The 53,233-nt window shown below is 52.5% G+C and overlaps 1 protein-coding gene across 1 annotated transcript; it reads right to left on the reverse strand.

Annotated features, from left to right (window-relative positions):
• Positions 1-11,648: 11,648 nt before the first annotated feature.
• LOC102428363 (sodium/potassium/calcium exchanger 4-like) lies at positions 11,649-47,927 on the reverse strand. The gene is given in 17 exon segments (XM_023748320.1): positions 11,649-12,509; positions 13,897-13,962; positions 14,395-14,507; positions 16,002-16,116; positions 19,155-19,234; positions 19,237-19,320; positions 30,724-30,928; positions 31,680-31,849; positions 35,304-35,446; positions 36,971-37,024; positions 38,811-38,836; positions 41,716-41,790; positions 42,453-42,556; positions 43,072-43,156; positions 44,161-44,235; positions 47,509-47,585; positions 47,855-47,927. Coding segments are annotated over 17 exon segments (1,698 nt in total). The 3' UTR covers positions 11,649-12,356.
• Between the last annotated feature and the right edge of the window lie 5,306 nt (positions 47,928-53,233).

The following is a 53,233-nucleotide window of genomic DNA, read 5'->3' on the forward strand; positions in this document are numbered from 1 at the left end:
GACTAGCCATCGGAAGATGCTCTTGGATTTAGGTGACAGAAAACCCTGACTCTGGGTGGATTGAGTACAAAGGAACTGGATTGTCTTGTATAACTCAAAAACTAGCGCTTCAGTTAGCTATTGCTGTGTAACAAATTACCCCAAAACTTAGTGTCTTAAGACAATACATTTATTATCTCACAGTCTCTGGGAGTTGGGAGTCTTGGCCTCTGCTTCGGGGTCTCTCATAGGCTGCAATCAAGTTGTTGGCCAGGGCTAGGGTTGTATCTGAAAACGTAGCTAGGGAAGGATCTGTTTCCAGCCTCACATGATGGTTGGTAGGATTCAGTTCCTTGCCGGCTATTGGCTGGAGGTCATTGTCAATGCCTGGCCGTGTGGAAATCTCCCACATGGCCACTGCTTCATCAGAGTGTGCAAGCTGAGAAGGCAATAGAGAGTCCACTGCAAGATGGAAGTCACAACCTTATATAACCTAGTCATAGAAGTGACACCCCTCGCCCTTGCCCTGTTCTGTCAGAAGCCAGTCACAGATCCTGCCCACACTCAAGAGGAAGGGATTAAACCAAGGTGTGAAAACTAGGAGGCGGGGTTCAGTGGGAGCCACCCGAGAAGCTGCAGGCCCAGGTGCAGAACAATCAGGGCTCAATTGCCATCCATCACTCAGGTTGGTCCCTCTCTCTGTTCTGACCTCCTCATCCTCACGAGAGTTCTTCTACGGTTTCAAGACAACTTCCAGTGGCAGCTGGAATCATGGTCTCTGGGCCCATCCTGTAAGAAAGGGGGAAAGCCTCCCTCCTCAGCCTGGGACAGAAGTCCATGCAGTGTGGTTGGCCCACCGAGGTCACATGCCTGGCCCAGCCACCAGGAGGATATCATGCACCGATGGGCTTAGGTTCATTAGGACCCTCACGGGGTCCTGGGCGTGGAGGTGACCTTTCCTGGTCATGCTGGGGAGAGGATGAGACCTCATCAAAATTAAGGTTCTGTTGGGAAGGAAGAAGAGAATGGATGTCAGGTAGATAACCAACCGTGTCCACTACAACTGTATAGAAAGACCAGAAAAACAAGGCCATACGTGAGGAAACGTTCGGGGTTGATTGATATAGTCATTATCTTGATGGTGGTGGTGGTTACATGGACATTTACCTATTTATCAAGACTAATCAGATCGTGGACTTTAGACATGTACAATTATTGTATATCAATTATCCTTCAAAAAAAGCTGTTTTTAAAAGCATGTCATATCTCTAGTCATTATGCTACAAAAAGCACAAAAGATAAAGCAAATGTTCTTCCAGTTTTCAAAGGCTATTGTCTGGTTATTGTGAGAAGTCATTCGTGTCATCCATGAATGAGTCAAGTTTTGACTTACATGTTTGTTGTTTCACATTGGTTACACTCATTAGTGTAAACAAATATATGTCCATTTACAACGTTCTTATTGTTCATCAGTTGCAACCCTAGGTTTGTTACAGATACAAGTGTTTTGCAAAAAGTCTGTGAAAGCACCCAGTCAGAATTAATTGGCTACGTGGAATATATAGTAGAGTATTGCGCATTTTATAATTTAAGAAAACAAGGTCATGAGTCATAGGTAAAATTCAAGATGCTCCGGCATAAAGATTCGGCATGAGAGAGTCATTTTCAAGAAGATCATTTTCTGTCTTCCCTCCACCCCAACGAAGGATGGTGAGGGAGGCCTAAAGGAGGAGGGAGCCCTTGGTGGGTGGTGAAGGACTCAGCCCTTCACATTGGCTGCAGGCAGGGGGAAGGCAGCTGGCCCAGGAAAGACTCCCTTGCCTGGTTATCACGTCCTTTCTCTTGGCAGCACTTGGAGTGAGAGAATGGAAAGAGACTTCGAAACAGTGACCTCTGGGAAACAAATCCACATGTTTGACAAGAGGCCAGATAATTGAGCATTAGCAGCTCATCATCTCCGAGCTGGCTCATCTACCAGAAGGCAAGCCAGGAGGTTGACGCTGTTCCCTGTGAAGCAGAGTTCCCACTATGTGCCAGGCACTGTGACCCTACTGTGCGTGATGGTCAGAAAGGGCTCCAAGGGCAAGGACACATACCACACGATTTTGCCTCACCCCCCCCTCGCCCCCCCCCGGAACTCTTCATGTTCTAGCAGGCAATCTTTCATCATGTCTGATTCATCGTGTGTGTCCAAGTTTGGGGTTTAGGACAGTTGAACAAATGGGCCAACAGGCTAACACCTGTATACATAATGTATTAGTTATCCATCGATGTGTAACAAATTACCCTAGAATTTAATAGCTTTAAACAACAATAAGCTTTTTTGTTTTTTCTCTTACACAGTTTCTATGGGTCAGAAATTCAGGAGCAGCGTAACCAGTTGGGTCTGACTTAAGATCTCATGAGACTGCAGTCAAGATGAAGGCAGGCAGCCCTTTTGGGCGATGAGGCAGAAGCCATATGCTGAGGAAGACAGAGCAGCAATAAAGGGACTGGGTGGCCAGTGGCCGCCATTGAGAGGTAATTGCAAATCCTCTTCATTGGTCTTTTGTCTCGAGGGCAAGGACTGTGTCTTATACTTTCTTGTAGAGTGTGCTTGGCAGAGAAGACTGTCCATAACTACTTAAGGGTGAAGCTGTGATTGATTTCTCACTTCTCCCTTTCGGGGACATTTACTTCCTCTAAAAATCAAGCGTGGTGTCCTCAAGCCTTCTGCGCAAGAAGGCCTGGGTGGGCTCAAGTCGGTCAGTGTGAGGAAGTCTGATTCCACGCTGGTCTTCTTAGCCACAGTCCCAGCCTGGGCTTCTGAGGTCAGCTCAGCGCAGGATCCGAAGATAGGTGTGCCCTCAGCAGGAGGCTCCTGGGACCTCAGGTAGGAACATTCCCAAATGTGGACTCACTTCCTTAATGAGCCGCTGTGAGGGTGGCTGGGTGCCGGGGAGGGGGGCGAGGGGGAGGCGCGGCTGAGCTGGCTGCTTCAGAATCACAAAGCGCAGTTCCCCTCTCAGCCCCACTCTTGTCCACTGTGTGACCCCGAGCAAGTTTCTCAGCCTCTCTCGGCCCACGTTTCCTCTTCTGGAGGATGGGTGGAGGCACACTGACCTCATGGGTGGAGGTGATAGAGAAGGTGGCTAGCAGTGTCTGTTGAACAGAAGGCTGGTGACAAATGCCTGTCTCCCTTCTTTGACTTACTTTTCTTCCTTTGTTTTTATAAGAGGAGACCCTATGCCCACCTCCGTGGGCTCTTCGGTGCCTTCCATCCTGTGCCTTTTCTGTGACAGGGGTGCCCAGAGAAATGTTTTGGGAAGTTTGAGTCCGACTCAGCGGGCCGCAATTAATACTGCCTTGAACAAGGTGATGTTGAGGATCGGAGAGGGAGGTGAGATCTCCCTCCCTCCCTGGGAGTCTCGTCCACAGAAGCCTCAGATGCTGACCCTGCAGGGGTGGTCCTCACAGGGAGCCTGGCCTAGGGCAGGGCTGGCCACGTGATGTGTGTGGCCCCGTGCAAAATGAACACGTGCGACCCTTGCTCAAAAAGGATGCAAATTTCAAGACAGCTTCTGCAGAGCGTGAAGCCAAGCGCGGGACCCTTCTAAGTGTGGGGCCCTCTAAGCATGGGCTCCGTGACTACATAGGTCGTGTGCCCATGAAGCTGGCCCTGGCATGGGGTGCCCCACACCTGCTACCTTGTCTGGTCTGGGCAGCCCCAGGGAAATGGAAGTTCTGGTTTCTAAAGCTGGCTCTCACAGCGAATAACCGAGGCACCCTGCACACAGCACGTGTGCTCTCTGTGCCTCATTTTCCCCATCTGTGAAATGGGGACTATACCCATCATGTGTTTCGCTGACATCGTAAGCCAGGAGGTGCCTGATGGATTGAGACGCTCAGAACCAAGACCTCGCGGCTTCAGGACCCACAAAGCTTACTGGACCGGAACTACCAAGACAAAGTCTTCACACATTGTGGATTGACTTAAACAGGAAAGAGTTAGATGAAAGAGGCTACGAACTTACTCATCTAAAGTAGAACCTGTGGGAAAGATGTTTTCAAATATTTTAAAAATTCTAATTCACTGTGGACTGATGTTTTTATAAGTATAATAAAAATGACTAGGAACATGCAATAAAAAGGTTCCGGCATAAAATTACTCATCATGTTGCCCTAAGTACTTATATTCTCTCAGTTTCTATGCTCGTCTTGGTGCAGATTGATGCTGGTGAGCCTGCGCAGGTGCCCAGGGCACACTCTGAGGAGGACTGATCTCCTCACTACTCAGTGTGAACCAGGAGCATTCAAATCACCTGGGAACGTGCTAGAAACGTAGCACTTTTGGCCCCATCCCACTCACACTGAGCCAGAATCTGCTTTTTTAACAAAATGCCCCGGTGATTCCTGTGCATGTTAAAGTCTGGAATGACACCCAAGGCAGCCGAGGCTCAGGAGACTTGAAGAACAAAGGAATTAACCAGAACCTCTCCCCCAATCTCAATTTCTCAAGGCCTAAGGCCTGATGGCATAACCTTATTCTGGTGAGCAGGAGCAGTCACATTGCAGGGCTCAGTGTGAACATGAAAACATGCAAAACATCATTAAGAATTTTGAGATGGTGCCCGGCTGGCACGGCTCAGTGGGTGAGCATCAACCTATGAACCAGGAGGTCACGGTTCAATTCTCGGTTAGGGCACATGCCCAGGTAGCAGGCTCAATCCCCAGTGTGGGGTGTGCAAGAGGCAGCCAATCAATAATTCTCTCTCATCATTGATGTTTCTATTTCCCTCTCCCTCTCTGAAATCAATAAAAATATATTTAAAAAAAAGAATTTCAAGATGGCGACAGCTTGGCCCAGGGCCCTTCCGTGTGACCACAGGGGGCCTGATGAGGTAGTCAAGGGTTGGGTCATTCTGGACCCATTTGCACTGGCTAAGTTACGAGATTTCTGCTTTGTTTTACTCATTACCAATCATTATCATTAAAAAGCTCCAACCCTCATCCTTTTGAAGTTTATTTTTTTCTCAGTATGCAAATATAAATGGTTTCAAATGGCTATTATTCCAGTGTAAATAATTCTTTGAAAAAAACCACAAATATGTATGCCTTGCAAAACTCGAACGGAAGCTCTACATAGGGAAAGACAATGTGTGCTCATTTGTTTTATTGACGGTGTACAGATGGCGATATATTGCGTTACAATACTGGCTGCTAGGTTTCTGATAAAGATTTAGTTCATGTTTACTCTAGGTTTATCTTCACAATGAAAACAGACTCATGCCAGTGTTTAGTAACCAATAATATCAATTCATTCCCATTGAATGACAGTTTTATTAAACTCAGAAGCTCATGTCACAGAGCATTCACAGTGCAGGAGGTCACAGTTACTGAAAAATAAATAGCGGGATAAATAGATTATTTACAACTTTTCAGCGCATTGCTCCTGCTCTGTCCGAGATGAGAGTGAACAAAAACGGTAGCATTCAGCCCAGCATACTGAGATGTCTTGTGGGGAACTCAAGTGATGGCTAAGAGCCCCCACCCCCGCAAGTTCTTGGTTTGGGCTGTTTTTTAGGGGTTCTTTCTGGACACAGAGCCCTCTGCCTCTATCTGCCTGCTATTGGGTAGGTCATGGCCAGGCTTCAGGAAGGTCACACGGCTGGCTCTGCAGAAACGGTGCCCAGCCCACCTCCTGGGCATCTGGGATGTGCGGGCCTCTCCTCACCCGGCCCTCTCTTTGGCAGCTCCTGCCTCTGCTCCTGGGCCAGGCCCCATCTGGCTGGTGGCCCTCTTTCCTCTCTAGGTAATCAAAGCTCTCTTTGTGTCCAGACACTGAGCATCCACTCCTGCTGGCAGCTGCTGGACAGGAGACACACGCAGAGGGCGCCTGCCAGGGAGCGTGTGCTCTGAACTGGACACCAGCCGTCCAGACGAGCCGTTCCCCGAGGAAACTCCCCAAGAGCCGGCCACAGATGCTCAGCCACAGCTCTCTCCACTGGGCCCCCAAAATGCTTAGTCCAAGCCACGTGGGGGAAGCTCCAGGAAGTGGCCTGCAGCTCAGAAGGGCACCTCTGGGGGTGAGGGCAGTGGTACCCCTGTGGCCAGAAAAAAACCCATTAGAATATCTGATGTGGAAAAACAGCTGCCTTGCTCACCCCAGCCACCTTCAGTGGGAGGACAGGCCTCGCTCCTCCGTCTGGACACCCGGGAATCCCAAGTGGGAGCGGGCAGGGGCCTGTTCCCCGGGACCCTCCCTTTATTCCAAACCACGCAACTAGACACAAAAGCTCTAGTTGCACTCTCTCTCTCTCGATGGCTTCAAACAAATTGTTCTCCGGCGGTGGGGTGGGCAGGGCACAAGCTTTCTCCGGGATTAAGGGTTTCGTTGGCCTTGACTGTGGAAAAGTCCCAACGCACACGTTGCATAAAAAGCAACTGTGTGAATTCTGGCAATGGTGGGAAGAGGTGTGGGTTATGCCTGTATTTGCCATCAGGCTTTAACCAAGAAGCAGCCAACCCAGACCCACCGATCTACCGACGGAAAGGCCGCACAGGCATGGCTGGACTGCCCTCCCCTGGGTACAGGGAGTGTCTTCCACTCTCGTCGCACCCGCCCCCCCCCTCCCACCCCGCGGCCCCCGTCCGTGGCAGGGCTTCAGGCAGCGGGCATTCTCCTAGACCAGAGAGAGGATTTCTCAGGCCCTGCCGAGAAGGGGGTGAAGGCTCCAGGACCTCGGCCGCTAGACACTGACACTAAGAAGCGATGAGAAGCCTAGAGATACTCGGACACAAGATGACGCAAAGCCAGTCCCGAGCCCAGCAGTGTGCAAGGACTTAGCCGAGGTGAATGGAACCCGGAGCCATTTGTCATTGAAAAGCTAGAATGCTCTAAACCCCCATAAAAGTTCAAAGCTCTAAGGCAGTGGTTCTCAACCTTCTGGCCCTTTAAATACGGTTCCTCATGTTGTGACCCAACCATAAAATTATTTTCGTTGCTACTTCATAACTTTAATGTTGCTACTGTTATGAATCGTCATGTAAATATCTGATAAGCAGGATGGTCTTAGGCGACCCCTGTGAAAGGGTCGTTCGACCGCCAAAGGGGTCGCGACCCACAGGTTGAGAACCGCTGCTCTAAGGCCACTCCTGGGTTCCCTGTGGTGACAGAAAAACCAGCTCCGCCTGGGAGGCCGAAGAGGAGAAAGGCGCCCCTTCTCCTGACTTCACGCAGCACCAGCTCCCCAAGGCCGGGCAGCGGACAGCTCGGCCTTCTCTCGGCCACCAGGCCTGAAGTTAGTGCAAAACCAGCGCCCCAGTTTAGTTTTCCGTATTAAAAAGCAAATACAGCCACCTAAATGCCTTTTGAAAATCTGTACCCCTGCAGACCGTGCCCTCTGGGGAGCCTTCTCTACAGCACAACCCAGGGGTCCCCGACCCACCAGGTTGGCCAGAGGCGGGGCTCGAAGTGAGCCGCAGAATCTGTGTGTCCTTTGCCCTGAGGGCTGGGCCCATGGAGACCCACGTGACTGACAGGAGGAAGACTTACCGAGGGCTGGAGGGGGCCCTTCTCCAGGCTTTGAGGAGCTGAGGGAGCCTTGAGGGGCGTGCAGAGTGCAAAGCCAGAGAGAGTAGGTGCTCACACGTGGTGGGCCCAGCGCTCTGGGTGAATCCACAGGGAGAGAGAGGGAGGGAGGGAGGGGCCGGGGAGGCAGGGCATTGGGGTTGGGGTGAGAGATGATGACTTCCTACCACCCAGAGAGCATTTTCAGAAACTTCTGGAGGTTTCTATGGGCCAATGTGGCAATGAAGTTCCTAAGATGTGGGCCATCTGAGATGCCCTGGACGCATCTGCTAACTGCCTGAAAGGGAGGAAGGCAGGCATGGAAACCATGTTTGGAGGCACTAGAACAAGCGTGTCAAACTCGCAGCCCACGGGCCGTATGCACCCCACAACACATATTTTTGCAGCCCAGACAATATAATGGTATGGAAGAGACGTTTTAATAAAAATTTTGTAACTTAATTTTTACAATATCCTGTTATACATAATTAATAATGAACTATAATGCTCGCTAATGACTGATTACTACAATCGTGTTGCATTCATTTCCCTTACTCGCCTTACCCACAGGCGCACCATTTCTCTCCACTAATACTAGCAGCGAATATTTTAGCAGCCGATGGCCACGTCATTAGTCTTGGACTGACTTGTTTGGTGTGCGCAAGAGGAAATATTTTGCTTTCAGAGAACAAGAAAAATAGTTTTATTTGTGTTACGCTTATTAATTCGTGCAGTTATTCAGTGTCTGTTAATGTTCAAGAAAAAATATTTTTATTAAAATGTTCTATTATTTTGTTAACGATACTCATTTATTTCAGCCCTTTGTATTCAGCATGTCTTTATCAAAATAAACCTACGTTGCTATGAAAATTGAAGCTTTTGTTTTCTTGTGGCCACATACACTTAACCCTTGTTTATTTGGTCCGTGTTAGCCTTTGAGTTTGACATGCTTGCACTAGAGGGACTGGGGATATTTACATCACGGCACATGGGAACAATCCCCTGACGATTTTCACCCCAACAGGCAAGTTCTTGGTGTCTTCAAGCAACAGGCAATTGCTGGAGCCCGTCACATACTAGTACGCAGCCCGGCCGCCCCCTCCAGCCGGGGAGGGTCATGGCGAGAGGGAACGAGAGGTGGGTGGGAGGGGAGAGACCACGCCCAGCCCTAAGCGCCCTCAGGATCGGGGTTGGGAGGGCACCACCCACTGAGGGGCACCAGTACCAGCTGCAGGGCTCTGCTATGCGCCCCCTGACTCCCCAAACGTGGCAGCAGACCCCGCACTGCCCAGCACCGTAACCCACTGGTCCATTTCATACCTGAGGCAGGAGGGAGGGAACTCACCCCCTCCCAGTCCATCTCACCTGTGTGCACCCCACCCTCAGGACAGGGCGGGGCCCTAGGACTCAGGGAAGAGAACGACCCGGAGGAAAGAAGGACCCATTCCCCCCTGGTGCCAGCCTGGGGGTGACTCCGGTGTCCCCAAGTGCTGGGCTTCTGCGGATGCTACAAGGCTTTCAAATCCTCATCCAGGGGAAGAGGCCCTGGAGCCGGGCAGCCCAGGAGGGGTCTCTGGTCGGCGTCTACACGGCTGCTCTAGAGTGATGTGCACAGCGGGCCGGTTTAACTCCGCGGGCTAGTGCCCGATCAGCTGCTCGGGTCTGTAAAGGCAGGGGATTGACGGGCAGAGCGAGAAACTGCCCTCACAGGTGGTGGGAGGAGCAGATGGAAACTCACCAGGGCAGCAAGGTCTGTGATCACGATGGACGGACAGACGGACACACGGACAGGAAGCACAGAGGCCAGCTGATGGCGGCTTACGGGAAGGGTGGGAGGAGTCTGCCCCCTGACCCCCGCCCAACGCCCTTACCCATTGGTCTCTCACTGAAGCTGACCCAGAACTTTCCTTCAGGGCCAGGTTCTCAAGATACCACACACCTTCCGCCCGGACCTCGCTCGGGCTGGTGAGGGCGAATTCCAAACCAGACATCAGGAGGAACGCCTGCTCCTGCTTCTACAGACATTTCTTATCTGAGTGCAATCGTTTGTTTTTCTTTTCTGCCCCCCACCCCCATTACAAGAGCTAAATTAATTCTTTTTAATTGCCTATTTTTGTAGCAGTGTAATTACCCCATGCTAATTAGCTTTGGGGGAGAAAAGGGAGTATTCCTGCATGGTGATAAAAGCATTATTTTAAAATGAAGGCCTAATTAATCAAGCAATCCTTTAAACGTGTGATGGAAAAATATTTTTAAAAAGAGACATTTTTACCTACAGTGGATATATAGTTTCCTAAGCACAATAAGTGCATCAACCCTTTAAGGAAGTGACATTGGCACATTCAAGTCAAAAGAGAATTAACCAGGAGTGCTCTGCATATTAAACACATTATTTTTAGTCTCAAACGGTAACTGCAGTGTACTTTATAATCTCAGAGGATTCTGTTGAGCTAAAGGCCGGTCCTTAGGATGTGTTTTTTGAAAACGAAACACGCATTCAGACCAGTGACACCAGCAGGGATACCATTCTGGAGCCATGTGGCCTGCGCCTTGCAGCTGAAACTATTTTCCTTTCTCAGGAAAAATGTAGGGACGTTGGATAAGGGTAGATACTAGGATATGAGCTGGGGCACCCAGGAATCAAGTAAATATCTGATGGAGTTTTAACTCAAATGATAAAAACCAACCACCAGGGCAAAAACATACTCACACCTGCACAACCCACCCTCCCCCCCCCACCCACACGGATGGCCACCCCACTGGACTGGCTGAGCCACAGTGGGTGACAATCTGGAGTTCAGTCCCTGCTCTGCTACTTCCTGGCCATTGACCTAGAGTCATTTCTCCAAGACTAATTTTTCTGTTAAAAGGGAGAATAATCCCTACTTATGTCATGGGGAGAGAGGGGAAGGGAAGGGGTTGAGACTAAAGATAGAGACAGATGCGCTTTGAAACCCACTGAGTCTGTAAAGACGGAGGGACCAGGCCAGCTATGCTAAGAGGACAGAGTGTCCCTGGGGCCCTGACACCCCTTGCACCTTAAGTTAATAATGATGACCTATTGCCTACCCAGCCTCCCACTTAGCTAACTTCTTAGGAAAATCACCTTTATCCTCAACTTGAAGACCACGGAACCCCATATCTAGGTAAAACAGCAAAAAGAGAAGCCTTCGTGTGGTGTCGCTGCTAACACTGCTATAAATCCAGGTGGGAAGCCTGGAGGCGGAGTTCAGGCCCAGCGTAGGCTCACGCTCACTTAAAGGACACACGCTTCAACACTTCCTCCAGCTGAAATTCGAGAGGCCTTAAAGAGCACAGCCCCAAGCCCCACCTCGGGTCACAACTGCTGTGTCTCCAGAAGGAATCAGCTACTGGATTTCACCCCATCACCAACATGAATCATCACTAAACACCTCCCTTCCTCTCACCACTACGGGTGACTCCCCACTCACGTCTTCCGTGCAAAACAGCTTAATGTTAAAAGTGCATCTAATCGGACAGACATCTGCGATAGAAACATTACAAAAATAAAAATACCTCTATACAAAGTGAATTGTGCTTTCATTTTAGAAACCACAAATGGTTTGTGTTCATAAACCTTTTTAATATATATTTGAGAGCTCAGAAGCGATCGGAAATTAATATTTTTCTATCTTTGAATCAGCCTCCCGCCCTTGGCCGTTCACGGGTAGCAAACTGTAAGGTTCAAGAAACTTTAGCTCCAAACACTCCCAGTCCCGGTTCCGGGAACTCTCTCTTCTGGTCGTGAGCCGAGCGCTGGCACACTCCTTCCAGCTCAGTGGGCTATGAGATTTGCTGGGCATACAAACAATTGGGTCTTTCAACAGGATGGTGTTGAGAGTCGGGCATTAACAAAGAAATGACAAACCCAAAGTGACAGCGCGTCGCGTCCCACGGAAGGTCTGGAATGTATGGCTGTGAACTACGAGCTCCACCGCGTCTGAATCAGCACCCGTTTCGATGTGAGTCTCTCCCTCCTTCCCGAGCGCCAAACCAAGCGTGTCAGCGTCCATGCACCACCACGCACACAGGACCCGTTTTCCGTGAGTGTTACCTTTTTGGTCCCCATTTTGTATGGAATGACATTTTTCAAGTATGATGGTCTGTAGGACATTTCATGTTTAATATTTCATTGCTCATTCTCTGAATGCATCAATACAAGGAGAAGAATATTGCATTCTTGTTTTCTCGCTTCTGCTGTAAAAACAACAATAAACAAACCTGAAAAAACGGTTTCCATTCTTCCAATTGGTCTAGAAAAAGGGGTGGGGTGTCTGCCACCACAGCCCCGCACCCCCGGCAGGGGGAGGCCCCTGCTCCAGCAGAAGTCGGCGGCTCTTCCTCTCTTTGCAGCAAAAGCTGCCTAAGCAACGCCCCCCTCTGGCCCAGAGAAGACACTTGAGGACAACATTCCCATTTTGCACTTGCCCAGGAGACTTCACCGTCACCGACCACCTCATTTCTCAGGATGCCGCGAAACAGAAAGACAAACTGCACCCAGAAGTCCTTCTGACCGACGTGTCCGCGAGAGATGGGACACGCGCCACATCCTGTGACTGCAGCTCAGGGCTGCGAAGATGCTCAGAGAGCGGCCCCTGCATCTCGCCTTCTGGAGGGCAGGACTGACTCCCAGGAAGAGGAGGATGCCCAGCAGCCGGGCCCGTGGCCAAAGACCATGATGGCTCTTCCTTCCAGTGTAAGAAAAGACAGCCGGTGGCTGCCAGCGCAGGGGACTCGTGGGGGGAGGGAGCGAGGGGAGGACGCTAGGCCGGTGTCCAGAACAGCTCCCAGCGGGCAGAGCTCGGCTTTAGTCGTCTTCTCGGCACATCGGCAGGTTGACGAAGGTGAAGACGTTAAACTCGATCATGATGGAGAAGCATAGGAAGATGGCGTAGAGGACCAGCACGTAGACGCCCAGCTTCCAGTCCAGTCTCCATTTGTTGAGATGGATGCCCAGGACCTGGCGGGAGAGAGGGCGAGGGTTGGGCTCGGGGGCAGAGAGATACATACAAAAGGCCTTTGTACTGGGAAACGACACACAAACCAGAACCCCACAACTTCCCCCACAGCGTGGGCTGGAGCACAGGGGTGCTGCCAGGCATAGCCTTGCTTTGATCAGCACAAGCCCTGCAGGCTTCAGACTTGTGCATGGCCAGGCGAGACCCTGGCCCAGCCCTGGGGGGACACACGCCAACTGCCCTCAGGGAACAGGCCCTCCCCACCCAGACCTTCTCTAGCATCAGCTAGGGTCTTCCGCCAGGTCCTTCCTTTGCTTCAGAACTTGGTAGCCTCGGCCCTCTTCAGCGAAACTTCCAAGGCTGCTGCTGGCCTACAGTCTGGCAAACTTCAGCTTGGACCGCCTTCTCCTACGTGTGTGTGTGTGTGTGTGTGTGTGTGTGTGTGTGTGTGTCTGAGGGACCGTTTGGAACACACACCCTCATTCTAAATTCTTCCCAGACTCTCCACACCTCCCTTTACTACCTTCGCTCTGACCCCTGAACAGAGGCTCCTCGCGGTGGGATCATAGTCACCGCATCAGAGCAATGTCACGGGCCCTACAGACACGGACCACGCCGGGCTCCAACCCAGCTTTGCCACTTCCTAACCGCATGACCTTGGGCAAGTCACGCGCCCCCTGAGCCTTGCTCTCTTCACCCGGTGTTTGTAAGGACTGACAAATCAGCAGAAGTAAAGAGCTGAGCACAGTCCTGGGCACATGGAGTATAGAAACCCGAGTTTTACTGCATGCCAGTCCCCAGGCCTGACCACATGCCCCCATCTGCCAGCTCCGACGAGCTGGGGGAGGACGTCTCTCCTAGGGAGAGGAGACCGACTTCTTTTCCTCTGGCGACTTCTTAGCTGTCCAGGGAAGAGTGCAGTGGTGGGTGCCAACATTCTTCTCATTTTTGTTTTGTCAATTCTCATCGGAGGATATTTTTTTTCTTTTGACTTTTTAGAGAGGGGAAGAGGGCAAAGGAGGGAGAGCGAGAGAAACATCGATGTGAGAGAGACACATCGACTGGTTGCCTCCTGCACAAGCCCTGAGTGGGGCCGGGGATGGAATGTGCAACCCAGGTACGTGCCCTTGACCAGAGATCACACCCCGTGCATGGGCCGACACTCTAACCACTGAGCAACACCAACCAGGGCAGTTTCCAACATTATCGGCACAGATTGTGTCTGGGGTATCTGAATTTCTCTGTTTCCTCAGCTTTGCCCCTCACTGCCCGGGGGGAAGAAAGAGGGGCTTCAGAGACACATAGTGTAGATCCGATGCAATGAAGCACGAGGCTTCATTGAGTTTTTTTAATGTAAAAAGCATGAGTTTTTTTAATGTAAAAACTCACGGTGAGCGCCACGGAGCCCAGCAACAACACCACGGAGTAGACCAGGCCCCGACTGTTGATCTTCACCTGCAGAGAAACAAACACAGGCCTGACTCTCCGGGCTGCTCAGGGCCCATCCATCTGCAAGCCCCGCTCCCTCCCTCCCCCACCTGGAAAGCCTGTTCCAGGTGAGCAGGTGGCCGTGGGCCACCAGCTAACTGTGGGTTCAAGTCTGGACTCTGCTTGTCTGAGGGAAGGACCAGGAGGGGACAGGCCCGGCAGGGGCTGAGATACGGGGCAGAAGCACCGAGGAGGGCTGGGCTCACGGAGCTTCCCCTGCAGGCACCCCTCAGGCTGCTCTGGAAGCCTTCGTGGACAGTGGGCGCTGGGGTGCCAAGGAGAAGGAGGCAGTGTGGCTCCCAGAGCCCCCGGCTGGGAAAGGCCCACGGCACCATCATTCCCGTGACACGCGCGTGCCTGGCGTCTGGCTTGCTTGCTAAGGAGGCGCGAGGAACTCACTGTAGATCCGTAATTGATAACCATGGTCTGCAGGCCCCACGGTATGCCGAGTCCCACCAGGATGTCGAACACGTTGCTCCCTATGGTGTTAGAGACCGCCATGTCGCCAAGGCCTGGAGGGGGCAAGGGCCACGTGTCATTCGCCAGGAGCAGGTCACGGGAAATCCCTGTTCTTCCCCTGAACTGCTCTATCAGAGCCGTCCCCTAACAGGAATGCCTTCTTCACAGACCCCACGTTTCTAAACCCTTTTCTGAGATCCAAGGCCCACTCCCTCCGGAAGCCCACAGGGGCCTGGGATGGGCTGAATGGTGACCCCCAAGGTTCATATGTTGGAGTCCTCACCCCTAGGGCCTCAGAATGGGAATGGTTTATAGACAGGGTCTTTGCAGGGATAACCAAAGTGAGGACACGAGGGTGGGCCCTAATCCAATATGACTGGTTCCTTAGGAAAAGGGGAAACGTGGACACAGATAGCGCAGGGAGAACGTCACGGGGACCTGAAGATGGTCATCTACAAGCCAAAGACAGGGGCCTGGGACAGACGCTCCCTCGCAGCCCCCAGCGAGGGGGCAGGCACCAACCGGCCAGGCGGGAGGTGTAACGAGGGTGGGAGGAGAGGACGAGGCCTCTCAGGCTTGGCCGGCTGCCCGCGCTGCACAGGCTGCCCTTGGAGAATCTTTGGCAGCGCTCGCTTCCAAAGGTGAGGAACGCACGACCCACTTTCCCTCTCTCCAGGGCCGACCTCCCGGCTGGGCGCCTCTCTCCTCCCCTGTCTGCTCTGAGATTTCACTCCATATTCACACTCCCGCCCCCCTTACTTGCAAACTTTCATCCACGGAGGGAGACCTGCGGGGGTCCGAGCTGGAAAGCAGCGGTAAACAAAGGCTGGCTCTTTGGTCCTGCCCGCAAAGAGCACGCTCGTCCTGCTCACCTGGCTCACCCCACGCCGCTGGGTAAGCCCCAAGAAAAAGGACCAAATGAGCCAAAACACTGTACAAGTTCTAGAACTTCAAGAAGCAGAGGAAAACAGCTGGAGGTATAGGACACCCCCACCCTGCCTTCCCGGGACCAGAACATTCCTCATTACTACCTCGTTTGCTAGAAGAAGTCTGGGCTTTTACCCCGGCAGGCGTGGCTCAGTGGCTGAGCATCGACCTATGAATCAGGAGGTCACAGTTTGATTCCCAGTCACGGTACATGCCTGGGTTGTGGGCTCAATCCCCAGTAGGGGGCATGCAAGAGGCAGCCGATCAATGATTCTCCCTCATCATTGATGTTTCTATCTCTCCCTCTCCCTTCCTCTTGCTGAAATCAATTAAAAAAATTTTTTTAAAGGAAAAAGTCTGGGCTTTAGCCCTGTGCAATCTCACATTAGGGATTTGAGACCAAGTTCATTTTCACAGAACTGCACGCACACAGATGTGCCTCGAGGCCTGGAGTTCATCCCGGGAGCATTCTCCCCTCGGGTGGAGCCCGACTCGTGCTTTCCATACGTCACAGTTTCCTCCACGGCTGAGCTGAACTGCACGTCCTAAGAGCTGTGAACTGTCGGGGGTGGGGGGCGGGGGTGAGGGGCCGCATGGTGATGCCGAGACGCGATGGGTACCTTGTCTCGCCACGATTAAGCTGGCCATGCAGTCTGGAACGCTCGTGCCTGCCGCCAGGAAAGTGATGCCCATGATGACGTCGGGGATCCCAAACGTGTACCCGATAATAGTCACCTGCAGAAGGGGGGGCCTTGCTTATCCTGAGTGCTTTTCACTTGAACACAGTCCTGCTGTGGCCAATGAAAAAACCCGGAATAGGGTTTTGTTTCAAAAACATCTTATGAGTGTTCTTCTCCGCCCTCCCCCCCTACCCTATTATAGGAGTAATATGCATTTTGGGAACCGTCACCAGGGTGGCGGGACCTCCTTTCCTCAGAGCGCAGGGCAGAGCACACACTGACCGGCCTGCTCTGGCTGTGCAAGAAGAGACACGCTGAGGAGGGCTGACCCACCAGGGCTTAACCGCGTGGCCATGACAGTCTTCGCAAGCACAGCAGGCTGTGGCTGGTGTGTTTTTAAGGTCATACCAGACATCATACACACAGGAGCCTGGGTTATCTTTGTATTCCTGGGATGTCTCCATTTTCTTTGTCCAATCACCGTACTACCTGGCTAAAAACTTGAAGGATGGAAGGACTAAGGGAGGAAGGGTGTGCGTGTGTGTGTGTGTGTGTGTGTGTGTGTGCGCGTGCGTGTGTGTGTACACTCTGTCCAGGTGTTCAGGAGCGAAGATGCTACCAACTGTCACTTTGCCCTGGACGCAGCCCCGGGACCTCCTATCCTTCCAGATGCTCAGTCTTCTCTTGTCCTCAGTCTCCCCAGCTGTGCCAGGGTGCCAGCTGGGATGATCCATTTAGAATGTCCCTGCATTTTGACACGGTCAATAATTTGTCTCCCCCAAAGGGCTGGCATGTCTTGCTTGGGTGGAAATTAGGCTAACATGCGGCCCTGGCGGATGGCTCAGTTGGTTGGAGCATCATCTGTACACTAAAAAGTCATGGGTTTGATTCTCGGTCAGGGCACGTACCCAGGTTGCGGGTTTGATCTCTGGTTGGGGTGTGTTTGGGAGGCAACTGATGGAGGTTTCTCACTCACATTGATGTTTCTCTCTCACATTGGTATTTCTCTCTCTAAAAAAGAAAAAAATCAATAAAAAATATATATCCTCAGGTGAGGATTAAAAAAAGGAAGTAGGCTAATCCCTGGCACTCCACTCTTGTCTGTAGTAGAAATTCCCCTACACGGGGGTCAGCTGGAGTTCACAGCCACAGGGAGAGGCCTGAGCAAGGAGGGTCCTCGGACTCCTGCCAGGCCATTTGCTCAGACTCTGCTTTAAGACGTGGGGGTGGGGCAGGCTAGAAGGGGCCAATGGGGGAGAGAGGGGACATATGTGATACTTTCAACAATAAAGATTTAATTTAAAAAAAGAAGTGGGGGTGGTAGTTACTAAGTGTCCAAACTCACTGCTAATTAGCAGAACTGATTTAATAATACTGTTATTTTCAGTAATTAGAGAAGAGAAAAATGTCACACATTTGTTAATTTCATCTTCCCTAATTCTCATACCCACTCAAATATCATGAAATGCTTTTGTTTGTTTGTTTGTTTTTTTACTGCAATGTTGTTTGGGGAATGCATTTTAGTAAGAGTTATCACTGGATTGAAAAAAATCAAATGTAAAGATGGGCTGACACACACACAGGTGCACACATGAGCACAAACACACATACACATTAGCACACAGGTGCGAAGTGCGTGCGTACACACACACACACACACACACACACACCCCAGCATCTATTTCGCCTGCATCTGACCAAGCATGGAGCAGCCGTGTTGGCTGTGTCTCATGGTGCAAACAGCTGATATCCACGGTTATGAGCAGTTTTCTCTGCTGCCAGCTCAGAGCATGGCGCCTGCACAGAGCGTTCTCCTCCCCGAGTCACCTTGTCAGACAGCGAGGACCTTCCCCGTTTTGGAGAGGGGGCCATGGTTCAGAGAAGTTGGCCACCTCCCTAAGTCTCATGGAATCTAAGTGGCACAACTAGGGTTCAAATCCGCTGCCATGTGACCCCCTCAGCCCACCTTTCCCCACACGCTGCTCCCCTCGGGTTAAGGAAGCGGTGGCCCTTCTGCCTCTGAAACCAAGACTGGCTCGCCCTTCCTTCAGCCAGCACTGGGTGTGAGGAGGAGAGTGAACGCTGACAGTGAGCTTCACAACAGAAATGCAGCCATCCTGTACCACATCTGCTCTGTGCGCTCCTGGCCTCCCCAGGCAGAAGGAGGAGGAAGGGGAGGGGAAAAGGGAGAAGAAGGAGGAAGAAGAGATGGAGGAGGGAAAAGAAAGGAAGGATCCTACAGGGGGTCCTTCTTGGCCCAGCCCAGCCAATGAAGGTTTGTACTGAGAGCTGTGATGCGTGGCTGGGGGAGCTGCCCAGGAGCTATGCCAGGGCCTCTCCACCTGCAAAACTTCAGCCCAAATGGCACTGAAAATTCCAGCAATAAACAGAGGCAGTTCAGGATAGTGGGTTGAGATCATAAACTCAGGAGAAAAATAAACCAGGGCTCTAATCCCAACCTAGAACTCACGAATGATGTAACTAATTGTGTACTAGATGCTAATTGTGTAACTGGGCAAATTACTCAATCTCTCCGCCTCAGTTTCCTCATCTGTCAAATGGGCATAAGAAAAATAGTCGTTATGAGGACTAAAAGAGTTTATATACAGTTTACACATGTGCCTGAACACAGAAGGGGGACAGGAACATTCCTTGGCAAGGGGCATAGAAGGGCTGCTTGTATTCATCTCCCACTGACTCCAGTCTCCCTCACATTCCCCCGGGACCCCGGAAAGGATGGGGGCCTAGTGATGAGCCCTTTAGAGCTCTTCACAGTGACATCTTCAAGGGATCAGGCCCAGTCCTTGACTTCCACGCCACGCCCACCATGTTATCTGCCCATCCTGCCAGGTGCGAAGGCTCATATCCATCCCCCTGTGCCTGCATTGCATGCAAGTGCCACACTGTATCTGTCTGGGCATCTCTGGTGCATAGCTCAGCAGCCATTACCCCTTCTCACTGAGAAATAAGCCAAGGTCAGGGAGGGTGGCAGCTTGCCCAAGGTGGCACAGCAGTGCCTGAGTTGGCTCTCCCACCGCTAGCAGGTGCTGGGCAGGGGCTGTCTGTCCGGTCCACCCGGCTCCCGCCACTCACCAGCCACACCATTAGGTAGGAGAAGACGGCGATCCAGAGCGTGGCGGTGAGGAAGGTGACCATGAAGAACTTCTCCCAGCGGGCTTGCTGCAGTTGGGGATGGTGACGCCCAGGAGGAAGATGAGCGGCCAGGTGAACACCCACTTGGCTTTGTCCCCTCTCGCCTCTGCAGGGGGATGGGACGGAGCAAGCAGGGAGAGAGAAGCACATGCTGAAGGTTACACGCCTGTCCGTCTACCCGTCCGTCTATTTTTTCATGTCAAACAAGAGAATGCTACCAAAGTGACTCTGAGCAACTGATCGCCCAGAATCACATACCTCCATCAGGTCCCCCCAAAAGCGATCTCAGCAACACAATTCACGAAGTATTTGTGGATCGAATAACGTCAGTCAGTCCAAATCCCTCAGAGTAAGGAAAGTGAGACCCCCAGTGGGAACAGACTTACCCAGGGTAGCGGGAACGGGGATGTGGAATTTGGATGGGCTTTGGAATCAGACAGACCTGGGTTGGCATTCAAATGGCCTGGAGAAATCTCATCAACTCTACTTCCTCCTCTGAAAACAACAGCTGCAGTAACAACACAATAATCAATGCATGGAATACGTGCTCTGTGCACCAGGCACAGCCCTAAGTTCTTGGTATTCAGTAGTTTCTTCATCTGTTCAGTGGGAACATGATCTCTTTCTTGGTTGTTGCAGGAAGGACATGATACAATGTACAGAACACACTCCATGTACATGAAACACGCAGCAAAGAAGGAGCCCAGCCTGGCACACAGTAGGTACTCTGGACATTTCAGCTCCTTTGCTCCAAGGTCACATACTCAGCCCGCGGCAGGTGCAAGACGAAATTGTGGGTGTCCTGGCTGGCGGGTATGACCCCACTGGTTTCTACCAAGGGAATCCACAAACGATTCAACCAAGGAAAAGCAGCCTCCATACACCGCAAGTACAAGCGTAGTGTGCTTAATAAGCCACTGGGTACGGTGGGCACATGCAGGCTCAAAACCAGCGCGTGGGTGATGCACTGAAATGAGGAGGGGGACCTAGGAAAATGCTCTGCTCCACAGAGGCAGTGAGAACACCGGCCAAAATGGTCACAATCGGCCCTTTTCAGAACTCTGGAAACTAACCAAAGGCTTGTAGCAATCCAGGGAGTGTCTCTTTAAGAATATTGACTGGATCTCAGTAAGAACAGCGAGCTCTGTGGAGCTTTAACTTGCCCTGTTTCCATTCCCTCCACCAGCTCTGCAGAAGCCTTGAAGACAGCAGCCTGGCGCCCCACTGGAGGGTGCAGGAGAAGGATGAAGATCCTTCTGAGCCCATTCCCAGAGAACAGGCGTTACTTGACCTGCCTGGTGCAATCTTGGAAGATCCCGCTTCCAAGGGTGTCCTTCTTTTACCTGAACCGGAGCTCAGCCAACGTGAACAGCCTTTTCCTTCGGGCATTTGCCGAGCATCACGCTTCTGAAGGTGGTGGGTAACAGGACAGACAATACATGAACCAAAAAACATACAAGGAAAAGCTGGGGCATGTGGTATCTATAGAGGCTTCGCAAAGCTCCTACGGATTTCTGGGAATCTGAAAACCACAAGCACGTGTAGGGCTGTGCTGAGGATTATTCGAATGCTCAGGTAAAGCTTGAGAATGCTCTGAGCTTTCACCCCGACCTAACATCGAGGCACTGAGCAAGCAAGAAGTAAAGGCAGCGGTGGGGTTGTAAACGGCCTGCTTGAGTGTTGAAGGTCTGCCCTCAAATACACAGAACCCATCAGATATGACTGGGAGACTCACTGGATCCAGACACCTAAGGAAATCCCTGCGCAATCATTAGCTGACCCTGGGCTAACCTAGCAGGTATTTCAGTGGCCACACGCAACAAAAAATACAGGCTTTACAGGATTATTTGAGAAAAGTCACCAAACAAAAGACAACAATAAATAGTAACAATAAGCAGACTTGAAGGAAGAAGAGTATGTTTTCTAGAGTTGTCCAATTATATTATTTTAAATGCCCAGTTTCCATCAACAGTAAGAACAACAATTTAGGAGACATGCAAAGAAACAAGAAAGTACAGTCCATAGACAGGAAAAAAAGCAGTCATTAAGAACTCTCTCTGAGGAATTCAAGACATTGGATTTACTAGACAAAGACTTTAAATCAGACATTTTAAAATATGCACAAAGAAGTTTTTTAAATGCCTAAAAAACTAAAGGAAAGTATGAGAATAATTTATCACCATAGAATATCAGAATAAAAAAGTAAAGAGTATGAAAAAGAGCCAAAAAAAGATTCTGGAATTGAAAAGCACAAAAACTAAAATGAAAAATTCACTAGAGAGGCCCAACAGTAGATTTGAGTAGGAAGAAGAAAAATATCATTAGCCTTGAAGTAGGTCAATGAGATTATCTTGTCTCAGGAACAGAAAGAAAAAGAATAAAAAGAAATGAACTGTGTTTCAGAGACCTATGGCACACCATCAAACATGCCAACACAGGCATAATGAGGGTGCCAGGCAGAGATGAGAGAGAATAAGGGGAAGGAAGAACATTTGAAGAACTCAAAAACTTTCCAAATCTGATTGAAAACATTAATATATACTTTCAGGAATACACACTCATCTCAAATTCACATGGAACCCTCTCCAGATTAAATGATGTTACATCATAAAACAAGCATCAATAAGTTTAAAAGGATTTAAAGCATGCCTAGTATGTTCTACAATCATTCCACAATGGAAAGAGATTAGAAATCAGTAACAGAAGAGAAATTGGAAGATTCACAAATATGTGAAAGTTAAATAACACACTCCTTAATAACCAATGGGTCAAAGAAGAAATCACAAGGGAAATTAGAAAATACTTTGAGATGAATGAAAATGAAAACACCACATACCAAAACCTTTGGGATGTAGTTAAAGTAGTACTTAGAACTTTATAGCTACAAAAGACTATATTAAAGATCTTAAACCAGCGACCCAATTTCTTCCTCAAGAAACAAAAATGGTAGAGCAACTGAATCCAAAGAAAACAGAAAGAAGGAAATAATTAAGATTGAAGTGGAAATAAGTGAAAAAGAAAATTAAAAAATGAAAGAATCAATGGAACTAGAAGTTGGTTGTTTAAAAAGATCAACACAACTGACAAACCTTTAGCTAAAATGACCAAGCAAAAAAAGAGAAAAGACTTAAATGACTAAAATCAGGAATGAAAGAGGGTCATCACCATGAACCTCACAGAAATAAAACGAATTATTAAGGAATATGATGAACAATTGTGCCCAAGAAATTAGATAACATAGGTACAACAAACAAAATTCTACAAAGACAGAAACTTATCCAAACTGACTAAAAAAGATAGAAAAGCTGGGTAGATTTATAATAAGAGATTGACATGGTAACAAAAAAAACTTCCTTTAAAGTAAAGCCAGGACCAGATGGCTTCATGTTAATTTCTACCAAATGTTTAAAGGAGAATCAGCATGAATCCTTCAAATATTCTTCCAAAAGATAGAAGGAGAGGGAACATTTCCAAGTGCTCTCTATGAAGCCACTGTTACACTGATGTCAAAGCCAGACACCAAGAGAAGAGAAAACTGCAAGACCAATCTCCCTTATGATTACAGATGCAAAAATCCTTAACAAAATTCTGGTAAACTGAATCAAATAACATATAAAAATTAATATAAGAAGAACTTATCACAGGAATACAAGCTTGGTTCAGCATATGAAATTTAACCCACCCAATATACCAGGGTAATAGAATAAAGGACAAAACTGCAATCATGTCCATTGAGGCAAAAAAAGGCATTTGACAAAATCTAACGCCTTTTCATCATGAAATACTCAATGATCTAGAAATAGAAGATAATTTCCTCAACTCGGTAAAGGGCATCTACAATGAACCCACAGTTAACATCATACTTAATGATGAAAGACTGAAAGACCAGGTCAACATTGTGTGGAAGGTTTAGCTGAGGAAACTAGGCAAGAAAAAAAAAGTAAAAGTAAATCAGATTAGAAAGAAGGAAAAGTATCCCTATTTGTAGCTGGCATGATCTTATAAAATAAAATTCCAAGTAATACACACACAAAATAATTACAACTAAAAAGAAGTTCAGCCAAGTTGCAAGATACAAGATCGATGTACAAAATTCAGGTATACTTCTATACAATAGCAATGAACAACCCAAAAATGAAATTAAGGAGATAATTTACCATAGCATCAAAAAGAAAAAAATGTTTATGAATCAATGCAACAAGAGAAGTACATGATTTCTATGCTGAAAATTATCAAACGTCATTGAAGGAAGTTCAAGACGGATTAAATACATGGAAAGACGTATACTGTACAGGGATCGAAAGACTTAAATGTTAAGATGGAAATATTTCCTAAACTGATCTACAGATTCAATGTAACCCCTATTAAAATTCCAGCTGATATTTTTGCAGAAATTGATAAGCTGATTCTAGTATTATTATGAAAATGCAAGGGAACTGGAATAGCCAAACCCATCTTGAAAAAAGAACAAAGATGGGAGCTCTCTGGCTTACACCTGCCTGAATCGGGTTTCTCTAGCATTAAGAGAGTCTGAACTAATTCATGCTTCAATGATTACAGGGTCTGGGGTTACTGGGGGGATGGAACAAGGTTTATACCAAGGGACATCGCCCCAACACCACCAGGAGCCCCTTCTGCCCCCCATCCATTCCTTCAAGTGCAATGTCAGAGACATCTGAGAAATGCTCCTATCATGGGCTCTGAGAAACACGCAAACGTAAGCAAGAGGAAAAAGGGCTGCTATTGTTCTTTCACTAAGCTTTCAGATTTCTCTTTTGAAGTGGAAAATGACAATTTAATTATGTAAAAAAATCTTTAAAATGAACTGTAGCAAAACAGATGACTAATCATTGTGAAGGCTAAATTATGAACAGATGCAGTTGCTTGTGAAAAACTTCAAACAAATTAACTTGGACAGTCAACTAACTAGACAGTCCAATGAAGGGCGTGGTTACCTTAAGGCGTGTGGGGATGTGTGTGTCACTGGACGTTGTCAAGTAGATACTCAGGGACCCTGGACGTAGGAGTGATCTAGAGAGCATAGCTCCAGACCAGTGGTTCTCAAACCTGAATATAAATCGGAACCCCCCTGGAGAGCTTGTTAGAGCCCCAGAGCTAATGATTTGGCAGGTGAAATTGGGGGGGGGGAGGGGCAAGATTTTGCAATTTCTAGTAGGATCCCAGGTCCTGGTAATGCTATTGTCTTAGAACCACTTTTTGAGAATCACCAGTCTAGATGAACTCCATTTAAAAACAATATGATTAACATATCATCAAATTTACCTGCTTAAACAGATATGGTTTTTAGCAAATTAGAAAGCTGTGTAATTATCACCACTATGTAATTCTGAAGACTTTCATCACCCTCCAGGAAAACCCCCGTGCCCATTACGCTTCCTGCCCCATCCCCTCTCCTCACTCAGACTCTGGCAACCACTCATCTACCTGTGCCGATAGACTTGCCTATTTTGGACATTCCATTGTGTCTGGCTTCTTTCAGATACCATATGTCTGCAAAGTGCACCCACGCTGCAGCATATATCAGTCCTGCCTTCCCTTTTATGGATGAAGAATCATCCACTTTATGGATATACCCTGTTTCGTTTATCCATTTATCACTTGCTGAATATCTGGGTTGTTTCTACTTTTTGGCTGCTATGAACACTCATGTATAAGTTTTTGTGTGTGCATTTCATTTCTCTTGGATAGATAACTGGGGCGGGGGGGGGGGGACTGCTGTGTCATGCAGTGGCTATGTTTAACTCTTTGAGGAACTGCCAGACTGTTTCCCACGTAGAGGCAAGAACACTTGCTGCTCCTCCACCCCACTGGCAGGCTCTCTGCCTTAAACACTCAGCAAACTGGCCATGGCAGGGTGGAGCTGCTGGGTCCCTGGGTTTGCAAACCACACAGACCCAGCAGCTGGCCTCCTCCCTCCCCCTTCCTGCCCGCCGCCCCCTGAATCCCAGAGCAGGAGTCCAACTCAGCAGAGGGCCCTCTTGCCAACGTCAGCATTGCGACCAGGCAGAGGGCAACACTTTGGTGTCAGGTAGGCCTGGGTACCAGCCCTGCCCGTGGCATCTGCTCACCTGTCTGTGGCTTCCTGAGCCCCTGCTTCCTCATTCCTGAAGTGGGGACCACGCCAGTCACTCAGCAGGGCTGTGTCAGACCCTAAGTACTGAACATAAGGTGCGGAGTGCAACGCTTGATGGAGGATGTGTCTGCCAAGCTACAAACTGGGGCTGACCCTCCTCTGCCTCACTGTGGGACGGAAGCCACACGGGTCCCTGAACAGGTTTGCTCTAAGGTAAGTCATCTGTTAACACCTGAGAGCAGAATGTTATTGCTTTTCTCCAGGCTGCACGACAACATGGAAGTGGACATGCTGAGCTGGCCTTCAGCAGCCTCATTCCAACCTCCTTCACTAGTGTCTGCAGAGGCATCTCCCAGAATCCCTTGCAGCTGAAGTTCAGGATTCATAGTAGATTCCCCGATTTGAAGAGGAGAATTGAGGTAGGGCCAGGCTACCTTTCGGCCGTTTCAGATGCATTCCTGTTAAGTCAGGGCATCCGTGCCCAAGCACTAGACAATCCCGGAGACCTGACCAGCATCTCAGTGTCCAGTTCGTGTTGCTATGGGAGTGGCCTCCTGGTCCCGGCTCACAGCTCTGGTGCTGAGCTCTTGAACTCAACAGTTCGGATGCATTCTGGCTCCCTGCCCCCTAGTTCTGGCACGGTAGCAGTGCCACGCCGGTGCCGACACTACAGTGCCCTTCCCACGACTGTGTAAGGCACCTATGCCTCTGTACTTCCATTTTCCTGCATCGGAGATGGGCTACATCCTTCATCTTCTCATAATGCTAGAGGCGTGTGTGTGCTCAGCCCCTCTTCCCTCAGAACCACTATCCCAGGGGCCACCAGAGCCATGCTGGCCAGCACAGCTGCGTGCCCAGGGTGGACACCTGACAACTGGGTTGATGGCATTTTCTCTCTTGGGACTCTGGACCTCAGATGTAATACCAGGGAGATGTTAGGAGGCGGGAAGCGTCATGCATCGGTCTGGGGCCAGTGGAGGCCCCAGTCTGCCCTCTGGACCAATCATGAATTTGCAGTCAGTCTGCAGCCAAGGAACAGATGAGACAGGCACGGATGGAGAAATGAAGAGCCAGGAAGAGGCTCGACACCACTGAGGCCTTGAGTCAGCCCCGAGCGAGTCCAACTGCTTCCCTGCTCTTGGGACGTAACACGTCCCTATAACTGTATTTTTAAAAAGATTCCTCTTTAGCTCGAGGCAGCTTGTGTGGGCTCCTGTTGTTGGCAGGTCAGGAGGCTTCAGGACTCAGTTCATGTCCACTGCATGGGAGTCCTGGGTCCTTCACCTCCCACCTCCCAGCCTGCACTGCTCTGGCCTGGCTGCAGGGGGCGCCATGGAGTGGATTCCAGGGCAGGTGGCCCTAGGTACCTGGCTCTGTCTAGTTGAGACTGCCCTTTGGGCTAGCGGCCCCTGCCCCTCTTTGGGCCTCAGTTTCCCACTGTGGAATATAAATGGTCTAAAAATGCCCAAGGTCCCCTTTAATCCTAGTCTTCAGAGACTGTTGCTAGCCACAAGGAACTCAGAGGAAAATTGTTTTCATTTTCAGTGGTTCTCAACCTGTGGGTCCCAAACAATGAAAATACATCCTGCATATCAGATATTTACATGACGATTCATAACAGTAGCAAAATTACAGTTATGAAGTAGCAACGAAAATAATTTTATGGTTGGGGGTCACCACAACATGAGGAACTGTATTAAAAGGTCACGGCATTAGGAAGGTTGAGAACCACTGATTTAGATTAAAAATATATATATTGAGCCTCTTTCTCCACTTTGCTCTATTAGCTGTTTCTACAAACCACTCATAGAAAGAAAGTGGAAAGAACCCAAATTTCCATGAACTGATGAATAGATATATTATTCAGCCATACAAGGAACGAAGTGCTGATACATGCTACAACACGGATAAACCTTGCAAACATCATGCTAAGTAGCAGCCAGTCACGAAAGGACATATGTTGGATGATTCCATTTATATGACATGTCCAGAACTGATAAATCTAAAGAGACAGAAAGTAGCTTAGTGGTTGCCAGGAGATGGGATTAGGAATAATTGCTAATGGGTAGAGGGTTTCTTTTGGAGGTGGAATGTTCTGAAATTGATTGTGGTGATGGTTGCACAACTTCGTGAATACACAACCTTGTGAAAACCCCTCAATTGTATACCTTAAAGATATGACTTTATGGTAGGTGAATTATATCTCAATGAAGCTGCTATTCACCAATAAAAACGCTCAGCCAACGGTTGTTCTAATCGGGCTGTAAGCTGGCACTTCAGCGAGCCACAGTGACTGATTCACAAGGTCGCGCCTTTGAGACCCTGACCTTGACTTAGGAGCCAATCTACCAAACGTGCAATTACTCCGATGGCTCCCGAGACCGAGGCAAGAACAAGGTCATTTCCACTATAAAGTGCTGGGTGTCTCCAGGGGCTGGAACAGACAGGAACTGCGTGTGGCGTTTCACGTGGAAATGAGCCCACAGCACCTGCAGTTTCTCCCGTTTCCCCCGATGTGCTGAGGGGCTGAGAGGAAAGACCCGGTGCCTGGAGTTTTCTAGAGTTCCGTTTGTGCAGGACCCCCTCCCGGGGTTTAGAGACACGAAACGGACCTCTCTCCTCCCAGCCAGGTGCTTTGGAGAACTGAGGAACACGGCGGTGGGGTGAGAGGAAGAAGCCCTAAAACTCCGGAAATTTCTGATTTCCTGTGCTGAGTTTTATTATCACAAAGGAAGACAAGATTTAGGGCTGCCATCCAAGGCCTGACAAGAGCACGTGTGGTTCCAAGGGCCATAATTCAATGCAGTTCAACATGGTTCACTCACCCCAGACACAAGGTGTACAAGCCAGGACGGAGGCAAGCACTTCGGCTCTGAAGGAAAGGAGCCGAGAGCATCCATTGGTTGGTGACGTGTTGTCCCCTTGGCACGCCGGGGGTCAGAATGTCAGTGTGCAAATCCCAGCTCTGCCCCTTCCTCCTGTGTGACCCTGGGCAGCTAGACCTCTCTGTGCCTGAGTGTCTTCCCCTGGGAAGTGGCGTCATGATAACAGTAGCCACCTGCTAGGTCAGTGATGGCGAACCTTTTGAGCTCGGCGTGTCAGCATTTTGAAAAACCCCTCTGGTGCCATGTCACATATAGAAATTTTTTGATATTTGCAACCATAGTAAACAAAGATTTACATTTTTGATGTTTATTTTATATATTTAAATGCCATTTAACAAAGAAAAATCAACCAAAAAAGTTCATGTGTCACCTCTGACACACGTGTCATAGGTTCGCCATCACTGTGGTCGTCATGAGGACTCGGTGAGTGGATACCTGGGAGGCAGGCCTGGTCCACAGTAAGCCCTCAGTGAGTTTTACCTCCTGTTGCTGTTCAAGAACCTCCAAGGGCCTGAACTTTTGAAAAACACACATTCACCCCAGGTTCTCCCCTGAAGTGGGCTGAATATATTGTAGGTCCGGGGTACATATATATCTAAGGCCATCCGCCCGCTCCCTATGTGACCACTAAGGCCATTCACCCGCCCCTATGTGACCACTAAGGCCATTCGAATGCCCCCTCTGTGACCGCCGTGGGCCAGTCCGTGCCGGCATTCACAGCTCGGGAGGCTCAGGGTGGGAGAGGCTGCCCACATAATGGCAGTGTGACTCGGGAAGCCTCACAGCCCCTCCGAGCCTCAGTTTCCCTCTGTAAAATGGGGATAACGATAACGCCTCCCTCACGAGGCAGCTGCGAGGACTAAACGGAAGTACACCGAAAGCAGTAGCCACGCCACTGTCTGTCCTATCCCCACCCCGACTTCTCACGGCCAGCAGGGGAAGAGGAGGAGGAAGTGACTCCTGGTTTCCAAGGGCAACCCCTGGAAACACATCCGCAGGGGCACAAAGGGAGCTTTCCGCAGGGACACACACTGGGCAGGAACTCGCAGCTCCGTCATGAGCCAGGCCCAGAATGTCCTGGAACCTCTGGCCTGAGGGGGAAGGTGGACCAACGGCAACAGGAGCCCTGGCCCCCGGAAGGCCTCAGGGAGGCAAAGGCCCTGGGAGCTCCTGGTCCCAGACCTTGTAAGATAGCAGCGTTCTAAGCACCCACCCCAGGAGGTCACCCGCCCAGGGTCCCCTCGGGGAGCCAGATCTGATTTCCCATAACCGCTTCGGGGAGAAGCACCAAATCCTGGGCCAAGGGGAGGGGGAGGCTGGCCCTGGGTCCAACCCATCCAACCCACCAAACTCGAGGTTTCAAGGAAACGGAGACGAGTGGGCCTCACGGGTGACCACCTCACTTTACAGAATCAGAGCTGCCACGGGCATGTCCCTTCGCTGGGTCCCTGCAGAGCCCTGGACAGCGGCAGCCTCAGGACCAGGGTTCAGATGAAGTGGCCCATGGAGGTGGTGGCTGAGGCCCCATCAGGCTCCACGTCTGTAAAATGGGGACCTGCCACCCACCTCCTGGGCTGGAGGACAGAACCTAAGAATGGCAGGTCCTCAGTCCCACCGGGGCCAGCATGGCTCAGTCCTGGATGGTGGCTGTAGCCCCGCCTGGCCCTCCCTGGCACCTGGGCTCCAGGCCCCGAGGAACCGAAAGCCCTTCTGTGACGGCGGCCCAGAGTCCCTGTGCGAGGCCGCATGTGGACTCAGGAGAGGACAGTGCTGGCCATGTGATGGCTCAGGCTGTGTGGGGTGCCCGGGGCAGTGGTCCTCTTATGAATGCGAAAGTTAAAATACATGAGGTGGGGAAGCCTCCGTCCCTGCCCCAGGATCCTGCTCATGTGTCCAAACAGGTAACCTCACATACGTTCCTGAGGTGTAGAGGAGATCACCCCCTTTCTCTCAGTGTCCAGACCCAGGGACCAAGCTCCCACCGACTACAGTGTGACCATCAGCCCACCAGACCAGCTGGCTGCGCATGCCCTGTGCTCCCACAGGTCCCAGCAGGTGCGCTGACGTGCCGGGGTGTGAGGTGAGGGCCGAGACTCACGTCCATCCCCTCAGCCGCTGGTCAGCAGAGGGAGGTCTTGGGGGCCCCAGCCCCTGTGCTGGGCCCTCTGCAACCTGAGTGAGGAGACACCTGTCACTCTCTGGGTGTGGCCTTCAGGGGAGAGGAGGCTGGGAGGTGCTGACCAGGAGCAGCGTTCCTGACCTGGCCAGTCCCCGGACACAGAGAGGGCTTGGAAATGCTGAGTCCCAGACCTCACTCCAGGCCGCTGGTTTCGGTTTGGGAACCAGGCCCTGAGTTCCAGGAAGAGCCTTGCATGCCCTGGAGGCGCCAATCCAGAAACCCCCAGGAAGCCCTGGATCCCACACAGAGCCTCTGTGTTCAACATGAAGCATGTGGCAGAGTTGGGGGCAGGAGTGTCCTGGCAGAACCCCGGACAGCACGGCCCGAGGGCCTCGCACCCTGGGAACTCACCGGGCACGGAGAACGGGGACAGGAAGGCGGCCTCCACCGGCTCTGCCTCCGGGGGTGGCGGCGGGGGTGGGGGCTGGGGCTGCTGCTCCCCCGGGGGGTCCTCTGGGTTTTCCATGGGAACATTCCCGTTTTTGATGTTTTCTTGCCTCCCGTTTTGAAGTGGCTTTCTGCTCACACCGTTCGCTGAGTTGATTAGTCTCTGCCTCTGTGCGGACGGGGGCACGACAAACAAGACGTGACCGTGTTAGACGGCTCCTCAACATGCACACAGCCCTCGGAGGTTTCTAGAACACAGCCCTGGGGTGGGTTTGCCTGTGAATGACCCAAGGACCTCAGAATCCACTGAAGTTCGCTCACTTCCTTTGGACCAATACTAGCAAGCCTTTCGGGAATGGCCAGAGGCCTGGCCTCCTCTCCTTAGTGCCAACCTGACAACCCAGCCCATGACACTGAGCACAGTGACTGTGCCGGCTCCCCCGATGGACGCTCCTAAGCCACCTGCAGACAGGAAAAAAGAAGTCCCCAAGGTAGCTGCTGCCCACCAGTGCCTCAGTTTCCCTCTAGAGCTGTTCTATGCATAGAGAACAGCTGTGTATTCAGATCTCTCTCTTGATATCTCTCTCTCTCTTTCCCTCGAGAACATCTTCAAGAAACAAGCCCTACTTCAGACTGGCCTTTCTCCTGTTAGTTTCACTCTAGTGCTTGACAAACACTTAGTAAAACATCTCGACGTGGTGTCTGATTGCTGCTGCCTTACCCTCACTCCCAATCAGAGATCAGGCCGTTTGCTACTGCGGTGACATCCGGGCTTCCTTCCTCACACAGGTACGGCGCTACACAGCGCTACACGCCCGCCTGGCCGAGGACGCGCCGGGGGCCTGACGCTAGGGAGTGCCAGCACAAGCCAGGGCCTCCTCCGAGGCCCCCGCCCTCACGGTGCTCTCAGGCAGGCTCACCTCGTTGATGATGATCCTGCTGGCCATCCGCAGCCGGGTCCTGGGCCCAAACTTATTGGTGATCATGACGCGCAGGCCCGCCTCGGGGAAGCTGAACTTGGGCGGGCTGGAGCTCATGACCTCGTCCACCATCACCACCGGGCTTTTGCTGTACCGTGGCTCCTCCTTCACTGTATTGAGCACAAGGCCATGATGAATGCCGAGGTCCCCCGGGGACACCCCCTAAGTGCTGGGGCAGCTGCCTGCCCCCTCCCCCCACCCCGTGCAGACTTCTTTCTCGGGCTGAGGTCCTGGCAGCTTCAGCTCCTCCCACTTGTCAAGTGGCCAGTGGCGCTGAACCACCTGCCAACTTGAAGAATGAGACACAGCCCGTGGTCCCCCCATTACAGGCCCTTTCCCGGGCAGGCCCTCCACCTCCAGCCCCCCTGCCGATCGATGCCCCCCCTCTCCTGCCTGCCTTAAAATCGCTCCCGATCGGACCATGTGCCCCCTCTCCTCTGGGACCCAACGTGGCTAATGCAAGGGTCTTCCCGTCCCTCCTCTGAGCCTCCCTGGGCAGCTCCCCCCACCATGACTGTGACGGGACCTTGCTCTCTCCTGATTACAGAGGCTCCAAGGAACCCCTGGGATGGAAAAGTCTGGAGAGCACCGGAGAGCACTGGCTCTGAACTTCTCACGAGGCCACCTGCTCTGTCTTTGAGGCACCACCTCCCCCCGGCACAGAAGGATGCTTCGAACTTTATTCCCCTGGAGGCAGGCAGCCAGGGCAGAGCACGGGCCCTGGACGAGGCCACTGAGACCCGGGAGGGCGGCCTGCCTGCAGAGGGCACACGGAGGGCTGCTGGCCGAGCCCAGCGTCTCTAGTAAACCTGTCACCCTCCAGCCGGGAGGCCGGTGTCTCTGACCCTATGCTTCTCTCCTCATGAGGCTGAAGAACCAATCTCCCCAGGCCTCACACCTCTCCCCGCCGCCTCCCTGCACACGCTCAGGGCCGGAGTCCTGGGGGATTTGACATCTAACTCCAGAGCCCCGAGGGCCCTGGTGACAGGACCACAGAACAGGCGGCTTCCCTCCCAGGGGCTGTGAAAGCAGATATGCCCGCCCGTCTGCACGGTCACCAGCTCCCCACTGACAGGGCCACCCGAGTGTCCTCCCCGGTGATGGGGAAAGCAGGAGTGATCAGGGTGAGCCCACAGGAGAGAGTTAATGGCACAAACAGGAACGAATGCACACGAGACACACACCCTCACCCGACAGCAGCAAGGCTCAGCAGACAGGAGGCGTGTGGGTTAGAAACAGAGCCGGAGGGCCATGCACATGTCGGAAGCGGACACTGACCTCCGGCGAGGCGTGCGCTGGGCCGGTGAGTGTGTTCTTACTGCACGTGTTATCGCTTGGGTGCGAGCGGATTACTTACAATTTAGAAGAGAAGAGGTAAGGAGACAGAGGCCGACAGGGATTGCCAGAGGCGAGGAGTGCGCGGAGGATGCCGAGAGCCTGGGGCAGCGTTCTCGATGGTGGCCAAGGTGCGGGGGTTACTGAAGGGTTAGTAGAGGGGCTGCTGCCACCGGGGTCTCAATGCTCGGGTCCTCTGGCCTTTGGGACGGCCCCTCTCCTGGCTGAATCCCATGACCCCGAACCACTCCAAGGAGTGGGAGCCCGTGTGCCCACCGCCCCTCTGTGCGGCAGGGAAGCCCCAACCCCCCTGCTCCGGACCCTGCGGGAAGCCGGCAGAACCGCAGAGCCAGCCCTGTCCCGGGCACCGCCTTGGGGGACAGCTGGGCTCCCAGTGAGGGAGCCTATAGAGTGTGACACCTGACGCCCTGGGTACCTTGACCTGGTGCTGCCCACCTGGCTGCACAGTGGTTCCGGCAGTTCAGCCAAGGCCGGTAGCGCCCCCTCCTTCCCTCCTCCAAGCCCAAGCGGAGTCCAGGGCCGGGGCAGCCGGGGAAGGCCCACAGGGAGCCCAGCCAGCGGTCAAGGTGGCACTGGCTGGCAGGCTGCGTGCAGGACCCCCAGAGACCAGCGAGATAGGCTGGACCCCCAGCAGGGGCAGGACACGGGGCCTCCCGCCTCGGTCCTGGGGCCCTTTGCTTGCTGGCCTGGGCTCTGCTTTCTTGAGCAGCAATGAAATGCGACATGAAAAATTTGCACAAGTTTGAGAAAACCCAGGGCCCTGGGGATGGGCCTCCTCTGTCGGCCACACGGGCAGTAGGTAGCTCTCAGGCGGGCACTGAGGAAGCGGGCGTTTCCCTCCGGCCTGCGCTGACTCACCACTTGGAATCTCTCTCTCTGCCGTGAAGGGTCAGAGGCCCTGGGAACACTATGTCCCGGACGGGAATCGGCCTGTCCTGGGGGACTGTGTGGGGACCTGGCCCGCACTGTCTATGGAGCTAAAATCCCAAACAGCAGCCTCAGGGTTCCACCCCTGCTGAGGGGTTGCCCTGCAAATGACTCTCCCCTGGGGCAGGGCACGGAGAACCAGGCCTGGGCACAGCCTGGCTCTGCAGGCCGCCTTTCTCTGTGCTCACAGGTGGGCCTCTGGCAGCCAGGCTGTGGCCTTGGCCAAACCTGCACCCCCAGCCCAGGAGGCTTCCTCATTCCGCTGGAGAGTCAGCGCTCAGGACCGGCGATGGACAGAGCGCCCTTGCCCGAGGTGCCCACGGGAGGTGCCCAGCAGGAGCCTAACTCACCCCAGGGGGAAGACTTCAGAGGGGCCAAGGGGTATAGGTTTTGGCCCCACGTCCCAGACACAGGCAGACAGGCTCCTCCAGACCACCTGGTCCCACCACTGAATTAGAGTCGCCTGAAAGAGGGCTGACCTGCCCAGGGCCATGGGCAGAAGGGAAGAGAGCCCTCAGGTGGCCAGGCCTGCCTCTGAGCTTCACCAGCTCCGTGGCTGGAACTCGAGGGTACGGACTAAGTCCTGTTTTCCCATAAGAACCCGCTCAGGCTTGACCCTGGCCTTGGGTGAGGAAGGGAGTGAATTCCCGCCCCTTCCTGGCAGCTGCCCCACCTGGTAACTGGCTGGATTAAGACAAGGTTTTTAAAGCAGCAAGTGGTCAGTAGACAGTTAGGAGAAGTGACAAGAGAGGACAAGGGCCAGCCCCAGAGCCCAGAACATCCAGACCAGGGGGCCAAAGAGAAGCTGCGGAGGCTGGGCTGCAGCCCCTGGGAAGGGCCCCAGAGCAGGCTCTCGGGGATGGTCTGGGAATTCCTGCTCAGCGCTATGCCCGCCTGCCCTGGCCTTGCTGTTCCTCTGGGCAACCAGCCAGAGGTCTCTCCAGAACAGTCCTCTAGAACCGGGCCTGCTCTGTCACCCCAAGTCCTCGGTTTCCCATCACTGGCCTTTGACATGGGATAGAGGTGTGAGTCCCTGCATCTCGGACAAGCCAGGCAGGCCTTGGGTCGTCCTACAGTGGCCCCGGGAAATCCCAGGGATGTGACTGTGGACATGTTCTTCCGTTAAGCAAATGCCAATCAGCAACATCTCCATCACGGACCCCCCTCCCTTAGGGTCCTGTGACCACAGGTGAGAGTGAGGATTTAGAGGGAGGGTATGTGTATAGGAAGAGAAGGGACAGTGGTTTCACGACATGGCCACTCCTGTCTGCTCAGCCTTACCTGGCCCCAGCAATGGCATGGAAGGGTCATCAGAGCTACTACCACAGTAATCATTACCATCCTCCAGCTCGCTGCTGACGGTATTGCCATTGGCAATGGCCTTTTGTTTGATTGTGAAGAAGGCCTGTATCTTCACATTGTACCTGGAAGTTAAGACAGGAGGAGGTCAGAGCTGCGGGAAAGACCTGGCAGGGGAGAGGGCTGGGCACCCCCCGCCCCTCACACCCCTACGCACACAGTCAGGTGGCCCTGGACTGTCCCACCAGGGACCTGGGGAGCCAAAGCTTTGCAACCGTGTTGACAGCATTCCTAACAGGAACTGGAGAACAATGGGCAGTCTGGCAGCCCTGCTACTGGAGAACAATGGGCAGTCTGGCAGCCCTGCTCCCACCCATGTGTGTGTGGGCTTCCTGGGGGCGTGAAAAACCTTCAGCCCAAGGAAATGCCGGGTGCCTACTCCCTGCGGCGCACAGGCCTGCCCGGAGCAAAGGAGCTCTGCTCAGCCTCGGGGGCCGGCTCGAAGGAGGCGTGATGGGCCTGTCCTCTCTCCCACGGCTGAGTCTTTGGGTCTCCCCGTGTCACTGACAGCAGCACCCCGGCCCACACCCAGGCTGCCCCCCTCGCTGAAAGGCACTCAGAGAGGGCATCTCTGAGGGGCAATTCTCCTGCAGTCTGACCGCTCATCCCCCATTTTTATAAAACATTTTGATTCACAGCCTCATAAAAATCAATGCTGTTTTTTTAACCAACTGCAGATATAAACAAGAAGATAAAACCTGAATATGGCTCACCTCATGGGCAGTTTTTTCTTTTCCTTGTTTTTTTTTAATGGGGAAAAACATATACAACATAAAATGTGCTACTTTAATTATTTTCCATTTTGAGGCACTCAATTCAGTGGCATTAATTACATTTACAATGGGAACTAGCCACCACTATTTCTGTAACTTTTTCAGCACCCCCAACAGAACTCCTCGCCCACTGACCCACTCGTGGCTAATCACCCCTCCTCTGAGCACCTAGGAATCGCTAACTCGCTTTCTGACTCTGTGAGTGTGACTCTCCTAAGAACCTCATGCAAGCGGCATCAGACACTATCTGTCCCTTGGTGACGGGCTCCTTTCACTCCGCATGTTTGCAAGGTCCACCCTCGGTGCAGCATCTGACAGAACCCCTCCTTTTTAACGGCCGGATAATACTCCTGGTAGGGAGTTCTGAGATGCTTCTGACCTGGGCAGCTCGCATGGGGCCACAGTCCCGGACCCTGTGTCTGCATCCTCCACACTGTGAGTGGCGCCCCCTGCAGTCGCATGAGGCAGCGGCCCTGAGAAGCGCCATTTTACGAAGCTTAGAGCAGAAGTGAGGCTGCCTAGCTCTTTTGAAAAGAGTGGAATTGACTTACCAGATTTATATATAGAAAAAAAAAAAAGTGGTCACCCTGGGCATGGAGTGGGGTGGGAGAGAGGTCCTCGTTTGCTACTTGTCTGGGAGTGGCTTTGTCTTCTACCCACCAGCCCTGCCTCCCCTGGCCTGGTGTGGACAGCACCCCAAAACAGTGTCTGAACACCTTTCACTCAGTGGGGTGTCCCCCAGAGAACTGGGGCTGGCCAGAGGCCAGACGTGAATCAAGGCGCCAGACAGCCCAAAAGAAGAGAAAGGGCACTTACTTCATGATCAGAATGTAAAACCCGTACAAGATGATGAGCACCAGGCCTTCCCACCTCAAAGAGAGAAAGGAGGCCGTGGTTAGAGCGAGAAAGGCCGGTGCGGGAGGCTGGGCGTGACCGTGCAGAGGGTGAAGCGGGTGTCCTTCCCCGTGCCCAGCGCCTGGCCCAGCACCCGGGACCTAGGCATGCAGGTGTGTGCCAGGCTGTCCCGCACACTAAAGCTGTCTGGGTGACAGAGAGAGAAGGCTGAGAGTGGGGTCCTCTCAACTCCAGGGGGTCTGCAGGGCTCAGCTGGCGTCCCCCTGCTACCAGAACAAGGAGGGCCAGGGCCACCACATCCCAGGACTTCGGAGGGGAGGAGCCAGGAGTCACCGAGACTTGACACGAAGAGGCCCCGTGATGACCCGAGATTCTGGCCACGGAGCAGAGAAGCTGTGGGTGCAGGCGGAAAGGGGCCCCGAGAGCTGCCTTAAGAGGGGGCACAGGACCTCCTGGGTGCACACTAGGGCAGGGTCGTTCCGAGACACGCAAATACCGCTGTCTCGCATGTGCAGTGCCCAGCTCCGGGCACGGTGGGGTTTCTGTAGCTCTGACCACAGCCTCCGAGGAGCCTCACAGCTTTAGTGTGTCTGTCCATCTAAATGTGCCCGGCATGAGCTAGCATCGCTTTGGGAGCTCTTCCCTTGCTGACAGGAGCCCAAGGACCAGCAGAGCCACAAAGGGACTTGGAGGTGATCTGACCCCCACCCCCAATTCCATCCACAGGTGAGGAAAAGGAGATCGGGGAGGTTCCTGGGTCACAGGGCAGGTTAGGGGCCAAGGGGGGCCAGCACCAGGCTTCCCTGGGCCCACAGCAGGCAGCCCCTCACATCAGGCCTCCTGAAGATACCCCGCAAATAGTCACACACAGGATGCAGATTCTGACTGTCATGCAGAAGACATTTTTACGGCTTATACGAATGTAAGATACAGTCACGCTCTAGAGTGCAAACAACAACCTTTTCTTTAAAGTTTGCACTGTATGTATCTTAGTTAAGGAATCATTCCTGCCCTCAAGGTCATAAAGGTGAGTCCCTATGTTTTATTCCATGTTATTTTAATGCTGCTTTTTACAGTGAGGACTTTTGCTCACCTGGAGTTTATCCTTCCATACGGGGTGAGGGACAGAGCTGATGGTATCTTGTTCTGCATGGACTCCTGGTGGTCCCAGCAGCAGCTGAGACTCCCTCCCCAACTCACTGCCTTGTCACGCACGACACCTACCATATCCCCCAGCCCAGAAATGGGCCTACTACAGGGTTCTCGGTTCCATATTCCATACTGGCCTATGCGTCTCCCTGTGCAAAATACCGCACTGTTTGAATCATTTTAGCTTTATCCTGTATCTTGGTGTCTGGTAGGATGGGAATAGTAAGGGAAACCATGTTTGTCACTTTGAAAGGACAAATAAAGGCATGATTACTTAGACAGTGGTTCTCAACCTTCTGGCCCTTTAAATACAGTTCCTCATGTTGTGACCCAACCATAAAATTATTTTCGTTGCTACTTCATAACTGTAATGTTGCTACTGTTATGAATCGTCATGTAAATATCTGATATGCAGGATGGTCTTAGGCGACCCCTGTGAAAGGGTCGTTCGACCGCCAAAGGGGTTGCGACCCACAGGTTGAGAACCGCTGACTTAGAATCATACCCTTTTTATTTTTACCAAGTTCATAAGCCTGAGATGCTTCTGACCTGGGCAGCTTTTATTGTTTGTAAAAATAATTCTGAAGAAGATTCAATGAACCCAATAAGGACGCCAACAAAATAGGAGGCGAAACAAACTTTAGAAACTTACCACACAATTTCTTCATCATATATGAACTGGAAGGCAAAAGAAAGAAAGGGAGGGGGACATATTTACTCAAAAAACAACAGAAAAGCAAAAAACAAACACAGGCCTGTCAGCACCCAGGGCAGCCACACCTCTGTGTTTCCACAGGAAGCTGGGCCCCTCTCCATTCTGGGCTCCCCGACTGCAGAAGGTGACCTGGCCTCAGGGGAAACCCCGGTCAGCAGGTGCAGCAACCTGCAGCCCCGCAGAGCTGGGGCCTCTCGGAGAAATGGCCGGCGCTTCTTATGGTCCACGTAGCGGCTGGGGCCAACCTGGCAGGGGCCGGCCCGCACTAACGGAACAGAGCTGCTGCAATCACGAATCTTCAAGACTGAAGACATCCATCCATCCATCCATCCTACCTGCCTACTTATCTGCCTGCTTATTTACTTACCTACCTATGGTGCCTGTGTGTATAGGAGAGAAGGGGTGTTATTGGAGAGAAGGGGTGTTATTTTCTGAAAAATAAAGAGTAAACCCTTGGGAACTTCTGGGGGCATAAGACCCACTTGGGGGCAAGGGTGGGGGACTCCACGGGTACCTAATCGGGCACTGACATTGCCCGACAACCCCACCCTGCATCTTTGCCATGTGGTCCAGAGGATGCTATTAGTTATCTATCACTGGAAGGGAGAGGGAGAGAGAGGAACATCAGTGTGGGAGAGAAATAGTGACCAGTGAGCACCCCAGCCGAGCCCAATGGGGACAGGTAGGTGGAGGGGCTACCCCCACCAATCGGATCCTGGAGACACACAGGTTCCCACAGGGGACGCCAGCAGAGGGCAGGGGCTTCTGTCTGCACCCCGCTCCCGGCCGTCATGTGGGCGGCACACACAGGAGCTGCTTTGGGGTGCCGCTTCTGAGAGGGTCGTCCTGGCCGGGCATCGCCGGGAGGCTCCCCAAACTCAAGGCTCTGAGAAAGTGACACTCAACCTGGGGAAAGTTCGGGACACTCAGGGAGCTATTTTTAGATTTTACAACCCCAGGAGGGCCCCTGGCTTTCAGAGGCCTGGGACTCGGGAAACGGTTCTATTGGAGTTTTCTCACATTGGGCACAAGTGTTAAGCGTCCTGCTAAATATTCAGGTAAATGACAAAAACAAATAAAAAAACGGGAGCCTAGAACAGTTGTTTTTTACATGGTTTAGGTAAATACTTAATTTTCTAGTGAGGTAACTGTCATGCCACAGGGGGAGATTGTACTTGGCTCGTTTAGGATTTTATCGGGAGTCGTTCATAATTTTGGGAAATGACATCATCGATGTCGGCTCCACTCAGGGGTTTAAGGGCCAGCCCAGCACACGGGCCTAGGGCTGAGCTGACAGCTGTCAGGCTGCTGTCCATGGGGGGGTGGGGGGGGCAGATTACATCATCGGGTGTTCTAGCAGGTTCCTGCCAAAACCTTTACACACTGAAAAATGTGTTCTTTTGTTATAAATTACTTTTACTTGTCCTGTATAGGTTAGGCGTTATGGTGTTTAAAAATATATATATTTGTATTGATTTTAGAGAGAGAGGAAAGGAGAGGGAGAGAAACGTCAACGTGAGAGAGTTATATTGATCCGTGGCCTACCTCCCACATGCACCCCGACTGGGGACTGCACCCTCACCCGGGCATGTGCGTTGACCGAACCAGCAACTTTCTGGTGCACGGGACGACGCTCAAGCAACTGACCCACACCGGCCACGGCTGGTTTTCGTTCATTACGTCCAGGTAAATTATTTTATCTACAACTCATTTTCCGGGGTGTGAGAGGCGGCCTCTCGGGTGGCCCCAAGGATCCCACCGCCTGACCTCATGCTCCCCTTGTGTACAGGGCCTGGACCTAGGACTTGCCCCTAAGAAATAGTGATCACAGGCGGTCACTCCCGGGATCAGGTCACAAACACTGTGGCTTCCATCCTGGCTCCTCCCTTCCTCACTCTGAAAGCCCTGGGCTGCCCGGGCAACACGGCTCTGAGAGTGGATTCTCACGGGGGTTTGGGGGAAGGGGGCTTTGAGGTGACTATACCCCTGACGACACCTGTGAGGGAGCCTGAGCCAGAAGACTCCACTCCAGAATGCAATCCACAGAAACGGGAGTAATGAGCGCTTGTTGCTTTAAGCCACTGAGTTTGGGGGAAACTTCGCACACAGTGACAGATCACTAACAGAAGGGATAGGATTGTCACACACAGTAGGCGCTGGATCTTGTAAGGTTGAGAACTGTCACTCTAGGGCGCCTGCCCTAAGAACTGGGCGCACCACGCCATCTGCCCTCTTTGAATACAACCTGCCCTTGAAAACTCCTTTTGGATTGAAATTGCTTCCCTGTGGGTGACACACTCTTTGGCAGTAGCCTGACTGTGTGTCATGTGCTTCAGTCATGAGCCATGATGTGACCTCAGCCCCTGAGGGGGGGCGGGGGGACACAGGGATACCCTCACACACACCAACAAGCCCCAGGGATCCGTTTCATCCCCTCTGCCCCACCCCCACCCCCACCCCCGGCCGCCCACCCGCTGCCAACTCCGACAGCTCCCAGCTGCCTCTCTGCTCTGCTCTGCAGTGAGTGAGACCCCAGGAACTCGGCTCCTCAGAAAACGGGCTCTGCGTGAGGGTCCCAGGGCCTCAGAGGAGACGTGTGAGGGGAACTGCGTGGACCATGCCACGTGCTTGGCTCTGTTGAGGCCTTTTTGCCCTCAAGGCGGTCCCTGGATTTGCTCCAGATGCAAGGTGTCAGTCAGGGACGAGATTCTGGGGACAAGGGGGCACAGGCAAGGCGGCTGGTCAAAGCGACTGCAGTGACCGGGTGCTGGCGGTTCTCTGGTCACAGGGCCAGGGACAAAGATGGGGGGGGGGCTGCGACTTTGGGGGGAGGGGCACTCACGGCGATGAGCACGATGACAGACAGGGTGTAGTACACGGAGTCTCGGCACACGGCCCACCACGTCAGCTGGACCACCTGCGCGCAAAGGGCTGTCAGCGGCTATTGGCTGGAGAGATGGGGGAGGGAGCGGGTACAGCTGCTGGGGGGGGGGTCCCCCCACCAGGCCCCACAGGGACACGCCCACGGAGCTCCTCCTAACTGTGCCACCCGAAACAAACGTGCCTGGCTGCGCGGGGGGCGCACTGTGCTCTCCATTAGATTCTGGCGACAGAATGGAGCCATGGAATGGACGCTCGTACGTGACGGGAAAGCCGCCCCTGCTCCTCCCAAGTCGCAGGCTGCACAGCAAAGCCCTATGTGGAGGCGGAGGCCAGAGGCACTGGCTCGTCCCAACGCTGGAACCTCCTGGTGGTAACTGGCTACCCTCCTCTGCCTCCCTCGGCCAAGCAGGGCCTACCCACGAGCTCAATGCTCTGAGGTCAAGTCTAAGGACACCACCCCCACCCGCCTCCCGTGGCCTGAGCACCAGGAAGATGCGGGTGGGTATTAAGGACAGGCCAGTTCCGTGCTCCCTGCCGGGAGGCCCAGGGCCCCAAACACTTCCAGAATCCAGCTCAGGGCAGGAGGAGACAGGCTCGCTCAAAGAATCGGGGGTCAGGGCCATGGCCAAGGCTGGGCCTTGGGTCTCCCCACTGCTGTCCCTTATGTCACTTCCCGAGGGGAGAGAAACCACTGACCTGGCCCGCGAATAATCCGCAAACGCCGATGATACACAGGATGTTGAACACGGCAGAGCCCACGATGGTCCCAACCCCAACGTCTCCGTGGGTGATGAACACGCCTGCAAGGGAAAGGCATGAATCCTGCCCCGTCCGCACACCCAGGCTGGCTGCAAGGTCTGTGTCCCCCTGACTACCCCCCGCCCCCCAAATCAGGGGAGTTGTTCTCACTATCAAACAGAACACCCACAAGGCCCTGAAAGGCCAGCTACTCTAATTCTTCCATTTTCTCGAGCAGCATATTTAAGACATAATTCACATGCCATAAAATTCACCCGTTTAAAGTATCAATTCAGTGTTTTGCAGCACAGTCACAGAATTGTGCAACCATCACCACGATCTAATTTGGGAACGTTTTCATCACCCCAAAAGGAAACCCTGCACCCGTTAGCACCCCCGCTCCACCCATTAGTGGTTCCACCCCAGGGAACCACGAATGTACTTCCTGTCTCTCCAGCTCTCCCATTTTACAGATGAGGAAAACTGAGGCCCCGAGCTGAGAAATGCCTTGATGTGTCAGGGCACCAAACCTGGGCTCTCTCCAGATCCTGTGTCTCTGGCTGGTGGGATTTCTTACCAATGATAGAAGCAAACAGCTCAGGCGTTGAGCTTCCCGCAGCCATGAAGGTGGCTCCAGCCACATCTTCACTCAGATGGAGTTTCTGAAACAGAAATGACCGAAGACCCTCAGGCTGTGGCGTGGGGGCAGGGGACGCACTGAATGGACACCTGGGCAGCCAGGGAGAGCGTGGAGTCAGCTCCTCCCCTGGCAGCGTCTCCTCCCTGGACCAGAGCACACGCCCTCAGCCACTCTACAGGGCCCTCAATCCAGAATCCCACCCCTCCCCCATCTGGAGGTGAGCACGTGGCTCCCTCGGAGGGGGGCCAGGGGAGGTGAGACGAAGCCTTTGCATACTTATCCGGGTCACTCATTATTTAGGGGACCCAGGTCAAGTAGCCAGTCCCTGATCTTTGCTCAGCACCCGGGTAAAGGACCGAAGTGCCTGCCGCTAACAATCCATGTCCCCAGCTGTAAATGTCACCCCAATACGGCCTCAAACAGCTGGGAGATTTCACGCGGGTAAAGTGTGGCAAAGCCCTGAGCAGTCTGCTCACAGTAGCTGCTTTTCCTTCCTTGACTGGAAGCCAAGACTAAGGCAGGATAGAAACAGGCTGGGGTCTTGTATGTGGCTAGGAAGAAGGAAGTGGAAACTTAACGAAATAATTAAAAGGAGGAAATGTCACCCTGCCAAGGTTGGGACAGAGGGTGTTTCCTGCCCTTGCAGCTCTGCCTCCTCCCCTGGGACACAGATCCCCACCTGGTACAAGCCTCTGACACCTGGTTATGGCAAATGCTCCCTAACTAACCAGGTTTGGCTTAACTGCGGCAGCCAGCGGGCCTGCCTGCCTTGGAGCCAGACATGCTGGGTAGCGGTTACGCGCCGGGAGCACGTTCTTCTGCCAAGTCTGGGAAAGGACGCTGGCTGCCCGCACACTCTAATCTGGGTGTTTCAGAGTGAGACTTCGCCATGGCGACACTGAGTGACCGGCCTGCCAGGCTGCACTGCCAGGGGCTCCCAGTGCCCCTTGGCCAGGCACCGACGTGCCACAACCACCCCCAACCCCTCCCAGACGTCACCGCAGGTCCCAAGTCTCTCCCACGCACCTCGCAGATCTTTTCCAGAGACGGAACGAAGAAGTCATCGCACACGATGGCCAGGGCGTAGAACATGTAGAGAGCCTGCGGTGGAAGCGGGACAGAGAGTCAGTGAGGGCACCTGCCACCGAGAAGGCACGGCCGGGCATCCATCACACCCAAACCAGCCTGTGGGCAGAGGCGGGGCACACAGGCAGGCCTAGAGGAAATTTCTGGCACCACAGAGACCGACTCCACTCCCTCAATCCCCTCACTGACAAAACGGGAAACTGAGGCCCAGAGAGAAGTGCTTGCTGGGCAGCAGAGGGGACTAAAACCCAGGCCACACGGCCTTGTGCTCTGTCCTCTCTCCTTAAAGCAGCAGCTCTCCCAGCAGTGTATGCCCTTGAAAGGCAGCACCCAAACTTTGAGGAAAAGCCGTAAAATCACCATTTTGAGCCTGGCTGGGAAGGCTCAGTGGTTGAGCACTGATCTATGAACCAGGAGGTCATGGTTTGATTCCCGTCAGGGCACATGCCCAGGTTGTGGGCTCGATCCTCATCATTGATGTTTCAATCTCTCTCTCCCCCTCTCCCTTCCTCTCTGAAATCAATCAAAATGTTTTAAAATCACGATTTTAAGAATTTAAAAATAATAATCCTGATTTTCCTCTAGTTTTAGTGAAGGCACCGTTTCTTGAGATCTGGCATTTTTCGGGGCGCCACCTGATGTTGGCACAAGTCATTGACAATGGGAGGTTCATGGGACAGGGAGTCAGGATTCTAATGCCGATGCTCGCACTTATTTGCCACGTGAGTTACGTGGCAAGTTACGTCTCTAGGTCTCATGTCTGCATCTGTTTAATGACAGAGTGAGAACAGATCAGTCATTTCAGAATGGCTTTCCATCCAACACCCCTCACCTGCCCTGTCCACCCAACGCAGCTCTACTGAGCTCACCTCGGTGCCAGGCACTATGCTTGGCATCGGGGACGCACGGTGAGGACACCAATAAAAGCCTCTGCCTCTTGTCACTTAGCTTCGTGGGGGACAAACAAATGGGCAATACAGTATCTCTTACTGCCAGGGAAGAGGACGTGCAAAGGTCCTGAGGCAGGCGTGCGCTTGATGCATGTGAGGACCGGCAAGGTCCCTGGTGCAGGTAGAACACAGTGAGAGTGAGGTGGGAAATGGAGGAGGGGAGGCTGGAGGGAGAGGCAAGGATGAGGACCCACAGAAAAGAGATGAGACTTTACCCTCAGCACTGGGAAGAGCCACTTCTCTCCGCAAAGAAAATGTGATGTGAGTGCCTGTGCGCAAAGGGGGACCAGCCGGGCTGCTCCACCCACAACAGCGTGACACTCCGACAACCTCACAGTTACTAACTACGACCAAATAAACGGGAGACACGTCCGCTGTGGCCGAGGCACCCGGGGCAGGTGTCTACCGCCGTCCAGGTGTGGCTGTCCCTGGATTTGATTATCTTTGGGAGGAAGCAAAATGAAACAAATACTGGGGGTGCAGAAAAAGGAAGAGTGAGGTGGCAGAGACCCCACTACAAATCTCAGGATCCTGACTTGAACTGACACCCCCAGAAATCCCCCCCCCCAACACTGTCTCCCAGGCAGAGGGTGTTCCGCGAGGCCGGAGCCTCTCGCTCCCCTGAGATCTCAGACACCGGAGAGAAAGGGGGGGCCAAGGAGGGGCTACTGCTCCCCTCACTTGAAGCTGGCTCTACGGCTGGGGCTTTCTCTTCCTCCAAAAAAGGGGTCAGCAAACCTCTTCTTAAAGGGCCAGATAGCAAGTATTTTAGGCTTCAAGGTCTTTATTGCTGTAAAACAGCCATGGAATGGGTGTGCCTGTGTTCCAATAAAACTTTATTTATAAAAACAGGAGGTGGGCTGGAATGAGCCCTCCAGCCACAGTCTGGCAATCCCTGCTCTAAAGGGTTCCTGTAAAATTCCTCAGGTTTTGTCTCGGCAATGCCAAGCGTGAGGCAGAGCAACAAAACTAAGGGCTGCCGAAACCGGTTTGGCTCAGTGGATAGAGCGTCGGCCTGCGGACTGAAAGGTCCCAGGTTCGATTCCGGTCAAGGGCATGTACCTGGGTTGCGGGCACATCCCCAGTGGGAGACGTGCAGGAGGCAGCTGATCGATGTTTCTCTCTCATCGATGTTTCTAACTCTCTATCTCTCTCCTTTCCTCTCTGTAAAAAAATCAATAAAATATATTAAAAACAAAACAAAACAAAAAAAAAAACAAAAACTAAGGGCTGAACTCACACTCTCTTAGTGAAGAAGGGGGAGTGCATGAAAAAAAACAACAAAACAGAGAAACTAGGAAGATCATAACTCTATTACAGAAATAATATACAGGCCTGTCATTCAAAATCTGCCGACGATCTTCATTCTAACCTTCATTTCCATTAACGGCGCATCCTGTTAATTAAAACTTCACTCATTCATTACCCACTGCGGCTGCTACCAATGTGAGAACCCCAGCTTTTACTTTCTTAATTATCTCTTGCAAAGACTAATATCTGGTTGGGTTTAAATATATAAGCAGATGGTGCTGAGCGGTCGGGAACCTAATCAAGAGGAAACTGTGCTGTGTTTGATCCGGTGGCCACCTTCCTACCACAATGGGGCTGGCAGGCCTTTCCTGCCCAGGGACCTGGTGTTAACTATCGGTGGCTCCACGGACATGGAGTCTCTGTCACAGCTCCTCGGCTCTGCCACAGAAGCAGAAGCAGCCACTGATAACACAGAAATGAATGGAACGGCCGTGTTCCAATAAAACTTTATGTACAAACACGGGTGGTGGCCACAGGCTGTGGTTCGCCTACCCCTACCCGAGACGAGCGACTTTCACCCATAACGTGGGTTTGAACCCACGATTCCTTTTCGAGTGGCTACTTCCCCGCCACCATTGGGCATCAGGCCCGTCTCAGTACAGGGGAGGTTTGAGAAGTGCACCGGAGTTTTACACTACAGCGTGCAAGGTGGTAGATTTGGGGGGATCATGGCAGCAAGCACGCGCAGAGCACGTATTAGGCGCCAGGCAAGGCCTGCTGCACTCGGCCTACATTCACTCGCACGTACGCGCCTGGGAAAGACGCTGTCACACCCATTTTAGAGAAGCAGAAAATGAGGCACCAGGTGACCCAGATTCTTGTCTTGGCTCGGGCCACGCACTAGGTGACTCGGAGCACGTCACCTAACATCCCTGACTTTGTTTCTTTGGGGTCCAGCATCTGCCCCCCTCAGGGGCTTTGACAAGGACTGCACATGACCTTGGACATGCCGTGGCTCAGCCGTGCTCTGCGGTCAGGCTCCACCTGCCCCCCCAATAGGAGCACCCGCCCCGTGAGGGCCACTTACACCGAGGATGTGCAGCAGGACGGCTCCGTGCTGTCGCTCCGTATTGGAGAACAGGTCTGTGGGGAACTCGTGAATGGCTGGAAGACAAGAGGACACGGCAGCGTTAGTGCTGAATGGGAGCTGAGGCTCAGGGGTGGGTCTTAGAGCAGGACCCAGGTCGAGGTGGCGCAAGGGAGAGGGGGAGGGCTGAGAGCCCTGGCCCTGGTCCCTGGTCCCTGGGCCCCCTCAAGTCCACTCAGGTGCCAGGTGTGCTTCCACTAGCATCTTGGGTCATCGCACACCACGCGTCGGCCCTCCTCTGGCCCCAAGCATGTCCCTGCCGGGTGGACACTGTCACTCTCATCACCTGGGGTGGTGGGCAGCCTGCGAGGTGCAGAGCCCTCTGTGCCGGAAATCAAACACTTGGGGTTCAGTACCATCCCTGACACCCCATGACCCTTCACAAGGTGTCTGAGCACCAGGTCTGCCTTTCAGGCCCCGGGAACACTCCTGGGTAATGAAGGAATCATTCCTCCGCACCCCCCATTCGAGATGACCAATGGATAAGTACTTCGTGTCCGCGGGTCCCCCGTCAGACACCCCACACCCCAACATCCTTCCTCCTCACATCAGCTTGACCGGGAGCTTCTAGAAATCAGGGATCCACACTGCCCTGCACTGCATTCTCTGTGCCTCGGCCGGGCTGCACACAGTAGGTCCTCAATGGACCTTAAAAGTCAATTGAATAAACAATGGTAAACTACTAATACAACTAACAATATGTATCAGCTTGTCCTATTAGAATGCTTGCATTACCTTCAGAAATCCCATAAATAAACTAGAATGGCCTGGTTCGTGGCGGGCGCTTGATAAATGCTTATTAAATAAACTCCCAGAAAAAAAAACCCTTCTCTGTAAACGTCATTTGGCCCCAAGCTCTGAAAGTGATGGTTTCTCCTTTATATGGAAACTTTTCTGGTTTTTAAGATTAGATTCTCCCAATAAGACACAGAAAACATCTGCTCCCCACACACCCAGAAAACGTTCCCACTGTACAACAAGCCGCAATTTAATGAAATATAGATTCTTTCACTTCTGGTGTTTTGTGTGTGTGGTTTTTTTTTTCTGTAACCAAATTTATGCAACGGAATTGCTCTGTCCGGTCAAGGGCATGGATCCGCTCCAAGGTCTGCCGGCTCAGGGAGGGCGCGCTGCTTCCAGGAGAAATGATGTAACCAACTGTCTGGGATCGACAGGCATTTCTGCCATGAAAACTCGAGACCGCCCCTGGTTCTCCAAACCCGCGTTCTGAGCGCTGGTGACTTATCCAGTCCTGGGAATGCTTTGAAAATCAGAATAAAGTAATGCTGCCTTGTTGCTTCGAGGACATTATCTTCTGGCCTCCGGCAGGGAGGGAACATGGATTATAAATGGCTTTGTCCTTGCTGGGAACAGAATTCTGCTTCAGCCACAGCGCCTGGCCCTGCAGCCCCACGCGCACGCTGCAGGCTGCGGAGGGGAGCAAATGCCGCTCAGGCCCTAATCTGCCAGCAAAGACAGCGAGTAACCAGCAGCGCTGCCAGCTGCCAATGCCCCTTCGCCCTCTGTGCCCACCCAAGTCTTCGGGACACATCCTGACCCCGTGAGGCAGGCACTGCAGCCAAAAACGTTCCTGCTTTCCTGATGAGGCTCAGAGCGGAGAGCGACCGGCTCAAGGCCCCCGGCCACCTGAGCCAGGACTCACAGGGGTCCCCGTGTTCCCCTCCCTGGTCAGGGGCTGGTGGAACACGAATGAAAAGCGCCCTGCACTGGCCGACAGGAGACCTGGAGAGAGTCCTGGCTCAACTACCCAGGGGCTTGTGGGACCCTGGCTGAGTCCCTTAATCTCTCTGTCCCTTTATTTCTGCAGCCGAGGCCTGTGGCCACTTGAGGTCATGAAACAGTCACCATTACCGGCTATCAAAGGCTGCAAGCAGGCAGGTGGCCACTCTGTCCCCCCAGGTGGCAGCTGGTAACTGGGACCAGTGCACTCCCAGTTTAGGGGGTCAAACCCCCTGGAAACTGGTGCTGGGGGTGCAGGCCATGGGGCATGCACGGCCAGAACTCTGTCTCCCCCTTCCTTGTCACCAACAGCAACAACTCCACTGCAGACGCCTGTGCAGGGCTCAGCACACGGTCCCTAGAAGCAGGTGACTTAGGGTTCAGGAAGTGCCTCTGCTCCTTATCCCTGTCATGACCTTGGCAAGTTATTTAACACCTCAGGGCAATTCCCTCCCCTACATGGGCCAGGCTGCTGCAGGGATTAAACAACAGGGAACGTCTGCACGACACTCAGCCGGTCAGGCTGTAAGGACCTTGACTCACAGACTCCTCCCTCAGTGCGCGTTCTGGCCTTGGTTTGTGAAGGCAAAAGAGAAGGTAAAGCCAGTTTCGTGGGGAAGGTAAAGGCAGTTTAGTGGGGAAGAGAGTGGGTGAGGAAAGATGGGCTGTGTTACCACCTCGGTGTGGATTCGGTTTAAATCCCAGCTTCCTGAGAAACCTTTTTTTTCTCTTCTCCAGGGGTTTGCTGAGATCCAAAGCCCCATCCATGTTCAAGGGCGAGATGCTTGCCTGTCTAGAGGCGCCGAGCCTGCCGGCTGCTCAAATCGCCACCAGAGACAAAGAGGAATCAACAGGGTGCGCACAGGAGGCTTTCGAGGTCAGGCCTAAACCGATAAGCCGCAGAAATCCCGGGGCGAGGGGTGGGGGAGAAGAGGCGTGTCTGCAGGTGGAGCCCAGCCGGGAAGCCAGGGATGATCCCAGCACTGCCCCTCTCATGGGGTGAAGGTGGGGAGCAGGGAGAGGAGGGGAGGAAAAGCTATAAACCACTCAGCGGCCAATTCCCCCCTCCTTCACCCCCCTCCCCGCATCCCCCCCCCCCACCCCCCGCCCCAGGATTCTTTCCTTTGGACCTCAGTGCCCCAGAACTGGCTTCTCCACCACTCCTGGTTCTAGACACACCCCTCGCCTCACTCCCAGGGTCTCCCTCCCTGCTGTCAACCTGCCTCTATCCACTGAGCCCAACCCGCTAGGGCCACAGGGCATCTTCTAGGCCAATTCCGATGAGAGCCTAGGACTCACCCACGGACCCGCAGGAACCTGTCACTGGCCTTCCTTGACGTCCTTGAAACCATTTTGTCAACCTGACCACTTCCCATTTGGACAGGGATGAACATATGCATGCATGAATGAAGGATCATCTGTCCATTCATCCCACCCAGCTCTTACACACAGTAAAGTTCATCCTTGCGGTGTGCACTTCTATGGGTTCTGAGACATGCAGGGTTGTGTCCCCACCACCTCACTGCTCGGTGCTGAACAGAGACGCCCTCCCATTAGATGCCCCAGCTCTCGCAGACCTTTCAATTAGCTGATGCTCTTCGGGGGATATAAACTGTGATCTGAATTCTTCAAAAAGGAATAAAATTGCCTCAAAACATGCCATTCTCTCTTTGCTGTCTACCCTGGTTAAAAATAACCCCGCGTTCTAAACCCTGACATTTATTCTGAAACTATGAAAGCTAGACTGGAAGGCTGGGAAGTAATTTAAATAACTTCACATTTCTATCATTTTTCACTTACGTGTCGTAGGAGCCACCCAAGGGCCAGAAACCAAGAGCAAAAAAATTTCCGCCATTCTGTGATGTGAGATAACTTAAGAACTTTGCACCTTTCACGGGCAACAATGGGAATGTCTAGGTTTTTCACCACCACCCTCCTGTCCCAGGCAAGAGTCAAAACAATGAGATTACGTCGTTGGTTTAATCAGCATGAAAAGGAGTTGAAAATGCTCTCTCTCTTACGTCGTTGGTTTAATCAGCATGAAAAGGAGTTTAAAATCCTCCCTCTCCCTCTCTCTCTCTCTCTCTCTCTCTCTCTCTCTCTCTCTCAGCACATTCCAAAAGAGATGAAGTAACAGGGAAAATAAAAGTAGGACTGGAAGACCCAGCGGAAGGATCGCTCTCTCCAGGAGCAACCACCGTGGAGTTGAAGGCTGGAAGAGGCCCCAGGAGCCACATGGTCCAATCGATGGCTCTCCACCGAGGAGGAACATGGGCTGATCAAAATCCCTGGGGCAACGTGCCCTACGCCATCCTTGCCGTCCCCACCTCTCTCCCTGCCCTGACGCTGAGCATCCTGGTCCCACCCACGGAGGACCGCTCAGCCTCCCACGTTAAAGGGGAGGCAGAACACTGGAGTGCAGAGAGCTCAGGGGCTTCAGTCAGCATCACAGCTGGTTAGCAACAGAATGACGAGAGCCTGAACATCCAAACGGGCAACGGCCAGACCACACAGGACAACAGAACTCTGACCCACGGCCTATCCAGAGAGCCCAACAACGACTGGCCCAGAGGGTCAGGACGTGGTCCATGCGGCGCAGCTTCCCCACTGTTCGTGTCTGCTTCTAACTCAAGACCAGCCACAGAAAGCTAAATATGCCCCCATGATGGGTTCCACGGTGTCCCCCCCCCCTCCCAAATTCATGTCCACCAGGAACCTCAGAGCAGGGCCTTATTTAGAAACGAGGTATATTAGACTGCTGGGGCTGCCGTAACAAAATGCTACAGACTTGCGGGAGGGGGCTTAACAACAGACAGTTATTTTCTCACAGTTCTGCAAGCTGGAAGTCCAAAATCGAGATGGCAGCAGGGGAGGCCTCTCTCGGGGCTTGCAGATGGCCCCCTTCTTGCTGTGTCCTCCTGGCTCTTCTTCGGGGGTCCCTTCCTCTTCGTATAAAGACACCAGTCCTATCAGGTTAGGGGTCACCCTATGACCTCTGACAATTTAACCTTAATTATCTCCCTAAAAGTGTTATAGCCAGATACCATTACTTTGCGGGTTAGGGCTTCAAACATATGGATTTTGAGGGGCCACAACTCAGGCCATACACGAGGTCTCTGCAGATGCTAAAATGGGGTCATAGTGGATTAGGGTCATATGAGGAGAGAGGCGGACACACAGAGAAGAAGGTCACGGGATGCCAAATGCAGGGAGGAGAGTGACTGACAGTTGTAAGTTGGACACACAATTCCTCTTTCCTTAGATCAGGACAGAAAGTCTGCCTCATTCTGTTTAAGTTCTATGCTAATCCTCACCCTCCGCTTCTGTTAAAAACATTTCCAACAAAGAGCCACTAGGGCCTGGATTTTATTCTTGGCTTTCCTCCGGGAGCTGGTGGAAAATTACTTTGCTCCTTCGTTTCCACAAAGCCTTGTGAGGTTTGCGGGGGTTACTAGCTGTTACAAACAGGAGATTTCATCAAGTCAGAGAGTAAAATGGAAGATGAACCACTGGAGCTCACGGAACCTGCACCTGTGGCCTTTTCTCCACTTAGACCTCTTCTCAGGATCACCCTCCCGCCCTCTTCAAAAACATCAACAAAATGAAGATCCGTGAGGCAGCAAAGACTCGGACCACGCACACGGGACTGGGAGTCCAGCGAGTTCCTTTGGCCTCAGCTCCCGCCCAGCCAGCCCACTGCCTCCCAGGAAGGGGAGCGTGAGGTCACCGGCGAGACCCCGGCCACTGTGCTTCTCAGCTCCGTTGCATGCTTCCCTGTCCCGCCAGCCTCGCTCCCCTCGACTTACCTGCCCAATACTCCAGATCCTCCACCACGTGCACTACACCTTATATTTAGGTTAAAATGGCAACACCACAGAAATCACTGGCCCTTCTCAATTCTCACCCCCCCCACCCCCCGCCACCA

The sequence above is a fragment of the Myotis lucifugus genome, unplaced genomic scaffold, assembly GCF_000147115.1.
Source record: "Myotis lucifugus unplaced genomic scaffold, Myoluc2.0 scaffold_1272, whole genome shotgun sequence".
NCBI classification, from domain to species: Eukaryota; Metazoa; Chordata; class Mammalia; order Chiroptera; family Vespertilionidae; genus Myotis; species Myotis lucifugus.